Source organism: Seriola dumerili, unplaced genomic scaffold (assembly GCF_002260705.1).
Source record: "Seriola dumerili isolate Sdu_G_001 unplaced genomic scaffold, Sdu_1.0 BDQW01000242.1, whole genome shotgun sequence".
Taxonomy (NCBI): Eukaryota; Metazoa; Chordata; class Actinopteri; order Carangiformes; family Carangidae; genus Seriola; species Seriola dumerili.
The window spans coordinates 9,069,268-9,141,356 of NW_019174497.1; the positions used below are offsets into that span (position 1 = coordinate 9,069,268).

At 40.4% G+C, this 72,089-nt stretch overlaps 3 protein-coding genes across 3 annotated transcripts in view; all 3 read right to left on the reverse strand.

Moving 5' to 3' along the window:
* Positions 1-1,202: 1,202 nt before the first annotated feature.
* On the reverse strand, positions 1,203-37,904 carry plcg2 (phospholipase C gamma 2). The gene is made up of 33 exons (XM_022756075.1): positions 37,756-37,904; positions 32,833-33,018; positions 29,103-29,252; positions 27,850-27,943; positions 27,698-27,745; positions 26,876-26,960; positions 26,523-26,603; positions 26,385-26,428; positions 26,195-26,267; positions 24,819-24,920; positions 24,445-24,563; positions 23,018-23,103; positions 22,636-22,753; positions 21,358-21,526; positions 21,143-21,238; positions 17,676-17,762; positions 17,138-17,307; positions 15,885-16,085; positions 13,216-13,338; positions 12,952-13,132; positions 11,500-11,568; positions 11,294-11,403; positions 10,795-10,891; positions 10,637-10,709; positions 9,018-9,190; positions 8,619-8,721; positions 7,526-7,729; positions 6,085-6,221; positions 4,325-4,433; positions 4,016-4,183; positions 2,543-2,631; positions 2,208-2,374; positions 1,203-2,089 (listed from the first exon to the last, which is right to left on the reverse strand). Exons 2-33 carry the CDS (start codon positions 33,014-33,016, stop codon positions 2,047-2,049), a joined length of 3,753 nt encoding a protein of 1,250 aa, XP_022611796.1. The 5' UTR covers positions 33,017-33,018; positions 37,756-37,904; the 3' UTR covers positions 1,203-2,046.
* Positions 37,905-39,267: 1,363 nt separating this feature from the next.
* On the reverse strand, positions 39,268-49,680 carry tldc1 (TBC/LysM-associated domain containing 1). The gene is made up of 9 exons (XM_022756116.1): positions 49,622-49,680; positions 48,570-48,731; positions 47,803-48,066; positions 47,510-47,654; positions 47,220-47,431; positions 45,264-45,450; positions 43,105-43,223; positions 41,935-42,114; positions 39,268-41,504 (listed from the first exon to the last, which is right to left on the reverse strand). The coding sequence occupies exons 2-9, from the start codon at positions 48,723-48,725 to the stop codon at positions 41,376-41,378; spliced, it is 1,392 nt and encodes a 463-aa protein (XP_022611837.1). The 5' UTR covers positions 48,726-48,731; positions 49,622-49,680; the 3' UTR covers positions 39,268-41,375.
* A 20,917-nt stretch (positions 49,681-70,597) lies between these two features.
* cotl1 (coactosin like F-actin binding protein 1) overlaps positions 70,598-72,089 on the reverse strand; it is a 10,328-nt gene continuing 8,836 nt past the window's right edge. Inside the window, exon 4 of the mRNA XM_022756111.1 lies at positions 70,598-70,739. Within this exon, the coding sequence (XP_022611832.1) occupies positions 70,629-70,739 (111 nt within the window). The 3' untranslated portion in view covers positions 70,598-70,628. The remainder of the gene's footprint in view (positions 70,740-72,089) is intronic.

Genomic DNA, 72,089 nt, shown 5'->3' on the forward strand with positions numbered 1-72,089 from the left:
AATTAAAGGATTTTGTACATCTAAATTACTGCTCTATGCTTTTTTTTTTTTTGGTGACTCTCTTTATTGATTTTTTTTTCTTGGCAATAGACAGATACAATCAAAATGTTGATCATCAAAATTAACCCACCCCTCCTCCCCCACCCTTAAGCCCCTCCCTACTGCTCTGTGCTGAGTGTGAATCAAGGCAGAGTATTGGTGGAAAGCATCTGAGGTTAAACCATTACAGGAAAAAGCATATGAACTGGAAACTTTAAAATTAAAGGGAACAAGAAAAATAATAATTGACAGGTAGATCTGAAACAGCAGATCTTGGCCAGCTGGGTCTCTTAGTTATGTGACAGGACAGGGAAAGAGTTGTTTTGATAGCAGTGCGACAACGGGATCATAAATTGTCTTAAAAAGAATATGCCACAATTGTGTCACACTTAAGCAATCAGTAATATTAATTCCATCTGTTATTGCTATGACAACTCAGCAATGTGCAGTTACTGTAGTATTATTTACACTCAGCTTACTTAGAAAGTTGGGACAACTTGTCAATTACACACGGGCGTCACAGTGTCACTCAAACACAGGGCAGCACCCTGCACTCAGCACTGTTCTGCCATCTTGACTTCATGCTTTGAACTGAAGCTGGATCTACTTACTAAGCTAAACTGGAATAAGCTATTTCTTGTCAAAGTAGTAGGTGGTGGCCCAGTGCCCTACTTTAAAAATGTGGTGGGGCAGATAGCTTGCACCCGTTGTGGTGCATTGACTTCTATTGGCGACAAACTCTGGTGTTTGAGTCTTCCCCTTTGCAGGTGGACATGCAAGTGTTTTCCTTGCATTGTTGCTCACGACACACAGAATAGATTATAGCTGTGCATATAAATATATATATGTATATCCACATCCAGTGTGCATGTGTGTGTTGTTCCAGTAGCCCACTTGTCATCAGCATGTCCTGGTCCTCCAGCAGACCCAGTGGCAGACCCTGTTAATCCAATGCGCCATCCGAGCCTTGCATAGCATTAGGGGTCTAAGCCAAGGGACCCTTACTGGAGGCTCACCCTGACCAGGATTTGAACCCCGATCTGCTGTTCCAAAGACGCTGACACTACCACTGCTACTGAAGGTAAACCTTAAAGTGGTCCCAGTGGAAATAGGGACATTCGGGACTGTAACTTTTGAAAGAAAAGATGAAATCCAGACAGAGGTTGTACTTACACAAAGCAAACTTTATTGACTCGATTCATTAGAAGGTCACAGAGGAATCACAGCAAAGCTACAAACATCATCTTGCTTCCTTGAAATGCCTTCAAATTAAATACATGACATGTTCTCATTACGTTGGATTAAGTCGCTTGTTTTCATTAATCTGACTTCACTTTCAAAGATACAACGTAAACCACACAGATAAAACAACGTCACTGGTGAAACTACACAGCAAAATCAACCTTTCCATGTCATCAGACTCACAGCAGCCAGTGTGCCACACATCAGTTTTTTTTCTTTGTTTTCACATTCATTAACATTTGAAATGTTGTTGGAAAAAAAAAACTCAAGCTCCCTGACAGAAGAACAAACTTCTGTCCTACATGAAACAGTGAAAACTGTTATCACGGTTAGCGAACACTCATAGTAAAAATAAATACCATCCAAGCATCAGTGTTGCAGTTTGATTACAGACTGAATGCACAATTATTAAGCACTACACTGGCTGTCTGTGGGGACTCCTCAGAGGAAATATACAATTCACCTTCCCTATACCTGCCTCATCCCGTCCTTGTTATTAGTTTCCTACATTTCCCAGAAGGCTTTTACAGAAAGAACCCTGAGAATAACATTAACATGTTCCAATATTTCCATATTTCAGAAAATGTTGACGCCACATTTTTTTTTTTTTAAATCTTAAATAAATAGAAAACTGTTTGGGGGAACATTGGACACGTGTCATTTTTGGTATGAAATGAAAAATTATGAAATGTCACTATTGGAAAACTCTGAACTGCCGAGATCACAAATCCTTCTGGCGTCGACAGGTGAGGTTCTGTTGAGGCCTCAGGAATAGAACTTACTGTTGTTTATCTTCTTTTCCTTTGTCCTAGGGCACAAAGAAAAGACAGTGGAAATAATAAGAGATGTCATACATTTCATTTCATTTAACCCCACCCACACACACACACACACAAACCCACACACCCTGTGAGTTTGAGGCATACCTGTGTTTCTCGCTGGTGCTGAACTCTCTCGTGAGGCTGTTGTGTTGGCGAGGGGCGGCAGAGCGCTGAATGTTGGTGTGAGTGTCGTACAGGAAAGGTTCACTGCTGACCTCGGCCTGCTTTTTCCTCAGCTGGCTTGAAGATGAGTACAGCTCCTCCTCTGCTTTCTGAATGACAAGAGTCATGTGATCACCACTACTGAAATACTATACCTCCATATTGATGTCAAACTGAAGATATACAATATGATAATCAACATTAATGTGTGTGTGTGTGTGTGTGTGTGTGTGTGTGTGTGTGTGTGTGTGTGTGTGTGTGTGTGTGTGTGTTCTCACCTCTGCTTGCTGTACATTGATGTAGACCAGTAGAGAGGCTAACTCTAAGTTTTCACTGTAGCCGTTCTTTAGAGGCACGGAGCGAAAACCTGTTGGATCAATAAAAAAAGACATTCGATCCACTCTGTGTGCACACAGTTCAGCCTGTAAATGATCACACCAAACCACAGAATTAAAGGTCTACCCTGGTGTTTGATTGTTGTTAATTAGAAATCCCAGGTAATTTAACATAACTGCTGCAGAGCCAGTTAAACCTGCTCGGGGGGAGTAAAGGAGCTCTGTGTGTTGCAGTGGTGGAGAGTAACTAAGAATAAGTACATTTACTCAAGTACTGTACTTAAGTATAATTGTAATGTACATGTACTTGTATTTCCATTTGATGCTACTTTATACTTCAACTGCACAACATTAGTCCACTGTATTAACCAGAAAAAAAAGAATGCAACTCATTCCAAGCATTTCTCACACAGAGTTTAAACCAGTGGTTTCAAACCTTTTTGGTTAGTGGCACCTCACAAAAAAACAGCTGTGTTCATGTTTCAAATGTCTTAATTAGTTGTTTGCACCAAGGAGACATTTCCCCTCAAAACTGCAAAGAATGTGTGTATCATATCTTTGTTTTATCCTCTTTACCACCCATACATCACCTCAGATTTATCTTACGCCCCTTTGGAGGAACTACAGGAGTATAATGCTTCTGACACAAAGCTGAACTAACAATCTAATAATGTATTGTATATATAATATTATATGTGTTTATAATAATAATAATATATCTGTCACGGGGGACATTTTGTTGCAGTACTTTTACTTTTACACTTTCAGTACACAAAGCTGAGAATACTTCTGTACTTGTACTGAGTCAAAGTAGTTCAGTAGTAGTATATGTGATTAAAGAACTTCAGACTTCAAGCCAAACCTACAGCCTCTGCATCAAGAACAGGCATGAGACACTGAATTCAGTTCACCACAGTGAACGTTACTGTGTGTCTGCTTTTCTTGTGGTCAAAATTACATTATCACTACAGACTTTCAGACTCACATGTTGCGTCATCATTTTGCAACATAAATCTAAAAAGCAGACCTAATGTTTACTGTGATGAGCGTTTTTCAGTTGAGCTTCTATATGTTTCTTTTCGTTCTGCAGTGAAACCAGGGGAAGATTCAAATCAAATTCAAAACACTACAGGATTCTTTGTAAAATAGAGGCGATATGATGATGTACATGATCTGTAGTAGGTCATATTCGTTTCTCTTTACTGATCATCCATACTGTCTGCTCTATATGGAATCTGAACTGTCTCAAAAGAGGAGCAAGAAAGGGCAGAGATGAAAAGTAATAAAGTAGGTAGATTGAACAGAAAAGAAATGTCATGTCATGTCATGTCGTGCTCTGGCTTGACACTGACTGCTGCAGCAGCTTCATGTGGATAGCTGCTCAGTAACCTCTGTGCTGTGTGTCTGTGCTCCCACCTGAGCGAATGCCTTTGACAGGAAATGTGGCCTGAGCCAGGAAGTTGGGGTCTGAGAACATGTCCTCCTCGTTGACCACAAAGCGCAGGAAGGTTAGCTCAGGCTCGTATACAGTGAAGACCACAGGCTCTGCTGGGGCTTTCCAAACCGGGTTCAGACCGTTATCACCTGCAGTTGGCAGAACATCTCTGTTTCAACAGGGGATATCTGACATCCTACAAAGCCTCTGATTGTAAAATTCTCTCAGTCTCATTTCTCTCCATCCGTAGGTCTCACCCTCCCCATCTTCCCCTCCCCCCTTTTCCTTACGATAGACGACGGTCTTGGACTTCTCCTCCGTGTTTCCACATAACTCGATCTCAACAAACGGACTGGCGATGCTGCGGCCGGGTTTAGGAAGGTGTCTGGCAGCGATCACCTGCAGAGGTCAAACACAGGTGCTGTTAGAAAGTTCTCTCCAGATGTGGCCCTGCAGCTGTACAGGTCCTGAGGCCTCCTCATGATGAAGACATACAGTAGCTTCAGAAAGTATTTCATTTTTTCCCCACGTCATTGTGTTCATGATTCTTTTTTTTTTATATCCGTTTAGACTCAATAACCAATAAAGACAAAGTGATTTGACAGTGATTGAGTTATCAAAAACCACATATGTACAAAAGCATTCAGACCCTTAACCTTTAACCATCCTTGAAATGTGTCTAGAACCTGACTAGAGTCCACCTGAGGCAAACTGAATTGACCCAGGGGTCTTTGAGGGGGTTCCTACGGGTCCCCTGCAAAAAGGGACATCATTTTTTTTCCACCCATACAAAGTAACAGAGTGTTTTGGTCCTGGGTTTCAAACTTTCAGTCATAAAACATCTAAAAGCAAGAATCTTATCAAATGGGGGTCCATGCTTTAATTTGTGTCAGCGTAGGGTCCTCGATGTGAAAAAGTTTGAGAAGCACTATTTTAGAGCACACACACCTGTGTATACATGGCCTCAATAACAGTGAAATGGAAGAGGTTTGGAACCAGGACTCTTCTAGAGTTGGCTGCTCAGCCAAACTAAGTAACCAGGCACGAAGGGCCTTGGTCAGGAAGGAAACCACAAACCCAACATTCACTCTGACAGAGCTGCAGAAGTCCTCTGCAGAGAGGAGAGAACCTGGTGGAAGAATGACCATCTCAGCAGCTCTCCATCAGTCAGGACTTTAGGCTACAGTGATTAGACAGAAGCCACTTTGAGTAAAAGACATATGACAGTCTGGAGTTTGTTAAAACAATCAAAAGCATTTAAAAGACTCTGACAGCATGAGGAAAAAATATTCTCTGGTCTGATTTTCTGATCATTTAACCCTCTGTGCAGAACTCTAAACACTATGTCTGGTGAACACCAGGCACTGCTCATCACCTGGATAACACCATCCCTACAGTGAGCATGGTGGTGGCAGCATCCTGCTGTGGAGGTGCTTCTCAGCAGCAGAGACAGGGAGACTGCTCAGAACTGAGGGAAGGATGAATACGGCCAAATACAGAGAAGAAAACCTGCTCCAGAGTTCACATGACCTGAGACTGAGGTGACGGTTCACCTTTCAGCACGACAGTGACCCAAAGCAAACACCCAGGATCATACTGGAGTAGCTTCGGGACAAGGTCCAGCCAAAAACCAGACATGAACCTTGCAGAACATCTGTGGAGAGACCTGAAGATGGCAGCTCAGACGCTTCCCATCCAGTCTGACAGGGCATGATAGGATCTGCCAGGAAGAACTGGAAAAACTGCCCAAATCCAGGTGTGCAAACTCTGTTTAGATTTACCCAAGAAGACATGAAGCTGTACTTGCTGCCAGACAGGCTTCTACAGAACACTGGATAAAAGGTCGGAATACTTTTATAAATGAGAGATTTCAGTTTTTGATTTTAAATAAATTTCTAAAAACACAATTTCACTTTGTCATTATGGATCATTGAGCACAGATTGATGAGCAAAAGCCTACAACACAATAAAGTACACTCTGAATCTACTGTATGTGTTAGCTAGTTATTAAGAAATGTGTGTGTGTGTGTGTGTCTGGGTACAGACATACCCGAACCACAATGTTGTACTTGATCTTCTTCTCCTGGTGAGGGTCGTAGGTATCATAGCGCATGAGCTCGGGCTGCAGCACGTAGCCCGTCCGTCCATTCAGACTGAAGAGGGCGCTGTTCAGCTGGGTGTATTTATCTGGGTGGACACATACACATTATATGAACCTCTGCTCTTCATTAGTGTCACACCACACAGCTGAAAACAGCTTCCACCTTCCCTTTAGGCTGCCAGTATTGACATTATTGTAAAGATCAAGTCAAACACTCTTCACCAGAATGGATGCTGAGAGTTAACCGGTTATTACAGCTGGTTACATCAGTCCAGCTAAAACACCAGCAAGTGTTTGCTCTGCCTCTCTCTCCCTCTCTTCCATCTCAGAAACCTGAGTTTCCAGACTCTGCCATTCCTCATCTGTCCACTAGTCGTCCCTCTTGAGTTTTCCCCCTCTGCTGGTCACCTGGCCCTGCTCACCTGTCCCCCGTTCCCTCCTCGTCCCACACTTCTTCCTTGTTCCTTCATCAGTCTCCAGTGAATATATACTGGCCACAGTACATATTCCCTTCTTATTTGCCAGATTCATACATTGTTGATGCAGTGCCACTGGCCTTTTTCACGGAAGACATTTGGAGACATGTGACGGTGAGAAAAGCAGAGGTGTAAATAAGTTTGGCTATTGCACATGCTGGCTCACTGTCACACTGCCATGGCTTACTCATGCAGATAGAAGATAAAGTTAAACCGCCCTCAGGTCATTGGCTGTCACTAATAAAGTTGTAGACCAATGGGGAAGTAATCCTGTAAGACCCGCCCACGCGGGAGCTTTGTGTGAAAGTGAAAGAATGAGCAGCTGGCACTGACTGAAATGAAACACAGTGATATAGGAATCATCCATGGAGAACATTGCAGGCGCAGCACTCGTTATTTCTGTTGAATGTTTAACCTTTTGGGTCAAGTTCCTCCAAATCCCATAGAAATATTCTCATTACTGAAAAGGAGACAAGTGTCGTACAAACACCAAAACACCATTTCCATTTAGGGAGCATCGGTTTCGGGCCCCTGGCATTCTGCATGTCAGTGAGATGACATGACATACCGGGACACCTGTGCTTTTCCTGCCTCGACAAAATATGAACTGTGAAAAAGGTTTGTTGGCACTGCTTCGCATTTGGCAAAGGAGAGTCCTAATTCTGGACTCTCCAGTTATCTTGATTCCTGCTGAAGTCAACACTGTCAGTGATCAGATTTTTGTGTCACACTTGATCAAAGAAAACTGTAATCTGTAAGCCTCTGCAGGTCTGTCCGCTGATTGCAGCAGTTTCTTGTAATACATTTTCTGTGACATGATGAGCAAGTACAAGAGAAGAAGCACTGTATGAATCTGCAACACTTTCCTCTACAGCTGTGCCTTCTGGGAGCTCAGCCCAGATAAACTACTGCACCTGCAGTCTGGAAGTTGAGAGCCACCATGTGACAGCCAACGCCCCACAGTGGGTAAGGGTCGTAGTTGGACGACTCCACACGCTGCCCTTTTGGGTAGATACGACTCAGAGCCTTGCGGTTGTACTGCAGGAACTCCCTGGTGCGACTCTTTCCTGGCGTCTTGTTCTCCACGAAGGAGCGGATCTCTTTGTAGCTGTAACTGTCTGCAGAGACGGAGAGAAGAAGGGTCGGGGTCAGATAATAACAGTTCAGTTTCAGGACGTATCAGATGATACAACAGGTCAATAAACCTGACTGAAACTGTGGATCCTTGGTGGTTATACTGATTATCTTTAGATTGACATGCTGTAAGCTGCTTGTAGGTAGTTGGCTGTTGATTGTAACGTTATAGACGTCTCCAGCCGCCTCACCTTGCCCCAGTTGCTTGCTAAGGTGGGGTAGATTTGACATGCCAGGTAACTGACCATTTTGTCAGCTGTTTATTAATAGTTATCATGTAGACAGCAGATGAAGTTATAGAATATGAAGAGTATAAAGGAAATATAGCTTAATTCAGAGGGCTCTGGTGAATGTGTGGATGCAAGTGAAGAGGGAGTTTGAAAATCAGAAGAGAGGAGCCTCTGAGCCTCTCTTCTGATTGGCTGACTGTTTTCTAAGTGATCCAAAAATATAGCAGATTTCTTTAAACACTCAGAGAAACCAAATCCTGCAAGGCTGGATGGTGGGTCCAGGTGGGCGGGGCTTGGGGCATGGCTGAGAGCGGTGACTGCTTTGCTGTGATGTCACAAAGTTACAGACGTCCTGATGGCTGGTTTTAAGGCTCAGTTTCTGAATACAGGCTGTATTAATTTAGAACCTAGACCTGCTTTATAATCAAACAACACATGGACATCTACCTTTATACTATACGGGAACTTTAATTTGAATTTTGTACTGAAGGAATACTACACTGAGGCGACCTTATCTGGTTTTAAGGTGACACTAAAACTAGAGCACTCTAAGACTTTACCCTAACAGTACAGACTGTTTGCACTGAGCCTCTTTCCACTATGTAGGTGTGGTAAAGGTCTTTGTGTATCTGCATGTGTTTACCAAAGCGGTCCTTCTCCTTGCTGCGTGGCTGACAGTAGACCACCAGGTCCGACATCTCCATGGCAACTTCTGCCTTCTTTTCCACTTCCACCTGCTGTCTCATCTGACATTGGAAAAAAAAAAGCCACTTCCTGTTTGCACAGTGATGCTGACAGAATACCAGTGAAACAGTCTTTTGTGGTTTTACAGTGTGTAGCCTGTTTCAGTCATACGCTGTGGACATGGACAACCAGTATGTAAAATCACAATGTGAGCTGACTGGCAATTAAACAACATTATTTACCAGACTTTTATAGTTGTTGTGTTACAACATAGTTTAGATGTCCCTTATAGCTTTTAACTATTTTAAGTGGGTTCTTCCTCCACTACATATATTATCATTTACAGTGAGATACCAACCTCTTGTTCCCTGTGGTACTGCTTGCTCATCTCTCTCTGAGTAATGTCCCAGGCCACCTGGTACCACTCAAACAGCTCCTCCACAGAGCCAGCTGCCAGGTCAAACTGCAGACTGTCCTGCTCCATATCCTGCAGGGTCAACACATGTGGCTTCCCATTTTTACCATTCTTCACTGGAAACAAAGAGGGAGGGAAAGAGGCTCGTTGAGGGAGGGTGAAGAGGGATGCACAATTCCTTGACGTTTAAAGATTAAACCATAGACTTTGTGCTTACTGAAGGACTGGCCTAAATGACATTCAAAGAAGTAAGTTCTCAGTTACTGGAGAGACGCATCTCTCAAATGTGTTGGTGTCAAGGACCTACAATCATGGGATCAACTCTCCACAACCATTTGACATACAACGTGTATGCACGATGCAGAGCATATAATAATGATAATCATGATTCATGTTTATTTGGAAAGCTTTAGGAGTATCATGCAGCCTGTCCAGATACACATTGTTTTGTATTCAGCCCTCATTTCTTTCACAGAGGTTGTATTGTCACACTGGCCACATGTATGAGAAATACAGTACGTCAGGTTGATATTTACCTGACATTTTCATATAAAGGTACACTGTGGAGGGGCACTGTGGGGGCCGAGTGGTTAAAGGATACTATTAGTTAGTTTTGCTATTGCTACATAGCCAGCACTAGCATTAACAGCTGTTAATTTACCAGTCTTCCCATGAGCTTATGCCATCGTTGTTTTTTATAAGACAAGAGGTTATAATACACCCTCCTAGAAGAGCTACTTCTTCAGGGCAGATTGGATGCTACAGTGACTTGATATCGGGAAGCGACAAGACAGTCCGACCGGGCCGGCGCTAGCTGGTTAGCATGCTGACTTCAGTAGAGGAAAAGAAGTGATAGAAAGAGAAGCAAAAAAAGAGAGTTGCTTGCCACCTCTGGAGACAACTCTTGGTGAGGAAGGAATGAAAGGTGATACTGAGCGTTTCTTCTTGACTGGTAAGTAAAGCATATAAGTATATAGCAATAGCAAAACCTCCAAATAGCTCCTTTAACACATATATCATATACTGGGATCATAACAGCTCGGGTCCTGTCTGCATCTCCGCTGTGACCTATCTAATTAAGGCAAACTGCCAAAAAATATTTTTGCTTTGGAGTTTGTGACCGCCAGTGCAGCAATGCTTTGACCAGGTTGCAGGTGCATGCACACAAAATATGAATAAAAGGGAAAGTCACAAGTGCGAGTACAAGCAGAGGGATGACGTGATACACACTCCTACCAGTAGTTTAATGCTGTTTAACTGCCCGAAAGACTGTGGTAGAGGTGACAGGAAATGAAGCAATGTGCCAGCAAACGGCAAGGAAGAAGAAACAAAGAGTCTTTTTATTTTAGAGCTTAATGAACATTGGAGCCTCTAGATGAAAACTAAAGGGCTTCCATCTATATGTGTTTAGTTGACCCCCATCTGTGGTATTATTATCTTCAATACATGCATATCATTAAGTACTGAGAAAAGCAACATCAGTGTAATGAGGTTAGTGAAAACCACCTCCATCTCAGGGGATTGTCAAACCTGCATCAGACACAAGAATACTCTGTACTCACAGTTTTGGATGTTGCACTTGGAGATGTCCACGACACCCTTACATAGTTCACCTAGGGGGTTGTCTTCCATGTCCTGTTTTAATGCACATTACAAACACACAGTTTACTTTCAGTCAGTTTCTGTACAGTTAAATTGTGACCTAAACTCTAATCTTCACCTGTCCTTTATTGTCAGGTTGGATGTTGTTGGAGACTTCCTCTACATAGTTTGAGGGAAAGAACAGTTGCACCTTTCCACCATGGTCACCTTTCCACCTGTAGAGAGTAGAATAGGACAATGTGAACAGTCTGTTTGTTATTTGTGTTAATGTAAATGCAGATAAACATGATGAAGGGGTGTGAAGCGACTAATCCCTAAAATATTGCTCAATACCAGTCTGTTGCTGCCTGTGTGTATTTTTGTTTTACTGTGTTTGTGGGGTCTGAAATCCTTGTTGGGGGTATGTGGGGACCAAAATGCTGGACCCCACAAGTTTAAAGGGCTGTTTGAGGGTTAAGACTTGGGTTGAGAGGGAGGTTTAGGCGAATTAGGGATGCATTATGTCAATGACGGGTCCCCACAAAAATAGCTTTATTAGTGTGGGTGTGTGTGTGTGTGTGTGTGTGTGTGTGTGTGTGTGTGTGTGTGTGTGTGTGTGTGTATATGTGTGGACTCACCATCCATTGTTCCCCTTTGTTACATTGTGTATCAAAGCTCCTTTACTGAAGCTGAGCTCATCTGGCCGTACAGCCTGGTAGCTATATAAAGCCTTGACTGTACTTTGAGGCTAAAGGAGACAAATACACACAGTCACGAGCGTCTTTATCAAAGGAAATTGCACAAGATAACAGGCGGCCAAAGTTATACAGTGGTGTATACACACCAGTGAGGGCTCAATTTCGTTGGGTTCCACGTATGTCTTCATCTCGTACAGAGAGGCACAGTCTTTCTCCTGTGAAGCATAGTCCACTGTTAGATACCAGTCAGTGCAGAGGAAATGTTACTGGCTGTAGAAGAAGATATTGAACTGATATTGTTCAAAAGTGGGAATAAAACAATGAACAAAATAAAAAGACACTCTAGGATGCATTGATGACTACATGATGTAACATGTAAATACTACAGCTTTGAGGAAATTTTATGTCTTTATGAGTTTTTTAAAATTTTGAACCAAACTACTGGTTGGAATTTGAGTCAATTTTGTACAGACATTCTTGGACCCCAGAGGATAAATCCTATTGACTTTAATGATCCCCTGACCTTTCCTCTAGTGCCACCACAGCAGATCAGAGTTTTTAATTATCCTGTCAAATATTTCAACATTTACTAAACTGACTGGCACAACATGATGTACAGACATTCACGATTCCCAGATGATGAGCAGGGACAGCTGTAGCTACTGAAGAGAGGGGGATGTAGGAGAAGAGGTGCAGTCAACATGCTGCTGTGGGAGGGCCACACATGCAATGGGTGAGACTGACAGCAAACACAGATGGAGCTGTAGATATAATTCATTTATCACAAAGTACTTGGCAATTTAAATATTTGCTGCGGATCACCATAAATACAGTATTATTTAATAATCAATTTAAGAAGCCTCCACCACTGCCTCGTATGCGGCAAACAGCACCAGCAGGGGCACTGTTAGTATCTGCTTCATAGGACCCCTGCTGCTCTAACTTTTTTGGTTGCAGGCGTCATGCCAGCCTGGATTTCGCTTTCCCTCGCTGTTTTTCGTAACAATATATAATAGGCTGTATAACAGCTCAGTCCTCACCCCATCTGCAATGAGCCATCAGCTGATGGATATGTTTAAGAATTGTTATAACACAAATATGAACCAGTTCTTCTCTCCAACATTTGTATAAAACGGAGCCTCGGGCTCTCCTCTCTCTCTCTCTGTTTTCCCCTGGACACACAGAGTTAACCTCCACTTTATACAGATGGCCCACATACAGATCAGAGCCCAAAAGCAAAGATAAACACAAGATAATATCAATGCTTTGGCAGGTTTTTATCTCACATCACAGGTCTTCTTCTGACAACCTCAACTTCTCATTTTTCTCATCTCCACAAAAATAAAAGCTCAGTGTTTCTTAGATAGACAAAGAAATGTCCTCAGTGAGCTAAGTTTGGTGGATTGTATTAATTTGTTAATTTGACTTATTGCTCAAATGTTTATATAATAAATACATTTCAACTATTTAAAAAAGAAATATTTTAACATGTCTCAAATTTTTTTTCTTCTTACTTTTTGTTGCTACAGTGAGAGAATTTCCCTACAGAGGTTCGTAACGTTTCCTTTGGTCTTTGTACGTCTCCTACTGTAACTCACTGTGCTGAAGCGGTCAACCAGCTCAGGGGTGACTGGGTAACGTAGCTTGATCTTGCGATACAGCGGCTTCTTCCTGAAGTAGTTGACCAGCTCCACCAGGCTCTCAAACTCTGTAGTGGTGCCCAGCAGGTACATGTTGCCCTCTTTCTGGATCCGGCAGTGCTTCACCTTACCATCACCTCTGAAAGAGAGAGAGGACTTGATTACTACAGAAACAAACAGAAGCATGCCAAGAGACATAAAGTCATAAAAGCATCACTGCACCTGAACGTGATGGCGTAGGAGTCTTGTTCTCCTTCTCTCTGACGGATGAGGAAAGCTCCATCTCTGGGAATCCTCAGCAGGTAATCCTCCGCCTGACCTCTGCTCAGGTTACTATAGAACCACCTGCACAACACACACACACATACACACACACGTTACATTATGCATGTTTGTGTCTGTCTGAAGATACTTATCAAGAATATGTACTGTATATGCAAAAGTATTCATATGTATAGTATTCATATTCAGATGTCAGTAGCACTACAGCATGCTGCTTTGGCAAAAGAGGTGTTTTTCTCTTTGTACCGGTAAATGGCTTCAAAAGCAAGTGACAGACAGAAGGGAAAGAGTTACTGTGTGTCTGTGGGTGTATCAGTGAAAGTGAAAAGTGAAAAAAAGAAGCCATGCATGCGTGGTTGAAGTGTGAGAAAGAGTGTGAGTCTTTACCAAACTAACAGTCAAAGACTAAACTTAAAAGTAGTTTAGTAGACTAAACTACTGAAGTAGATTCTATCCAATATCAGGATGAAAATCACACACGACACACGCTTTTTATGTTTATATGTCAACAGCATTAAGGATTACTGTGGTTGTTCCTCGGTGTATAATGTACTTGACACAGCACAGTAACAGGTAAACACACTCTGACATGTTGAGAATTGTGTTCTTTTGTATGTTCTGACAGAATTATGCTTATTTGTCACAGTCTGCTCCTTAGTTCCCCTCAGCCCCTGTCTCCAGCTTCTGCTGCTTCCCAGGTCATGTTTTTCCCTCCCTCTCCCCAGACCTGCCATTCTCCATCCCCCCACCAGATGTTTTCATATCCAGCTGCTCACCTGTTTGCCATTTTCAGTCACCTGAGCTTCCCTGCCCACTCACTCACACACCTGTTCTCAGTTTCCTCGTCAACCCAGTCAGTATTTAAACGAGCCATTACCATCAGCTCCTTGTTGGACTATCTGTGTATGTTCCCCTTTGGTTTCCTATGTGTCTGCTAACTGCATTTAGTTACCTGTTGCCTGTACCTGCCTGCTTGTCCACTTGTCTGCCTATAAACCTCTTTTCATCCATTAAAGTAACTTCTCTGCATCAGCCTGTCTTTGTGTCTGTGTTTGTGTCTCTGCCTGTGCTGCTACCAGCAGTGAGCCACAGGGTGAGATAAGAAGATTCATATCTAATCTCTGTGTGTCGTGTACAGCGAAACATGACATTCATAGCCTAGCTGAGCACAAACACTGGAAACTCAAACATAGGCTTGTCTTAACAGTTTGGCATGTAGTTCACTTCATATGTTTAGATAAGAATGGCAATATTTAAAAAAAAAAAAAAAAAAAAAAAAGGATGTCACTTGAGACAATGTTGATTGGCACTGAAGACTATCTGGGCATGTAGAGTAAGAAAGAGGTGAGCCCCCTCCTCATCTCTCCTGAAAGACCCCACCAATGAAAATCAAGTGTTTAAACCTTGGTAACATCCATATGATGTTTTCATATCATACAGGACATGTGATAACTGAGTGTTTCCACCTTGAACTGCAGTGAACCAATGACAGTCTCATAAACACAGATTCAGACAGCCAGGGTTTCATATGTCACAAACATAAGGAACCAATCCTGTCAACTTGTGGTGACGGGGGGTGGGGCTAAATAAACCTGAAACCTTGTCAGTACAGAGAGAGAGTTAGCATTAGCACAACCACTAACACCGTGTCAGCCACTGCCAGTTACAAACTAGCAACCAACATAAACAAAATATGCTAAGTGCGCTAACCGTTCTGATCCGTCTGCTAGTCTCTGATTCTGGTCTCAACAGACTCCTCATCTGAGTCTGGGTCTGACTGAGGCTCAAACATGTGGCTGAGTCTCTCTGATGTTTCCTAGTGCAAGCAGCGGTGGTGGGTGGGCCTGATCCAGATTTCTCAATGAGAAAGTAAGAGTAGATCAGCTTTAGCCCCAGTTTTGTTTTTTTATGTGGAAAACCATAGCAGAGAATCACAGCAGAGTATTTTTACAGTTTAAAATGTGTCTGGAGAGGAACTGTAAGGCTAGTGTTTTGAGGATCCATTAGCAGCTACTAGCATAACACATCCAAATCGTCAAAATCGTCAAACTGAAAACAGTTGACTTGCATTGTGGCTCTTTGTGTGGTAGGGGTTGACAAAGAAGAAATAATGCATGCAATAGTGCGCTGAAGGAATAAGTCCTAGCTGGAAATACGTTTTTAGCACTTCCGGTTCCACCGTCCCAAAGTCAATGGGTTTTTGGTTGGATTACCAAAACAAGACATTTTCACGTCTTATTCTACGACATTAAAAATGTCAGTAAATAGCCTAGACTTGATTTTTTTTATCTTTTATGTGTCTTAAAAAAAGGGTTATACTACAGAGGTTGTCGAGGACGTTAAACATCAGCACAGCGAACATGAAAACTGATCTACTCACCAGCCTATTACTAACGTTCTAAGTCACAGAGCGTCTTTTCTGCAATAACAATAGTTTAACAGCAAAGTGTATTTGTCCCTAATAGTTGGGGTTTACAGAAAAAAAATCCTTACTCTACAAAAAATTCTATCACGGTGTCATAATCAATTGCTAGCTTACAGTGTATAATGACTTTCAGCATGTGTATCCAGTCCCCTGGATGTATCAGATTGGTTCATATATGACAAACCCTTCTTGTAGATGCGGGTTAGGCTGTGGCACAGCGTCAGTGAGGCGCAGCTCGAAGTCTTGGCAGCGCAGCGGGTTGTCTCTGTAGTGCTGGATCAGGGTGTACACGCTGGGAAAGTGCAGGTTTGGCGTCAGGTAGAAGTAAGTGTGTCCCCCGTCTGAACCCGAGCGAATACGACAGTGCTGGACCCTCCCACTGCGCCTGAAACACATGGAGAAGATGTGTTTACACATACAGTACAAAGAACTGATCAAAAATATATATTACATAATTTTCAGAACCTAAAATCAGCAGCTCCTGGACCTGAGGTGTGTTTCCTCTCATCAATGGCTATGTTTTAGGTAAGGTTAGAGATCAAAGGTTGCTAAAAAGATGCTAACATGACAAGAGGACAGTGCAGTGTTTACAAAGGCTGTCCCCAGAACAGGTTGGATCCCCAATGATGCCACACAGACACTATACCAGAATGTTCATCACTTACACCACATTGTATCAGAGCTCCATATCTTACACTTTCTCTGCGTTTTATTTGAAGTGTTGATCCTTAAGAAGATATATTTGTTGTTTTAAGAACCAAAAACCATCTCAAAATAGTTTTACATCTCCTCTCTCAGGCTTCTTTCTGGAGCTCTAGTAACAACAGGTCGGTGAGCCAATCAGAAGAGAGGAGCCTCTGAGCCTCTCTTCTGATTGGCTGACTGTTTTCTGAGTGATCCAATAAAAATATGGCAGATTTCAGATAAACACTAAGAAAAACCAAATCCTGCAAGGTTGGATGGTGGGTCCAGGTGGGCGGGGCTTGGGGCACGGCTGAGGATGGTGACTGCTTTGTTGTGACATCACAAAGTTACAGAAGTCCTGACGCCTGGTTTTAAGGCTCAGTTGCTGAATACAGGCTGTGGGCATTTCTCTGTGGACTGAGGCTTTGATACTTTCACAGTATTAATATAGAACCTAGACCTGATCTATAATCAAACAACACATGGACATCTACCTTTAGACTATATAGGACCTTTAATGTACCCCAACAAGGTTGACAGAAGGAAATACTTAAACTGTGTCCCATTTCAAAAAGGGCTGACCTCCAAATATGGCTGAGAAATGCAACAATCTTTTGGCCAATTTTGGAAAACTACAATAAATCTGTGAGACTGTAGTGAAGGCAACCCCCTCTTTGACTGTGTATCACACAAAAATTACAGTCCTTAAGGTCAAGGATTTTGGCCATCAAATCAAGAAATGGGATGCTGTACCAGAAGGAGAGGGTGAAGTCTGTCACATAGGTGTCGCTCTCTCGGACCAAGAAGGTGCCGTCTCTTCCCCCAGTCTCTGCGCAGTAATCGTGGATTAATCGCTCAGCCATCAGCCTGCCCTCCTTCATGCGACCGTGAAACCACGGCTCTGAGCAGTGCAGGTCCTGGTACTGAGAAAAAAAAGCAAGCATGTTTGTTTCAGGACAATATGTTTTTTTTTTTTAGCACAGCATATACTTAATGTATACTCTGTCCAGTAAATCATTATCAGAATTGTTCCTCCCAATTCTTGGTATTCATATACTCATATGTATTTGTGTAAATAAACAGCTAATCATATGTATTTGTGTAAATAAACAGCTAATCACCCGCATTATTAGACCTTGGTCCAAGCATGCTGCATGCTGATTGGCAGTGTTTATTATGTTTACTGATCTTTATGACTTGATTATAACTTGTGATATTTTATATTGAACCACTTCAAGTTGATGGATTCTAAACTTTGAAAAAAACCCAAGTTTCTAAAAATCTCTTTTACCTTCCTGGGATCTTCCTCCTGCTCCTCGTCCTCCTCTGCGTAGTACAGCTTGTCATCACAGATCACACAGTAGTGCTTGTTCCATCGCTGAGACAGAAAAATGTTGTAAAGTGTAAAACAAACATGGAGCAGATTTTATTCTGACATTTCTCACTTCATGTTTAAATATAAATCATAAAAAAAAACATCAAAAAATACATTTCTCTGCATCCACACATAAATCCAAACAATGATACTGTATCCAGTGGTGGGCCGTCAGGGCCAGCAAGACCTTCTCTGCTGGCCTAACATAATCAGAAATCATCATCATCATAATTATGATAAAAGTTAATTCAATTTTTAACTTACCTTCCCTAAATATATAAAAGTATCCTTCATATTCTGTTCATGTCATATTATGCTCCTTCCAGTGTTGTTGTTTTTAGGTTAGAGTTTTTATCCAATCAGAATTCAGCTAGCTTGTGTTGCCACGCTGTATGAAATCTGCTGAGGCCTTCAGAAACAACAATGCGGGCGTCTGTGCATTGTAAGTGAACGGGCACATAGAGTTGATAGATAGTTGCGATAGCCAATCAGATCACGAGTTGTTGACAGTAAGGCCTTCTAGCTGGCCTCACGTTGAACGTGACATGTACGCGTCCTGTGATTGGATACTCACTTGTGAGAGCCGCCAAGACTATGCAGATCAACCGAGTCGCATCAGAGCCACACCCAGGGACCGTTAGCAGAGAAATCTAATATATTTACTTACTTTTTTAACCCACAATGGCTGACAGAGGGCAAAAAGTCGATTTGGTTGCAGATATACTTGCAAGGCCATTTTCAAGATGGACCTTTCAAGAGAAGCTAAATCTCATGAGACAAGGTCGGCCGACCCCCGAGCTAGCTAACCTGTCCCAGGCGGGGAAAGGGTTTGTCCGCCACTTCCAAGCAAGCAACTACGAGCGGTACCCCTGGTTTACGGCTTCCGATCGCGCTGCAAACTGTTCTGCTGGGAATGCCTTTTGTTTGCAAAGGATCGAGTTGGTGTGTGGAGCTACACTGAATTTGCGAACTTAAATTATTTAACCAAGGCAGCAACGAGACACCAAAGCACGACTGGACACTTGCAAGCTACGGTGCTTTTAAAAACATTTGGGGACACCCGTGTGGATACACAGTTCAACGAACAGGTGCGCAGAGAAACAGAGCTGCACAATGAAATGTTGAAGAAAAACAGAATATTAAATTGCGATTTTGCAATTTAGTGTACTATCTTGTTAAAGCTTGCCTACTCTTTGTGGACTTAAAACTTTTTGGACAGATAATTTTAAATACCTTTTTATTTTTAAGTTTTGACAGTACCACGTAGAGATATGTTTTAATTGCTAATGTGGGTTTATTAATTTTTAAATGCGCCGGAAAATAGCCCGTTTTGTACACAATTGAGGTGATGCAATGCCCAGTAGTGCGTAAGTGTGTTTCTTGTATTTCTCCAGTCGTGGTGTCATAAATGATGGTATTATGAGAGGTATTTATTGAAGTCGGACTAAGTAGGACATCAGTGAAGGCGTAGGTGTGAAATGCACGGCCCGCCACTGCGTGTATCTATAGGAAATATAAACTCATAATTTCAGTGATGATTCCCAGTAACAACAGTATAAGATTGGTTCTACTGCTACTGTTGCTATAGCTACAACGACTGCCATTTACAAATGTGTCTGTAGCTTTAAAACACAAATCAGATGCAGACAAGGGACAGTCCCTTCAGTAAGTGTGACTGGCACACTTTACTCTCTTTACTCTCTTTACTCTTTACTTTAATAGACAGAGTTTATACTCTGGTGCATTTATACAACAACGCAACGACACAGACTCAAACTCCTATTACATCAAGTCCAACCTTGGTGCATTTGAAACATGAATCAGCTCATCATTTCCCAACATGGACAAAGCCAGTGAATAAAGAGCAATAGATAATCAACAGATAGAATCACCTGGTGATTAAACTGGTGACGATAGCAGCATATTAATTGTACACAGTGTTAATAAGCTCAGTAAAAACTGCCACATTCAGTCAGATATGTCTAAAGCATCCATCTCTTTTCTTCAGTCTTTTCCTTTGCTTTGGCAGCAGGACGATCCCGACTTTACTTACTGTACAAACAAAAGCTCTAAAATGTCACAATGTCAGTATAGATGGATATTCACTTACTCTCCATACTCACTGCTGTAGTAAAGAAGTAAAGGAGAATTCATAAGGAAAAGACACCGTGGAGAGAATCTGACTGCACTTTCACCAGGACTTTTTAAGCCAACTTTATTTATAACACAAAGACGATATACAGCCTGTCTACTCCTTTCTTCACAACAAAACTTTACAAACACATAACTAAAAACTAAAATAAGCAACTGAGTAGCAGCCAGAATGAATTGTATTCATACATAAGTAGGCTACAGAGTTCTCACTTTTTTATACATTTGGTAAGTAAAGAAAATTCATTTTTAGTACAATGAATGGGATTTTGAAACAGCATTTTGATTGTTATGATGATGCCAAAGATGAATGTTTGTTTCCCTAACTGGATTTGAAGAGAATAAATCTATATTTATGGATTTGGGCTTCAGTCGATGTCCATCAGTTCTGGATCGTGTCACAAAAATAAAATCGCTGCTCTGTTGTTTCTATATTTATGTGGGTCTACTGTGGGGAAACTGCAGTGATGCGTCACTTTCAATGTTGTGGCAGCAAGGAATTGTGGGACAGCATTTCTCCTTTCCTTTCAAAACAAGGTCCAGTGTTTCCTATGCTAAAGGAGATAAGATAGGAAGCACTGAAGCTCCTTTCCTTATTATTTAGAGAAGTGGAGCAGCTCTGATCATGATGCTGCTCAGATACTTCAGCTCACTTCACTCAGTTTGAACCCTCCTAAGCAAAAAACACTTTTCGACCGCAGCCCATGTTCTCCCCCTTTAGATCTGCTATTCTCCTTCCGCCCACAACATGTCCCCAGACTTATTTTTTTCCCTGTTCCACTTGCTCACCTTAATCACCTGAGTTTCCCTGTCCACCTACACACCTGATCCAAACTTTTCTCATGATCCGGTCCTGTGTTCCTGTGTGTTTTACCTGACTCCTGCATTTGTTGCCTGTACCTGTCGGTTTGCCTGCCTGCTTGTCAACCCACCTGCCTGTTTGTTCATCCGTCTGCCAGAACCTGAATCTGCCTGCGAGTCTGGATTTGGGTCCTCCCTATACATCTGCAAAGCCTGACAGATATTATTCCTACTGCTCTCCATTCAGGTAGTGTGATTACATTTCACGCGTTTTACCTTGTTGTCAAATGTTTTTTGCTGCTGCAATAGTACTGTCATCTCATGTTATATTGATGAAACAAGTATGTTAAGAAATACAAGTGAACACATGTTCTTGGTGTTGATGGAGTCTTGGGTAACTTGTCTTACCCATATGACCCCTTTGACAGTACCTTGTCCACAGGGTCCCAGATCTCCAGGTCTCCCTGTTTCTGTCCCTTCCTCAAGTCTTTGCTGATCCCTCCTCCCTCCACACAGAGCTTCTTGTGCTGCACAAGGACAAGAGGAGCACAGTCACGGGCATTAGTAATGATAATACGCATCAAAACATTTTGTTATTCATATACAGATTCCACCACACACACAGAAAGAGAGAGAGAGAGAGCACCTTGAGTATGATCTTGCCCTTCAGCTGTGTAGGTGAAGGTAGCTGCTCAGCCATTTGCTCCACAGGTTCAATCAGCAGTTTATTTCCAAATACTTCTTTGAAGATGCGAGCCATCTGACGCTGCTGCTCTAAAGGACAGTGCTCCTCTATGGACAGAATCACTGGGAAGCTGAGAGAGAAGCAACGGGTTTCAGGGTGTGTTCGAGAAACAGGACAACGGGTCACTGTGAGAGGACAATGTGAACAGGCAGATTTTAAATGGCTTCATGCAAAAATCATCTCCATGTGAATTAGGACTTGATGCAATGATTCCAAGGAAGCTGACTTTTTTTTTTTAATGAGGAAAAAAAGAGAAATGGCCACAGAGCAATGGGCCTCATCCACCAATCATTCTTAAGAAGAAATTTCTCCTTAAAACTCACTTACACACTATTTACGAAGACTCTGACATTCACCAATGTTTCTTGTTTGGGATTTGTTCTAAGGTAAGAACAGAATCTTAACAGAACAGAATTTTAGGCGTTACCTGTGCTAATTAGGGCCAACTGGCACACGCTTTCAGTTTATGAGGAGATCGGCATTCATCAATCTAAGAACATAGGTGCGCACAATTCTGCGGTTTGAGAACAAGTTCATGAATCTCACTTTGAGTTTTCTAAAGAACTTTCTTAAGAACAACTTGAGACAGAATTTAAGAAGATATCAGTGAATGAGGCCCGATGTTGGCAATGTGTCGCTAAAGTTGTTCAGTATTTTGTTTTTAATTCTTAAAATAAATTTTAGACAAAAAACAAGACCTTAATGTAGTTTAATGACATAATATGATAAAAAAAAAAAAAAACATTTTCAGTATGCATTTGAAATATTGAGTCAAGAGAAATGAGGCAGGCAAAAACTTCCCCAAATAGAAATGCATGGGATTAAATGAAGTTTATTAGTTTTTGCCAGCTCAGGGTCATTTCTAAAATCAGATCAATCGCTGACCTCCAGAAAGTTTTACATGCATTCATGTAATTCCTATAGAACTGAGATCTTCAGAAGGAGATCTGCTGGTCCCCCCAAGGTCAAGGTTTGTGACTTAAGGTGACACGTTCACACTGAGATGCTGCCCAGTACAAGCACAGTGTCGCCAGCGGGCCGTGCTCTAGTGGAGCAGATGGAGGTAAACACGCTCTGCTCATTTATACAATATCAGCTCAAAAGTCAACTGTGACATCTGACACTGACAATATTTAGTGTGACACAGACGAAGTGACAGGGGGTTTTTATGATTCTTACTCTGAGGTGACGAAGGCGTGATCATTAATGGCTTTGACCACGTCCTCAAACTTGATCTTGGTGGTTCTGGTCCAGCCGTGGTAGATGATTGGCTCCCCGGGCCCTTCCCAGCAGTCCACTAGACAAGAGTCAGCACCACACACACACACACACACACAATACACAACACACATGATGCAAGTACAAAGCAACTAAAGCATACAACCACCACCAGATACGTAGACCGATCATTGAACTACAAGCAGTGTTTGTCAGAAATGATTTAAAACCAGGTGTTAGAGATCAAACAAAACCTGACTCAACCATTTTCTTACTGATGTTCGTGCTGGGTCAAACAGCCCAAAAAACCACCCATCACCCAAGTGTAGCATTTTATACTGACGTTCTACACAGCGGCATCCCAGACGCAGACAGCGCACATAAGCCTCCGTGGACGACTCGCTGCGGAGCTGATCACCTGTCAGGTAACTGTGGAGCAACGCACAAAACAGGAGGCATGCTGGGTTATATATACGTTTCACAGAATCAAAAACCTGGTTATGTATCTCCATAAAGTTGGACGATTCACAAGTGACAGATTTTTAAAAAGATATTCGCACATCTAAACGTCTTGCATGCAGGTGCGTTGGAAGGTGTGTGATAAACTTCTAGAGATCGAAACGTTAGAATGATCAATAAATCGTGACGCTAATCAAGAGCAGTGTGTGGGATATTCTTCAAGACAAAACAAGAAAAGATTTAAATAAAAGCAGCAGAACTTCTCCTGACTTTTAAGCACCTGGAATGAGTCCAGCTCCAAAAAAAAAAATCGAAATCCTGCATTTCCCATATTGCAAATCATAACATCTTATTATTAAACCCTCCCTGTTTTTTAAATGCCACATCTTTTAAACTCAGATGACAGGGTTTCAGACATGACAAGAGCCACGTGTGACGCCCCTTCCATTGTGTTGGGGTTGTCCTGGCCCACCTCAGCAGGCAGATGGTCGACACTGGGAGGGTCGTCAGCTGATGCCGCTCACCTGGGCCTTCCGCACACTATAAAAGCTGCTCCCTTGCTCTCTCTCTCTCTCACTAACTGCTGACATCCATTTGTTTTGGTGTCATCTCTTGCATGCACTGCTTTCCTGGCCAAACTTGCCGATTTCCACACCTCACTGCTTATTTGTCTCAGTTATAATAGTTATAATGAATTGCTTTTTAAGGATAACTTTGCATGGACTCCCTTATTGTCACATTCACTGAGCCAGTTTGTGAATAAACCAACCTTATAAAATAGTTGGAACGTCCCTTTACGAAACTTTCTAATAAGCTAAGTTAGTGAGTTATCTGCAAGGCAAGCTAATTCATTGTTTCTACTATAATATCATTTGTGAATGTTTTTCAGTCATTTTGATTAATATGGCTGTGTGTGGCATCCCCATTTGTAACCCCACCCACAAAGCTCTGATTGGTCAGTGGTTCTTCTAACCATCAATGTGCGCAACACCAAGGCCAAATCTGATCAAAGAGCTAGCTAAAGGAGAAGAAACACTATCCAATTTAATTTTATTACAACATAATCACCCAAAAAATATTAATAAAGTACAGATGAGCTACAGTCACATCAATTCATGATTTTAACTAGTATTGATTGTGCAGGCTAAGTCACTATAGATCTGATTTTCAAATCACACATCAGCAGTGATGTCAGCCAGTGTCGTCCACCTGATGATCAGTGTGATCTGCTCTGAGTTACTCCATATATAAAAGTTGTATAGTCGTGTTATTACACGTGTAGTATGTGAGGAAGAGTCAAGTCATACTGACGTGTTGTGTGAGGAGCTGATCCAGTAATGGGACAGAGGGTTGTTCATGTCCAGGTTGCTGATCTCTGAGACCTTCTCATCCCACACAGAGTTCTCCTTGGAGAACAGGAAGCTGAGGAACTAGAGGAGAAGAAAAGCTGAGGAACTGACAATGAGTTAACACAGTCCCTCATTACCGATGTGATACTATGAACTGAACCACATTGCCACAAATAACTATTTAACCCGGCGTTTCCTGCCACATTCAGCTCAGTGTTACTCAAGGTACGCCAATGAAAACACTCTCTACATACAGTGGCCTCTGTCACAGTCTGTTACATCTTTGCATGCTCAGTCTCTGCTCTGTGTCTGCCTGGTCTATGTGCGACAGAGTACCTCGCTGACGGTGAACTCGGGGTCGTTGGTTTTTCTCATGGTGTCGTCAATGAAGGTGGTCATCAGTTCTCTGACCTGGTTCAGATCACTGGCCCAGGATTCCTGAGGGACGAAGGGACACAGATAAAGAAATGGGGTATTAAATAGATATTAAAGCGAATGTTAGACTGACTGAACAGTCGGTGTCCCTGTTAAATAATCAATAACTGGAAGTAAGTGAATAATCTAGCACTGATTTGCTTCTGCGTCTGTCTTGAGAACATGATACAGTTCATTCAAACTGGTAAAGAGAGTAAAGAGGCCCATAAAGTCACAACAGGTCAGTTTCCTTCACTGTGAATGATTTTAACTACTTATGCACTAACTATGAATAAACTCAAGCATTAAATCGGAGCTGGGACATAGTTTGTGAATGATTTATTGACATTAACTTGATACCAAAAGTGATGACAGTGGCAAATGTTTAACATAGACCTGTATGTAATGAAAATGGAATGAAATCTCATGTACAGAAAACATGACTTGTCAAAAAAAAAAACAATTGTTAGAAAAAGGTCTTTATATAGTTATTTATTCCCATTTTAGAAATGCCTTTTCAAATTGTTTTTCAAATGTATTTCTAAATAGTTAATTTAATTAATTGTTTGTTTGTTGTCAAGGGTTTTGTGCTGTTTTTGTGAATCCATTTATAAAATCTGAAGTATTTATTAATGGATTTATAAAGTATTTTCACAATTCCTATTTTCAATGCCTATCAAAATATGAAATTAAAGAAGTGCTTTATTGCTTTTCCTCTGCGTCCCTGTTCCTCCACAGCAGAGTGTGGCTAAATACTTTTCTATCAGTTTTGAATGTACAGTAAATTGAACAGTTTTTACAACAGTTTTTTTACAACATGTGCAGCATGGAGTGTAAATACACAGAGGTTTGGTGGTGGTTGAGTTTGAGTGAGAAAACAGTTCATGGAATTTGAAAGATGTGGTGACTGAATACATTTTGTGTCAAAGCAAAGTGATCCACAGTTTAGTCCATACTGACTGTGTGAGCAGTTTTAAAATAGTGAACTCATTAGTAAGGAGCAAGTAATAAGAACAACTAGTTTTAAAGCTGTATTTGAATTTGGGGAAATTAGAATATGATTTGTGGATAAATCAAAGACACAAATAGCAGATTTATTAATCATGAAAAATAATAAATAGCCGCAGCTTTCATTTGTTACAATACAAATTACTGGGAAAAGGGACTGAGTGGTAGCTGTTTGACAGGCACACAGGAGCAGATAAAAAATGAGTCAGACATGCAAAAAGTCTGACATGCAAAGTTAAACAACACCTCTGCTGTCAGGTGCACTAATCATTCACTAAGGCTCATTTCACCTTTTGCTGGTAGATGAGGAATCGTTGGAAGTCGTGGAGCAGAACCGCTGAGGCGTCTGGTTTATCTGTGTTACTGTATAATGGGCAGGAGCAAACACACAGTCAAACTACACACTATCTGTACATGCTGCCTTCCATTCACATCACATGATGCAAGTGTTTAGTTAAGATGAGAAAAACAGGAGCTCACCCCAGAATAAAAGCACATGATTCCTTTTTGAACTCATCAAGGATCTGAGTTTAAAAAATAGCATGAATAAAAATGCTGGAAGAACATATGCACAGTGATGTATACAGTATGTATTTACTGTGATCAATTCAGACTCACCTCATTCTGTTCAAACATTATGAGGTTGTACAATTTATGGAACTGCTCAAAGTCCAGGCGATCTTTCTTTGCTCCCACTTCCTGTCAAAACAGAAAATAAAAGCACAGAGTGAGACTAAAATTTTTTTCCAAATGAGGTTTTGTCTAACCAGTTCATTTCTGATTTGATAAAGATGACACAGTTTGCATTGTAGAATAGATCAATAGTTCTGGTTGTCTATGTCTAAGTAGGTGCATACATTTTTCTAATGCATGAGAGAAAGAGGTGTCCATGACAAAAAATTTCAAATTTGAATCAGTTAATTAAAATGAACTACAAAACAACAATGAAAAGGACATGACATGAAGAGTACCAGGAATTTGTCTTTGAGAACACGAGAGCTGGGAGCCTTGTAGTTGAGCAAAGGAAGCAGAGCCTTCAGCTCCTTCATGGAGATGCTGGGGAGGACACAAAAAGGTAGTACGCATCACATCTCCATCTGGCCTCAGACTGGAGTCCTTCTATGTGGTTAGTTTTTTTTTTTTTTTTGAAACTTAAGTTTTTATTGAACTTTTACAGGCATGGCACAAGACAATCTCAACATGGTACTCCACACATGGACAGATAGAATAGGTGACAGACAGACACTCGATACAAGAAAAATAACCACACACATCCAAGTACAAGCATCCAGAAATCCATGCCTTTAACAGATGTTAGTTATTATAAATATGACCTTTAATGCATTATTGTATGTTAAACATTTAGAAAGATTTTTCTATATAAGCAGCCGCGTTCTTACAGGTTTTCTCACATATGAAGTGTGATTAGTTTAGATAATAGCACTTTTACCTATGGGGATTTACATGGTAAAAAATAGGGCTGCACAATTAATTGAAATATAATTGAAATCATAATATGGCCAAGTGCAATATCCGGATCACAAGAGCTGCAATTTTTTTGGATAAAGGTAAAATGTGTCACCACATCATCATCATTTTTATATTTTTTTTCAGTGAAAATAAAATGAAAAAACAACCATTACAACTGATATCGCAATCACAATATCTGTCAAAATAATCACAATATGATTTTTTTTTTGCATATTGTACAGCCTTACTAAAAAATTACATCATAAGACAACAACTGATTTTACCTTCTGTCTTAGTGACCAGAGCATTTATATGCAAAGTACCTGTTTGTTTTGGTCTGATTGACAGAATACATCTGCTTCCTCAGCCAACTGTGGAGAAAACAACACAGAGAGATTAATACCTGTGTGTGTGTGTGTGTGTGTGTGTGTGTGTGTGTGTGTATGTGTGTGTGTGTGTGTGTGCGTGTGTCTACCTCTCTATAAGAACCGGAGTCGGAGCTTCCACTGTCTCTTGCCTCAGCAGTTCTAGTCCTAGCAGCCATTTCTGAGCCTCCTCCACAGAATCAGCTGGGAAATGAGCAGATTAGATAAGAACACACATTTATCACTGTGGGATAATGAACAGCGGATCTGCTTGTAAAACATCACAGACATCAGGTCTGTTGTTTAGGTAATATTTGGCTTCTGAGCTCTGTGTTTACACAAAGAGAGGTGTTCAACATTTCACGCTTCTTGGAGCAAAAAGGTGCATTAAATGTTAAATATGAACATGATCTATATTGTATCAAAGCAATGAGATGATGATGAGATGCTTGATAATAAGCAATTGGGGGTTGGGTGTGGGGTGGGGTGGGGTGGGTCCCTCTCAGGCTCCGTCAGATTGAATGGGAAGAGTCCTCAGGTTCAGATGTTCACCAGACTCAGTGTTTGGAGTTCTACCCAAAGAGTTCAATTTTGTCTCATCAGAGCAGAGAAGCAGAGAATCTTTTTCCTCCTGCTCTCACAGTCCTTTAAAAGCTGCCAACTGCCTTTTACTCAAAGTGGTATTTGGGTCGCTGGGTTCTTGGTCACATCCATGACCAAGGCCCTTCTTACTCAGTTTGGCCAAACAGCTTTAGATGTATTTTTCTATCCTTGTCGTGATCTACTGTACGTCTCACCACAGTTTATGACAGAGGTGGACAGAGAGCTCCACGGACTTCATGGTTTGGGGTTTGTCCTGACCTGCGGTGTGAATTGTGGGACCTTATATACACAGGAGTGTGTGCCTTTGTGTCCAATCAAATTGCCACAGGTGGACTCCAATCAAGTTCTCATTTCAAAGATAATTAAGTCTATCACTTGACCACAGTTTGGAGTGAAGGGTCTGAATACTTTTGTTAGTAAGAGATTTCCGCTTTTGATTTTTAATAATTTTATCATTATGGGTTACTGTGTGTAGATTGATGAACAAAAATGGCAATTTTTATCCATTTAAAATTAAATCTACAACACAGTAAAGTGCGTAAAAAGTGAAGGGGTGTGAATACTTTCTGGAGCTGCTGTAAGATTTCTTCCCGAACGGATTAATTTTTCCTTTCGATAATAAAAGTTCAATGGTTGACAAATATTTAAACCAACAAAACATCAACCATGTCCAATTTAAACAGAATCCACGTTTTGATGAAAAGTAATTTCATCAGAAACTTGCATCTGGACTATAAACGCACTTCAATAAAGAGCTCACCTCCCAGGCTGAGGGTGTTGAGGACAAACTGTGAGCCGTAGAAGATCGTGAAGCACGTGTTCTCATCGTGTTTGTCCTTGCCATCTTTGAAGCGCTCAAAATCCTTGGAGTTCCTCCCAGGACGAATCTCTCTGATCTCAAACAGGTCCACTGAAACACAGCACACATATTCATTGCAGTTATAATTCTTGAAAGTGATTAACCAAATCGACATCTCTGAGGAGGACATCATTTTATCTGGAGCCGGAATCACAGAACACAAGTGATAGTAGATGTAACATGTTCTCTTTTTCAGTTTCACACAACATCAGCTCTCATGTTCTCTGATCACTTACTGTGATAACAGCAAGTCAAGATATTAAAACACACCCACAAGAAATGTGAGACTCTCAGCCTTAATTTGAATAGGTTTATATCAATATAGAAACAACTGTGTGGGAGATTCAGCACATCACACACACACGAGATTCAGCCTTTTTAACCCGTAGTCCTGTTATTACCGTTAGGTGCTCAAAAGGTATTTGACAGATGGACAGACACATAAAGTCAAACTAAATCATCATATTAAATATTTGGTGGAAAATCCTTTGGAAGTGAATAACTCAGGAAATCTTCGACCCATTGACAACATCAGATGCTTTGTATCCTCCCTGGCGAGGCCTTCACTGCCGCCACCTTCAGCTGGCGCTCGTGTGGTTTATCTGCCTGCAGTCATGTCTTCAGGAAGCGGAATGCAGTTTAATCAGACTGAGATCAGGTGACTGACTCGGCCAGTTAAGGATATTCCATCTCTTCACCCCGAAAAGTTCTTTGGTTGCTTTGGCCGATGTTTAGGGTCGTCGTCCCGCTGAATGATGAAATGTCGTCCAATGAGTCTTGATGCATTTGGCTGATTCTGAGCCACAGAAAAGCTCCTGTAGACATCTGCTTTAATCCTTCATCAATAAAAACCATTAAATCAATAAATACCAGTGTGCCGGTTCCATTGGAGCCATACATGTCCAGGCCATAACAGAGCCAGCATGTGTGACAGAGGAGGTGGAGGCTTCGGGTCAGAGCCAGAGGCATATTGTTTTCGGGTTGTCCGTATGTCCCATTCTTGTGGACGCAATATCTCAGTAACACCTTGACGGAACTACTTCAAATTTGGCACAAACATTCACTCGGACACAAGGATTAACTGATTCATTTTTGGTGGTCAAAGGTCAATGTTCAAGGTCACTGTGACTTCACAAAACATGGGTTTGGCCTTCTGAATGTAATATCTCAGTAGCGACATGACGGAGGCTTTTTCAAGTTTGGCACAAATGTCCATTTGGACTCCAGCATAAAGTGATTACATTTTGGTGGACAAAAGTCAAAGGTCATGGCCACTGTGATCTTGCGTTCTTGTGAATGCCACCAGAGGGAATTTCCTTACTTCTTCACTTCTCACAAAACATCACTCACAAATTCATTCACTAATTATGACACAATTTAACTAAAATGTCTATGAGCATAAAATAAAGGGATAATAATCATAATAATAATAATAATAATAATAAACGTTATTTGTATAGCACCCTTCATACAAGAAATGTAGCACAAAGTGCTTTACAACAAAGGTGTTGACAGTGACATGATAATGTTCTGCAAAAACACTGCTGGTCATTATTCAACACTGTAACTCAGGAAGGAGAGACTGAGGCCATATTTCCTGCACCCTGGCTGGTTGGTGGAGGAAACAACCAGGAGGCAGTGATTCCAGTTTTCTCCACACTTTCCTCTTTGCATCATTTTGATAGAGGTTGATTTTTTTTTTTTTTTTTTTAATGAGTCCACAGAACTTTGTTCCAGACCTCCACCGGTTTCCTTTTGTGTGTTTTTTGCAAACTCCAGCCTGGTCTTTCTGTGTTTGAGTTTTACAGGGGGGTTTGCATGTTGCAGCGAAACCTCTGAGGTTATGGTCACACTGTCTTATCGTCCGCCTACATCCTGGACCATTTGTGACTTACTGTGCAGCCATAAAGGAGCTTTCTTACCCATGCAAATGATTTTCTGCTCATCCACAAGACTTGTGCTGCTTCTACTTTTCCTGTGTGCATGTGTTTTTTTTTATTTTTGTTTTTGACAAACCACCTACTTTTGATATCTCTCCATCTTCACTTGCATGGTCACCTCTTTACTCCTCATATTGAGAGACAACTACACTTCAATCTAATGGCTACTCTCAATTCTCAATCAGCTCAGAGCCACATGTGAATACTTTTATGAATGAACCAAGGTGTAAACAACACACAGCTTTAATAGCCAAGTGTCCAGTTACATTTAAACCCTAGCAAATTGGGCACTAGGCAAAAAGGAAAGGAACATGTTTGTTTGATACAAGACCCAACAAAAGCAAAAATAACCTTTCCAACTGAAACTGTGACTCATATCCCAGTACCTGCCAAAATAATGGCAATATGAATTGTATTGCATATCCTTCAGCCCTAGTCCGGACTATAGCTATAAATAGCATCATAACAGTGGTATAGAGGCTTTACAGGTACATCACATTTAATGCACAAAAAAAATTCTGTGTGAATTTACTGACACCACATGCCTACTGCTGCCAGACTGAGGACTGCAGCATGGCAGATAATCAGAGCATTACATAACCTGAAAACTGTCTATAGCATGATAATAATTTCACAGTGGTTCATGTATTTTAGAGACAAAAAGGCAAAAGTCACAGATTTTCCAAAATTGCTACATGGAGTAACATGCTTACTGAAACTGAAGTTTGACTTAAATGTGGACATGATTGCAGTATTGGCAGTTACGGCTCAGCTCCAAACTAGAATTACCGCCCCGTTGTACACCTCCACCAACCAGCCAGGGTGCAGGAAATATGGCCTCAGTCTCTCCTTCCTGAGTTACAGTGTTGAATAATGACCAGGGGTGTTTTTGCAGAACATTATGACGTCACAGTGAAGTTGACTGTTTTCATAATTCATGAGTTATGGCAAAAAAAATGTGTGAAGTGAGGTCCCTCAAGGCGTTATTGAGATATCTCGACGTGACAGTCGGCGGCTCAGACACACAAAAAGCTGAGTTAAGAATCGGGTTCGCTACCAGCTGAGAAAATGTGGGGAAGGAAATGACAAGAGCAGCTTTCTCTTCTCACTCTGCAACTGAAAACATACCTGCAGTGGAGAAGCTGAGCAGTGGCCAGCAGGATTAACGGTAAGATAAAGAAGACTGTGATGGAGCTGAGAAGAAGCCTGCAAGTGGACACCATCACCACCATGCGTGACGGCTTAAAGGACTAGCAAATCAACACAGCTCCAACACACCTCTCTCTGAGACTCCGTATCCTCTTCACGAAACAATATTTGTCAAACACCAGGAAGAAACACTGTAGCTATTAAAACCATGAATTTAGATCAAGTATCTTTTCGCCAGTGGAGACACTGTATCTTATATCTTTATAGTTCAACACTCACTCACATAACTAACATATTATGGCACATGACACAAAACAGCGTGTCCATACTGCTGAATGTGTAATACAGCTTTGCTAGCAACACCATATCAGAGATGGGGACTCCAGTTTGCGACTCGAGTTGCACTTAAGTCACACACACAGTGACTTGAGACTTTATATATATATATATATATATATGTATGTATTTTGTGTTAAATGTGTTTTGAAAATCCTACATAAGCTACAATGATGATGATGAGTTTTCATCATTAATATACTTACAGACACCATCAGTCTTGTCTGCAGTGCGTGTCCATGCCACCTGGCGGGTCTCCATGATGACTTGTACAGTGAGCCGCTCCGATTTCTGCCGAAACACCGTCATGACCACACCCATCTCCATGTCCCGTTTGATCAGAATCTTCTTGTACTCCGTCATCTCGCCTTGCTGCCCCGAACAAGCCATCCCTGCGGCCAAGACAGGACGGGAGAGCGTCAGAAACGTCCATCCACTGGTAACTAACAGCTGCTGCCGGTGTGAAATGCCTACACTATGAAGTGTTGATGACCAACTACAAAATTTTGTAAAGTCAAATCTCCATGTAATTTGTTATGTTGGTGTTTTTTTTTTTTCGGGCTTTTTGTGCCTTTATTGACAGTGCGGTAGAGAGAGACAGGAAATGGGGAGGCAGAGAGAGAGGGGGAATGACATGCAGCTAAGGGCTGCCCGATGCGGGACTCGGACCGGGGCCGACTGCAGCGAGGACTGTAGCCTCTACACATGGGGCGCCTGCTCATCCAACTGAGCTACTCGACGCCCCTATGTTGGTGTTTATAAAATATTTTATTCCTCACATCTTTCCAAAGATCTGAGACGTTGGAAGTTTTGAATTGCTTTAAAAAGTGGCAGTCCACAGCAATCAACCGATGTTACACATGAATGTCAGTTAAGTCCGACTCATTCTGAGGAAACAGCTGTTTAATGGTTTCTGTGGTTTGGGAGGAGCCTGAGAAAATGACCCTGATGATGTCATCAGGCCTGTCCTACAAACTGGTGATGTAGCTATGGCTCTTTATCCGACAGGAAGCTTCTAATGATACTTTTGGTTGCATACTGGGAAATCTATGATCCAATGATTTTGGAGATTGACTCATGCTAGAAAGTGAAAGTGTAAATATCTGAGCCTCTGCTGCTTGGATTTTGATCATTCTTGTTTTATATCTACAGACCCTTTCGCTTTTTTCACTTTTTGTAATGCTGCAGTTTGTGCTAAAACATTTCAATTCATTATATAGCCCATGATGATTAAGCAAAACAGAATTTTAGAAATTTTAGCAAATTTATTAAAAAAGGAAAAACTGAAATATCACACTGACATAGGTATCCACACACTTTGCTATGACACTTGAAGTTTAACTCAGGTTTCTCCCTTTTCTCTGGATCATCTCTGAGATGTTTCTACACCTTGGCTGGAGTCCTCCTGCGGTCACTTCAGCTGATTGGACACACACTTGTCAATATAAGGTCTCACAGCTGACAATGCAAATCAGAGCAAATACCATAAAGAGCAAGGAACTGCCTGAAGAGCTCAGAGAGAGGATTGTGTTGAGGCTCAAAAATATTTCTGCTGCATTAAAGGTTCATAAGAGAACAGGGGTCTTCATAATTCTTAGGTGGAAGAAGTTTGGAACAACAAGGACCCTTCTTAAAGCTGGCTGCTCGGACAAACTGAGACATCAGAGAAGGGCCTTGGTAAGAGAGGTGAACAAGACTCTGATGGTCACTCTGGCTGAGCTCTAGAGCTCCTGTGTGGAGATGGAGAAACTTCCACAGATCTGGCCTTTATGGCAGAGAGGCCAGACTGAAGCCTCTCCTCAGTGAAAGATCACCCAGAAGACTGAGAGAAACCAGATTCCCTGGTCTGTTAAAAACCAATATTAAAGTGTTGGGCCGTAAAACCTCAGAACTGTTTTTTTTCTGGCTTTTCTGCTAATTAAAAGTAATTTGATGGCTACATAATGTTACATCTCTGTTTTCATTAGTGACCGGCTACAGTGGGCATGATAACATTACCTAACTTACCTAACCATGTTATGAATTTGCTCGGTAAATGTTGATCTCGCTAGTCGGCTTAATGCCACCTTTGCTGTGGAGCATGTCCCGGCAATGTTAGCGTGGGCTAATGGCTGCGGCTGGATTGCAACAGGGTAACTTTATTCAGTTGTGTTTCTCTTGTGTGTGTTTAGTGGCCGCTTTCACTGGGCTTCATAACACCTTGCTGAGAACAAGAAGGGAGGGGGGGGGGAGTTGTGGCCAACAAAGCGTTAGTCTTGGTCGTACACGCTGTTGGAAAAGTGCAACAGCTAGTGGCGGTGAATATCATATGAAGAACCTTTAATTAAAAAAAAGCTCTGTTTTCACGTTGTCATTATGGTTGATAGAGTGTAGATTGATGAGGAAAAACATTTTTAAGACTGCAGAATAACAAAATGCGGGGAAAAAAAATGGAAGGGATGAGAATATTTACAAAATGCACTGTGTGGAAGAAAAAAGCTTATTTCTTATCATTATAAAAAAAGAAATCCAAAAATGACTGCATATATCTATCTCAAGATGAAGAAGAAATGTGAGCATATGTTTTTTGAGTAAATATCCACTGTCTGCTTTCATTAACAATAATGCATTTATATTGGGAAACCTGAAATATAAAAACAATAAAGAATTCTTTGGTGCTCTGAAGTTAATGATTAACTGAAGCATTACATAACTATACCCCTGCTTTCCCTGCTGAAACCTTTAACCCTGTGAGGGGAATGTCCCTATTGGGATTACTGCAGCTTTATTTAGACTAACAAATTTCCTCATACTGATGCAGCAGCAATACATAACACAAATACTGTGCCAATAGAACCATGTACGTTCATGTCATATGTGCACAAACACCCGCTTCAAGAAAACTGGTGTTTACTATATATGGAACGAGGATGTGATAATCTACCATCTACTTTTAGTGACAGTGCTTAGATACACACTGTAACAGTGACCCAAATACATCAAGCATTTACATACACACAAATACTCGCACCTACAAACTCCCTGCTGAAACTAAATAAGATCAAATTTCATGGATTTTTTTTTTTCAAGTTGCATTGGATGATAAATGGCACTATCACCAGGACAAAACTGCACTGATTTGCACTAGATGAAATAACAAATGTAACAGAGGCAGAAAAATTGTCAGGGGTTAAATTAAACCAGACTGAAGTCCAGCAAGTGCACAAAGAGTTTGCACATGTGTTATGTGAAAGGGGTTAATTGTAAACTTTCTTTTTGCTTTTGCAGCACATTTATTTTGTGCTCTAATCAACACTGCTTTCAGCTAAAAAAAAAAAACAACAAAAAAAAATCACTACCTGCCGAGCTTCAAATGGCAAAGTTAAAAACTAGCAAGTGAAGAAAATGCTGAAGAACCAGATGCTTTTTCTCAGATGTTGGTAAAGACCAAAACGTAGCTAAAAGAAGAGAGAATATTGGACTTAAACTCATCAGATGGAGAGACACACGATATAATATTGCTTCATTTTTGGTGTGTTCTTGCTGGATGTGTCATAACCATGACATAATCATGACAAAATTATAAGGTGATAAACATGTCAGGGCTGTTGTGTTTGAAGTCTCTTTTGTATTTGTGCCTCCTAATGGACAAAAACTGATCAATGCACCTTTAACAGAATTCTAACTTAATTCTAAACTAATCTACACTCACTTGCAAGATTCAAGCAGAGGTCCTACTCCTCCAGTAGCACCAAACACTTTGCTGCAGACTAATGCCACACAAGCTAATTTCAACAAAAGACCTAATGACACAAATAGAAATGATCACAGACAGCTGTGTTCGCAGTCCACAGATGCGTGGGCTCTACACTATGTTAGTCAGTAAACCTATGAGTCTTGACTGGTCCCACTGATTGCTGTTGAATTCAGCCAATGGGATGAGCTGCTCTACCTCCCACGGAGGTAGGAGTTTGTAGACATACTGATCCAATCTGGGCCTTACATGTATCATTGTTTGTTAATGACATGAAAACATTTAGAAATGCTTAAGTTTTAGACAATTTATACATTCAGGTTTCCTTGTTTTGTTAGAGATACCACATAGCACAGTAGAGGCTAGCTCTGGGCTGATCTTACAACATCTTTAAAACAGTTCTTGACAGCTCTACGTCCCAGAGACATGTCAAGCGTCCCCAAACATTTTGTCATCTCAATGTAAGACAAATTAGTTAAGCGGCAAAGCAACAGCCTCAAAGTATACAGCTGAATCAACACCTCTGTGAAAGTGTTTCAACAATAACTGAACATGATAAACTTCACGATGGTTGTAATAGGATTCATAGCAGTCCTGCAATGCCATAGCAAAATAAACCCAGCTCCTTTTCTTCTGGCCCAGAGTACACCCGGTCCCACGGCCCGAAACTGGCCCATATACAGCATGATAGTGAGATGCTACTTCCACATGTGGCCCAATTCTGACGCACACGCAGAAAAGCTTCCGGCTGTCAGCCAATACCAGTGGATAACAGCCGGAATCTGCCCAGATGTGGAAGTAATATGGGCCAGACTCGGGCCCAGGACCCGAGGCATATGTTGGGCCAGAAGGACCATTTTCCTATGAGTGCATGGAAAACAACTGTAACATTTTATTATACATTAAAACAGACCCTATATGGTCAGACGGTTTCCTTATTACGCTGCATATATTCACAAGACTGCGCGAAAACTACATGCATGTGTCACCGCACTACACTTGGCTCTGCTGCTTCTTCTGATAATCCCTTTTTTCCTTATTTAACTACAAGCTTTCAGATGTTTACTCCACACAACAACCATCACGATGATCCAGTAACGCGGTTCATAATAACGCTAAACGCGAACGGGTGTAAGTATAGTATATGTGTGTGTAAGCAGCACACAGGCTGCAGTGTGTGTAACTACACCCGGTGTAGACGGTGCAGAGGACTGACTGACTCCATGCTGTGAGCTGCATCAAGCCCGGTCAGACACATCATCTGCAGCCCAGGAGATAGGCTGCTGCCAGTAACAGGCGGATTTCCCCTCTCGCTTCTTACTAAACCCTGACACCACACGGGCAGTTTAAAAACGTACGAAAAAAAAAAAGACTTTAATAAAGTAAAAGACCTTACCTTACAAGTGAGTTCGATTCTTTTCAGCTCCACAAAGTTACCTCTTGTTTTCTATCTAATCATGGTTTGAAAGTTATGAAATGAAGCCGGAGAGGATGTAGAGTGTTGACAAAAAGGCCAGCCGCAAAACGGTCAGTTCCTCTATCTGTGTGTACAAGGAAGTAAAAGTTAACTTGCATTATAGGCATAGCCCTCAAGTTTAAAAAAAAAAAAAAAAAAAAAGGCCGGAAGCAAGCACGGTATCTATGCAAACTACACTATGCAAGTGGCATCGGACGGAAGGGTATAAGAGCTGCCACTTTGACCCGTCAGAATGAAAATGAATATGGTATCTTTTTCAAAATAAAGTGTAGGGCCGAGCTTTACAGCCTTTTACTGTATGAGGAAACATGTCCACAGTCCACTGTCTGTGATGCTGAGGACGCCAGTTCAGACACAATCCATCAGCTACTGTTTCACAGGTGGTTCTCAAAGTGGGGTATGAGGACTCCTGGGTGTCCATTAAGCTGGTCCAGAAGGTCCTAAAGTATTTCATTCACTTGAAATGATCCCAGTTATGTATCAAATAATAAAAGGGAAAGAAAAGAAAGAGGGAAGGATATGTTGTTATTCTTATCTGCTCAGGTATAAGTGGTGGAAGGAATATTCAGACCCTACACTTCAGTAGAAATGCATCAAAAGTAAAAGAATAGCTCCTTTAGGATTTACATCAGTACACATTATATTATTGAAATATTGTCATTGGTGTATTAACATCCACAAAGAATCTTAATGATGTAGCTGCTACTTTTACTTATTGTACCATACACTACTGGGCAATTTAATCAATAATAATAATGCATATGTAAAATCTACATCTGCTAAGTAACAAGATACCTGTTCGATAATATCTCACTCTGGAATAAAGTGAACATGGGAATATTGAAGTAACTAATTGTAATGTTAGATAGTACTTCATATATGTACTTAATCACAGTGCTTACATTCCATCACTGTCTATTATGTATTTGCTAGAAAGTTATGTTGTTCAATATGAAACAAACATCAAATTTTTTAGGGGCATTTGGGTAAAAAAAATCTTGTTAAAGGAAATAATTTTGAATATGTAGCAGTAGCAGCATGTTATTTCCTGTTTCCTCTAATGCCTGCCTTTGTCTTGTAAATTACTGGATGACTTACATCTTCAGAACTCTTAAAATTATTCAAATAAAACAACAATTTGATATTTCTGAATTTTATAGAATCACAACACAAAAGATTTTTTAGGAATTTAGAATCTGATAACAAAAATGTTTGGGGTCTCTGTTGTGAAAAGGTTGAGAAAGGTTTTGTTAAATATTAAATAAGAATGAATATCGATGTCAATAAGAATCAGCGTATCAAATACCACAGAGTGGAGTAAAGCTCCATCACTGGAACTTCTGAAATATATTTATATAATAAATAAATTGCAAATGTAGGAATACATACACTGTGTAATGCATAACGTCTGTTTAGTGGTCTTCCATTGTTTTACTGCTTACAGTATTTCTGCTCTTCTCATTTGCTTGTCAGCGGCCTGTAAAGAACTTTGAACAGCCCTAACCTGTATGACAGGTGCTAAACAGGTAAGGCTTAATTGACTGACTGATATATTAAGGGATAGTGGGTGATCATCCATACAATATACGTGTGCACAGTTGCTATAAACAGCATTTTATCTAGATGGAGGGGGGGTAAAAGTAATGAAGAGCATATAATGAGGTGATCCTGAGGCTCAGAGTATCGTCACATCTCTGGGAATAAAATAATAAAATCATTTCCATACACAAATAAAAAGATGAGTATAAACATTCTTTATGGAACCATGTCCATCATGCCACTGTGTGGATTGCTGTAAGATTATATAACAGATTTGCATGTGTAACTTGCCTCAGAAATTTGCATGATAGCAGAACAGAAGAGCAGGAGGGGGGTGAAAACAGAGTTACCTTTCAGCCTCTGAGCAGGTGTTTGTATTAGTACAATTAGCGATGCCAAGAAGTCGAAGTCAAGATCTTGTCGTTTATATTTATGGCAACAGTTTACAGCCTGTCTGGCAAAGCCTGATGCTATCCAATGAAGACAAACCAAGTGAGCAAATCACCTCACTAAAGTGAAAAACACAAGTGAAAGTAGGTACACCCTCCAGACGCCCTCTAACTTTAATAAAAGTAACTTTACAGGGTAACACTGCACACACACACACACACACACACACACACACACACACACACACACACACACACACACACACACATACATACACACAGAATATCATCCTTTAACTTCAAACACAGCAGTATATTCTATTAATTTTGATTGCAGTTCTTCAGTCTAAATTGTGTTTGATAAAAATCATTAACAACTTAATGCAACGTAATAATAATTTGCTAGACAGTACAGGTCTATTATACTAAATCCCATCATAAATCATGATGAGGGTGGACAAGCCATAGACTCTGAGCTGAAAAAGCAAAAATAAATAAAAATAATAATAATCATAATAAAACATTTAAAAAAAACCCAGAGATGCATCCAGTCTGTGAAATAGGTGGTTAGAGGAAGTTTTTTCTCTTGTGCACATGAAGTTTCCCCACAGTTGTCAGTGCCAAGTATTTACCATCTTTGAAACACAGTCAGTGTGACAGTCAGTGAATCTCCCCTTATAATTGAGAAATTCCCAAAACATGTCATATCTCTCAATATAAAGATGCTCACCACAAAGAATCTTGTCATTAACCACACGTTCACACATAAATGTAATTGCTCAGAAGTTGACACGGTTAGATAGGGAATGATTTACAGGCTCACATCAGATTATGCCTCTGAAAGATAAAGGTTTTTCAATGGTGTGGAAATTAAATAATTTGTCACACAAAAATTCACAGTTATATTTTTCTTAAAATTAGTTATGTTATGAGCATTAATGGTGTAATTTAATGTTTTGTTGTGCTCACTTTTCTCAGCCTAATACTTCAGTTAAGTGACGCGGGTGCAATGCATTCTGGTCCACTGAGGCAGCTTCCACTATTCATTAAAAAAGAATTTCTGGGCGTCGTGTGGCGTAGTGATATAAGCAGGCGCCCCATGTGTAGAGGCTACAGTCCTCGCTGCAGTTGCCCCCGGTTTGAGTCCTGCATCGGGCAGCCCTTAGCTGCATGTCATTCCCCCTCTCTCTCTGCCTCCCCATTTCCTGTCTCTCTACTGTACTATCGAATAAAGGCATTAAAAAAAAAAAAAGCCCAAAAAAGAATTTCTTTTGGCAAACACCAGTGCAGCTTGGTAGAATGAAGTGCGAACACACCCATCACACTTTCACACTTGAGGCCCGCACAGTGGTGGATGTTACTGTAGTTGTGTGTGACAGGGACAGACTTTACAGACCTATAAGCGGCCACACGAGGAGGATGATGATTTATTGTGACGTGGATCCAAGGAGAATGAAAGGCAGGAAAAGAGAAGTCTGTTATCACTGTGTGTCCTGCAGCAGGTCTCAGATGTAAATGTTATCCAGCTACTTCGGATAATAAACATCCCACCACGTGTCAATACTAGGTGAACCGGGAGCCTAAACCTTTGGTCCATCTTCCCGTTGCCCCTCACTGATCTTGGTCTTCCTCTGGCTCCCTGAGGCCCTGACTGTGCAGAGTCTTCCCTGCCATCTCCATCATGGCCTGGACCTCTGGATCTACATCCAGGATACTCTTCTTGCCCTCCCCCTCCTCGCCCTGTGCCACAAAGCAAAGAGACATACAGAAATAGCATGGGTTTTTATTCTTCATATTCTCAAGGAAACAGCTGTATAATGTAAAAAAAAGCTGGGATGTAAATGAGGTTCTCCATTTGTGGTACATGGTTGGGGAGTTTCTTGTAATTCTGCTGAATATGCATTTATGTGGGGGACAAGTTGTATTTCCGACTCAACTCTTCAACAGTAGTTTTCACTAGTGCTCAAATGCAGAACTATTTAAGATGTCCTTGGAGAACTGAATGGTTCTTCCTTGACATTTGCAGGCTAAATAATAAATGAAGTAGATAGGGGCATCCTCGTTGCTGAATGTTTAACCTGGAGATCTTGCTTGACATGTTGCATTTCCTCTCTGCATCTACAGTGTATATTATGAAATAAATACAGTACATTTAAAAAAGATCTCTGACCTCATCTGGTTCTGGGGGTTTTCCGACTGCCCACACTTCCACTGAGTCCAGGGTGAACTCGTCTTCTCCAGAGAGCTGAGGGCTGCCGTAGGTGGTGCACTTGGGCCGTGCGCGGCTATGACCACGGCCAAAATCACAGTCCAGCCACAGGCCGAAGTAGCCATGCTGACCGCCCATGCCCTGATGAAGAGCGGAAAACATCAACACCAAGACACACAGACAGAATGAAGACAAATATGTAATCCCAGCAAAAATTATGTACCATTAAAGTCAAAAAGCAGAAACTTCATTCTCTTTTAGGAATTAACAATTCATGTTTTTTACTTTTTGTATGCCTTCACGCCGGCGACAGCCAGAGGCATATCGTTTTCAGGTTGTCTGTCCATCCCATCCTCGTGGACACGATATCTCAGTAACGCCTTGATGAAACTTGGCACAAACATTCACTTGGACTCATCGATGAACTCATTAGAATTTGGTGGTGAAAGGTCAAAGGTCAAAGGTCAAAGGTCAACGTCACGGTGACCTCACGAAAACGCAGTTTTGGCCTTGTGAACGTGATCTCTCAAGAACTCTTCAAGGGAATCCATTCAAATTTGGCACAAATGTCCATTTGAACTCAAAGATGAACACAAAACACTTTGTACGAATCACTCAAGACTTCACAGCAATTATGACAAAATTTCACACAAATGGTTCATATTTTATATGACTCTGGATAAACAGGGATGAACCTGAAACTAATCAGAGTGCGAACGTAATTCTTATTTTTCCTTATTTTTGAGCTGATACCAATATTTTGTGAAATTCAACTTAAATTAAAATGGGACCATTCCACATGCTAGATGTTTGGTGCTGGGGAGGCAGTGTAGAGTGGGTTACAGCTTCCTACTGCTGTTGGAAACTCTGATCAGAGCAAATTTTTATGAAATATTTCTACGGAAACTCTGATCAGAGCAAATTTTTATGAAATATTTCTACCTCACCACATGTCCAAACAGTACCCTGTTTGCTCAATGGCTATTAGGCTGCATCCATAACAGGAAAGCTTGGAGACACTGGGTGACCAATATGCAGTTTTTAATAAAGACGTTTTGTCCCTTAAGTCAGAAACCTCCTATGTACTGATGCAAGCCCTTAAAGTTCTCCTCTGTTTAACTGTGGTCTCACCAGTCCGTTGGGCATGGTCTGCTGATTCTGGTTGAGATACATGAAGTGTTGGTTGTATCCTGTTGCTGTGTAAACTCTCAGTCTGGGGAACACAGTGAACAGGAAGCATCTGGAGTCACCTGCACACACATACACAAATATACAAATTATGAAGATCTGAGAGAAAAGTCAAGTGACAACCCACAGTATTCAAACAAGTAGTATTACTTCCTCAATGAGTCACTTTATCAGTGCTAGTCTTGATCTGGGTTCTGGTCCACACCAACATGATAGTACAGTTTCTACTACTGAATTATAGACTCCGTCAAGCTTTTGTTATCATGTGGTATAATCGTCTCTGTTCTTTAATCAGTACTACAGAATCAACAGTCTCATAAAGTGTTGTTCAATTTTAATTAATCTGCAAATCTTAATAACTGAGGCTCAGGTTTTATGTCTTATAATGATGCCACTTGTATGAAGATCAGTTTTAGTGATGTCCCACGATGGAGAAATTACAGAGATGTGGAAAATCTGGAAATTCTGTCATCTTAATAGAACTTAGAACATAGGAGACATAGTAAGTGCTATCAGCTTTTCTATGATCCTTAAAATACACTTAAGTTTTATCTTTAACTTTGTTGACCTTCAGGTCACCAAAAGACGGAGTAATAATTAGTTAGACTAGTCGTAGTGCAGTGCCTGTTCAAAATGTGCCTGTCAGGAGCCTGATAGGAGCAATGGGCTCTATTTATGGAGGATAGCAGTTAGGATTAGAGTCTCGACAACTGCTACATAGTCAACACCACTGCACTTCCACACACAGCACAGCAACACACCTGCCAAGTTTGAGGTTGATCGGATGAGCAGTTATTAAGAAAATCAAAGCACAGACAGTCAGACAAACATATTTCTCCATTTTTAGCAGGATCCATTAATCAAAAGTATAAAGGCTCACTTTTAGTTGCTAATATGCTATGCTAACTCTCAAGTATAAGGTATCACTGATTAGGTATTGCACAACCATAGTTTATGTTAAGGGAAGGTCATCCTCGTGGATGTTATCAGTCATACCAATAATTCATTTTCAATAATTTAATTGTTTATTGAGATGCAGTTATATTCAGTACCTTGCACAGTTTTTCAAACACTTCAAACTAGAACCCAACCAATACATCGCTGGGCTGATTTTCAGCTGATTGCAGATAAATAGGAAGGTGCTTGAGCTTTTTTATTACCTGTGTTGTCGACTGGAGCACTGCTACTACAGCAACACGCTAATCCCTGTGAGCTAAGGTCACCACTGTCGATCTGAGTTTGTAGATCTGTCTCTTCATGATATGGTGCTTATTTTGAGGAGTAATACATTACTTGAACCGCACCAAACAAAGAACTTGATTTTACATTTATTCGTGAAATAATCAGTAAGACTATTTTAGTGAGTAAATGAACGGCCCTATAATTTAGCTCTAACAGCCACTGTAAAACACATTCTTACAGTTAGTCTGTTGCTAAATTCATTAGCCACGAAGCTAACTAACAAGTCAGGCAATGAGAGTTAATGAGCTGTTGACACATAGTGTTATAGTCATTCTTGTACATATGATTGTAAATATATGCTTGACTTGCATGTCACTATGGTTATAGTGGGTGCAATGGAAAGACTGACTTTCACCAAAGATATGACACCTGCAGTTTGTCTCAAAACAGTAAACATGAAGCACAGTACCTTTTCTGAATTAACACTACTCTCCTTAACTAATTTCTGACCATCACATTTCACACTCAGAAATGTTAATATTAAAGGGCTCATTAGTGCAGCAGAAAAACACTAGAAATGTATGTGTGCTCAAGGTAAATGCCACTGAAAGTAGATGACATAATTAAATGTAAGGGATGAAATCGAAAATCTTTTTTATGGGTTTCTGTTAAACATCTATATCGGCTGATATCAGTCATCAAATCTTTTCAACCCTCCAATACCGAAATCGGCATCCTGCATCAGTCAGGCTTTACTACAAACTGTGTAGCACTTGCTAATATGAAACAGTGAACACATGCTCTCTGTGAAACTGTTGAGGGCAGCTGAAACGAGAGATGGCATTCATTATGGCTACGGTCAGTAAGTCAGACAACATGTAAGTGCTGTGGGATCAGACAGAGTGGGTCCCTTCTCTCACCCTGGAACTGAGGCCTGATCTCCCAGGCATGAGAAGCGAAGCCCCCAAAAACGTGTCCCTTTGAGTCTTTGATCAGCAGTACGGTGGGCCCACACTTTATCAGGCCGGCCACCATCCTGGTGAAGCTCTCCCCATGCAGCTGTGTGGAGAACACGAGCCTCCAGGGGGCGCTGTAGCTGTCTGGCAACTGGAAAGATTAATAGAGAGTTGGGGAAGGATGTAAGTAAGCAGTACAATGATAGTGTGTGTAAATATGAACAGTGATACAATAAATACATTTAAAGTTTAAGATTTTAAAGCCCTGTATCAGTTTACAGGTGTTCTGGCTGATTAGGACGGTACACAGGTTGAAGTAAAGCAGAGAACTCCAACACCTGAATCTCATAAAAATGAATAAAGGTGTAAGTTTTTCCGCCAAGCGGGAAGGAAACTAACAGAAGAGTGAGGAAGATGGTGTGTACACAAACGCAGTCCTGAATGTGAATGAGTTGTGATTGTTAACAGCTTTAAGTATGAGTCATTCTGTAAAACAGACGTATGAATCAATAATCATTCACATGACCCATCCCTTGTAACAATTTAAATAGATTTATCAACAACAAACTAAAATTATGGAGTATGGGTACTCACCAACATTTTACAGCACAATATAATGGACTAAATGAAATGGATTAAATGGACTAATAAATTATTTAAAAAAAGAATGAAAATACAATTAATATATTTTCTTTTATTGTGATGTACTCTGACGCAGATAGGAAAGTGCTATATAAATAAACTTTACTTTAAACATATACAGATCTACAGGTAACAATCCCAAAGCAGTAGGTTTTAAAGACAAACAAAACCAAATATATAACAAATCAAAACACAAACCAAACAAAGCCTAAATAGATGCACCCGATCATATCAAGCGAAACCTGAGCCACAATATCATGGCTTGATCACTATGTCCACTGAGTGCATATGATGCCCTGCTTCACATGATGATCATTACATGACAGGATGGCAAGTCTACATCAGGCACAAATGACTCTATTTATCTATCTACGACTGCACAACATGTGTCCTGTCCAACGTGTTTGAGAGAACTCTAATAGACAGGTTCACAGATGATCTTTGCAGAAATCCAGCAGTGCCTGATGGTCATCTTGTTTTAGTGGCACATGTGATATGTTACTGTTCATTATTGGTATACAGTATATCTGTTCTTCTTGCCAGTGACATCACGACGTACTGCACGTTACCTATGTTTTACTGTCTTATACCACTCCTACAGCCACTCCTCTCATAATATAAAATATCAATTCATGCTTGTATATAATGCCAATGAGTATAGTAAGTCACTGTTCCCCTGGCATGTACTGTTGTCCACCATCATACCAGTATTAGTGGAGTGTCACTTTAACGATTGAGCAAAAGATTAGCGATAGGTTGCTTCATCTCACCTACAGTAGCCTTCAAAGTCCTCCTAATTGATGTAAGAACAATGGCCCGTGGCGTGCAGACATGGTATCGTCAGTGGCTGCCAGCCCTAAACTGCTACGCAGATGATGTAACAAGCCATTTTCAAACAGCAGCATGCACATCCAGGCTCTTCAAATGGCTAGAGGAACACTGATCTGGGCAAGAAGAGGATAAAACTACTGAAATCCAGCAGCCTCTCACTTTGAAAGGGGAACAGAATTGACAAAATATCCTTTTGTGTTGGAAAAGAAAGGATTTCAGTCCTGACAGAACAACCTCTCAGGAGCCTTGGGAGGGAGTATACAACAGAACTATCAACAAGGTGGCCACGGTGATCCTGAATCAGCTCACAGAATGGCTGAGAAGACAGATAATTCTGATCTGTCTGGTAAGTTCAAGGCCTGGAACTTACTCAAAGAATTACTCAACTAGTAAACAAATTTTGGTCAGAATCCACTCACATGACACTGTATACATTTGTATTCTGACCTGTGGTGCCAGAAACATGAGGGTGGGAAGGTCCAGCAGACACTTTAGCTGTTTCCAGGGTGTCTCCCTGCAGGGGGGCAGCAGGGTCGGGGCCGGTCGGCCACTCAGGGACACATTTAAGCCTTCGGTTACCAGCATCTCCAGGTACAAAGATACCTGGGAGACCCTGAAGATCCAGTCCTCCAGACAGGAAACATCACAACCTCCCTGATCTGAGGAGTGACACGTCCGTCAGCAGTCATATTTCTGTACTGTTAATATGTTCAAAAAACTTCAAGTCACCTGCTTACCCAAAGGTTTGAGTTCAGAACACATCTGCTCAGCCAGGAGCTTGACACCGAGGGAGCCATCACCCATTCTCTCTGGCTTCCAGCCCTGCAGGCGCCCTCTGTGGACCAGAATCTGAACTACAGTAGAGATTAGGTCCTGTAGGAACTATTGAGAAAAGAAAAAGGGCCCAAGTAGGGCGTCAGTCCGGAAGGATGGAGGCAGCAGAGAGAGAAGTAAACAAAGAAAAGAAGAAGAAAAACACCATTAAAATGATTTCCTATTTAAATCTACATTTAAGTTTAAGTTTACTCACCTCCACTACCTGTTCACTTGAGACAACTGTTGCTGTCCCTGCTCCATGCTGGGACATGGCCATGATGAGAGGAGCCCGTTCCTCTGCAGTGCCTCGCAGGGTGTCTGCTAGGAAGATAACCAACTGCTCCCGACCCGCTCCAGAGACAGCAGAGGTGTTGGTCTTCCCAGAGGCTGCATGCGCTGCCAGCCCAGGGTCAATACTACACATGCACTGGTAGACCCTCTTTATCATGGAGTCTGGTGCCAGGCTGCCCATTGAGGACTGGCAAAGACAATAGGAGGGGTTGATTATACAAACTGACAAAAGTTACCTTTCCCCTGACACATGTACTGATAGAATATTTTCAATAGTAATGACATGTCCTCAGTGGAGCGAGAGTATAAAATGTAGTCAGAGTGAAAGAAACAAAGCCTATTTCTATAGGAGTGTAAAACACCAATAAATTACAGAGAATAATAACTAAAAAATAAATGTAAATTGATATAAGGTCCAAATATGTATATCTGTATATATATTACACTAAATAAGACAACTGCATTTATGACATTTCCCTCCTGGACTTTAAATTTATCATTTAAAAAACATCAGACATTATAAAAACTGGAAAGTCTGTCTTATAAATCAGTATATCTTGTTTTATCCAGAGAATAGTTTAATTTGTTAATGCATTGAGTTTTAACCATACACTGACATTTTTGTTTATACTAAACTGTTGGAATGACAGCAGTATTCACTAATAATACAGACTGATTTTAGAGTCATACCTGCAGCATTTCAAGAGTCAGAGTCTTCCCTGGGGCTCCTGAAGGGCCCCCGGCACCACCCTGGAGCCTGTTGAAGACCCCCTCAACCACAGGCCGTTCATCAGGGCGGAAGCGAGCCAGCCGCTTCTGCACCACCACGCTCTCAGTGTTACCCATAATGCTCTACAGTCCGACACAAAGAATGGCAGAACACACACACACCAGTGTCAATTTATTGACATACAGAGACCAAACCAGAATACATACTGTGCTATATCTATTTCAGACAGCATATTCATGTATTGCATTTGTACAAATAATAGTTTTTTTCCTTATAATAGATGATATCATGAATCTGTTTTGGAGTTTGACAGTCAATTTATAACTGACTTTGTAAGTTGATACAAGTTTGACATGTTCCTATCATATTATTTGCAAATGAATTTAGTGATTACAGCTGTCAAAATGTCACTACATCCCAGCAAAATCATCATGGCTGCTATCGTCCTTATTGAACTGATACATTATTCAGCGTCCAGGGCATAAGCTCTCAATCCTCTTTGGCATGTAACCCCTTAGAACGAAGCACTACAGACAACTTAGATTTATACAAAATCGTGGGTTGATCTTGTCATAAAACATCTGAATTCCACTGCAGTAAGTAACAGCTTCGGTGTCTTCCATGGCCAAAATATGCAGCGGTAACTTAACACAGAACAGAATAATATGAAATGTTAAATTTAATGTGTTAATTATTATATGTTTAAAGTGTTGCATAAAAATCTTTAGTCATGTTCAGAGCGATGTAGACGTTTGCTAATAACCAACGAAGCATGTAAAAGACGTATTTAATAGTGCAGCTAGCTGTCTACAACGTTCGAAAATGTAGCTTTTCATCTTGGACCTTGTATGAGTAGCTAACGCTAGCTAGCACTAGCTAGCTAGTACTTTTGTATCCCTTACGGAACTGGCTGTATATGAAACACACTGGGTGTAATAAATATTACATGTATGATGTTGTCAAAGCCAGGCAACTTCAACATTAACACACAATTTGTCTGTATGCCGCTAACCTGTTTAAAGCACAGCAGCTAAGCTCTCCATCCTGCTTTTAGTGACAGCACCATGTAAACTTCCGGGTGTTAATAACGTGACGCTGATGGCAGCCAATGAAATGAGCTGAATCTTCACCTGCTGGTCCATAATGTCGAGAGGCTTCTTCTTCCTCTATGGGACGACAGCTGGCATCCATTAAATTGGATTACTGCCTCCTTTTGGTTTTAATCGCCCACTACATTCTTGTAATTAGTCTTTCAAAAACCTAAATATCCATTGTCTCCCTCCACCATCTTTAATCCTGGCCTCCACCTACCCTGGTCTCTGTAGTCCTGTAACCATTGCTCTTCTTTCCTCTTCATATTTCCTGCATGAAATCAGGACGTGTTCCTCTGTCTCTTTTTCCTGACACTGATTACAATGACCAGTTGGATGTTTTCCTATGATAAAAATTGTACTGTTCAAGTTGCTGTGACCAGTTCTTAATCTGCTCATAATTATTTTCCCCTTTCTGTTGGTTCCCCTGCTCTGTGACCCTTCCTACTTTGTGTCACACTATCCCCATACTTTTTGCCACAGATTATTTCCCTCCAAACAAAGTTTTTTCCTCTGAATTTAAACCTGCCTCCTTCACTAACTTGTCTGCTTTCTCATTTCCCAGGATTCCTCAGTGTGCTGGTACCCACATGAACGTGATGTAGTTCCTCTGATGTAGTTCATATACTAGGTCTGGTGATTTCTGGCTGATCCTGTTTTAATGGTTGACAGTTCTGTCACTACAGATGAGTTTTTTTTTTTACTGCTATCACATCTTCACATGTTCACTCTGATGCTAACGGAGCTGCAAACAGCTTGAAAGCTCTCACTCTGATAATCTGATGTTCTCCCACCGACCCCAGTCTGGTAACTGGGAATCATCACTGCTGCACCTGTTTCCTCTGTTAGTGGATCCTTTGACCCGTCTGTAAATAGCTGTATAATCATTGTAATTTCTGTCCCTATGTGATATTCCTGAACCAGATCTGCTGTTTCATTTCTCTGCTTAATATCCACACAAGCATATAGCAGCATCCAGTCTGGTCTCACAGGCCAGAACACTGTTCAGGACAAAATTCAATTTCATGAACATTCTGGGATGTCTTTACCTACCCATCCAAAACCTGTTTTTGTACTTTCCACCTCTCCTAACAGGTCACAAAGACCATGGATTTATCCAGCAGTAGGCCATCAGCCGTTTCTTACTGAACCACAGAGACATTTCTCCTGCCTCAACTTGAGGACCACAGACTGGTGCCATTATCACTGCCCCTAAACAAATGCTCAGAGCACGAGCCTCAGTAACATCCAGATCTAGCTAAAAGACACAACAGTTTGTAAAAGTCCACTAATTAAAAATCAATAGTGTTTGTATATTTCTGTTTTACATAGTATTAAACCACAAAGTGCAGTAAAGATGGTGGTCCATCTTTAGAAAGACATACAAACTCAGTATCCACACTATTAAACTAGAGTTGACGTGGTCATAGAAATGAAATGCTTATGTACATGGCTCAGTTCAGAATGGATCGGTCTCGAAATGATTAGTTAAAGGTAAGAGAAATTTTGTTACCAATATCTTACTAAAGTACAAGTGCTGTGTTGAGCTGTTAAAATAACATTTAAAAAAGGGAGGGAATTATCTCATTAAACACAGTACATTATTTTTCAAAGCAAGAATTGACTCTCCATCTTTTAGTCAACAACATTTTCATATAGTTTTCCAGAAAATAAATAGTACATCCAGCAGACTGATGTTCTAATGTTCATTTTTCTCACCTAATTTTATCTTTTGTTGACCTCACATGCAAGGACACCAATTATACACACAGACTATGTGTAAGCCTACACAAAAGCTTGTTACACTGACATAGACCTGTCCTACATTTCACCAGTAGAGTGTGCACCGGAGCAACCAAAGAGAGATAGAGCCCTTTGCAGAAACAGCAGGCAGTTGAAAAAACTCCTTTTAAGGGCATGAGATTTGCTATGTGAGTGCACTGAGCTGGGTGTGTTGCATTGTAATGAAGCCTTATAAGACAGTGGATGCACCCACATCAGCACAGCTGAATGTGAAGGTGACGTGCAACCATCTGCCCACTGTGGTAAACAGGAACCAGTGATGAATCAGTGTTTGCAGCATAAGATGAACCACAAAGCTAGAAAATCAGTTTTGAACCAAGAGCTTCTGGAGTGCAGTGACTGTGAAAGTACAAGTCTCAAAGTTGATAACTGGGTCACAACTCTGAATGAATAAATGAAGTGGACCATGTCCCCTTTGAAGCTAGCAGCAAGGGACAGCAGCTAGATTGCTAGTTTTTTTTAACCCCCTACCAAAAGGAAGTGCTAGTCTACATCCTACATACACTAAGCCAAGTGTATTCTTTTTTATTAATGCTGAATACACCAACATTAGAAAGTTTAGCCCTCTTCTGGCTGTATGTATGATGTTGATACGTATCTGCAGAACATACTGTGTAGCTTAGCAACATAGGCTAATTGCACTTTCAGTCTCCAGCTCTCCAGCTCTACACATCTGAAGAGTACAGCAGACACTGAAGCATTTCATTCCAACAGTCTGTAAGAGTTCAGCCTAATGCAGGATGTGCAAAGTTCAGTGTTTAATATTTTTTGCTGAATTCTAACAGAGGTTTCTCTTGTTATATAATGAAACCACAAACTGAAAAAGCACTCTTGGGTGCATAGGCACTATTTTTGAAAGGGCACAAAACAAATTTGAATAATTATTTTTGCATAATTACTAAGTATAATACAACATGCAACATGTTTGTTCTTGGTTTGATTAAAAACATATAATTTACTCAAACAAAATCTGCTCAATGCAGCAGACATGTTTTTGTTCCATTGGAACAACTTGAAACAAGGTGTGAGTTGTATCTGCAAGTGATAGAGTGAAGTAAAAGTAAAAGAACAGAACAGAAATTCACAGTTCAGATGCTGTGGCTTCTAGTTCCCAGTTCCCATGCTCATCGAAATACTACACAGCAGTTTGGAGGACTATGAGACAGGATTCACAGTGAAAAGTGAAATATTCTTATCTTTTGTTGGACTGTTACACTCACCTGGTAAACAGCTCAATATGGAAAGATATTCAGTGTATAACACTATTTATTCACGTTCACAAGTGATGGAGAAAATGAGAACTAGAAGAAATAGCAGAAACTAACCCATTGAGGGAGAAAGGAGGAACTTCCTCATTGAACTTTCAATACAGGGTTCACATTACAAAGTAATCTACCAGGAATGTATCTGTCCGGCCAGTGCAACACCTTACTAGATGATGTTACATTGCTTTGCGACAAAAGATGAACTGGGTTAAATGAATGCAGCCCAAGACCATAGTTACATGTTAATGGTAAATGCTGATTCAACATTAGCAAAACTAGAGGATTCACAGTCAGCTAAATAAATAATGTCACTTATCAATATTTATCCAAAGTTTGCTAGCATCAGCTGACATCAGCCAACAGTCATACCAGACCAAGTGAAGTCAACTTTTCATTTGTCTGAGGAAGAGTGTGTTATTTCTTTTAGAAGTTAGTTAGTCTCACTTATTTACATGTTTACAATGTTTGCAAAGTGACTGTGTTAACAGCTGTAAAACCTATAGGTGGAATCAGAGTGTCTCTGTCTCTTTTCATTCTCTCTTCGTCACTTTCTTTCACTTCTTTGGTGTTTCCAGCAGGTACAGACAGAACCAGGCACCACACATGGTTCACTGATATATGACTGTGTATACGCACACGTTCCAATAAAAACAAGGAGACTTGGCTTTATCAGTATCTCTGGCAGTCACTGTGTTCACTCCACTATAATGAATCAGCTGCCAACAAGTTGAGACTTGAGAAGTGAGTCTCGTTAGTTCTTCTTTTCTCTTCCCTCTGCCCACCACCCCTCCTCTCAGCTGCATCCCTATATGGTAAAAGTCTCACTGCTGAGTGACTGCACAGGAAATCCACCATTTGAATACCAAAAAAAGAAAGAAAGAAAAAAAAAAAGCCACACACCACACGTATACTTTGACAGACTGAAACCGTCACACAACTTCAAAGTGTTTTTGCATATCCATTTCAAGAAAAGAAATTCTGCTCTTGGTTGCCACATGTAATTGTAGTCATTTGTACTTGCTGTGTTTGGTCTTTATTCTCAGGCCAGAGGCAAAGATCACAAACATGAGAGCCCATCAAATTTTAATTTGTTTTTTGAAAGATTTGTTGCAAAGAAAACACGATGATGTACAGTAGAAGATATTATCCTAAATAACCTTTTTGTGTTGAGTTTTTAACATGACTGGCCTAAGACATGAAGCCTGTCACAAAGGGAACTGTCTGTTCCTATACACTTTCTTCTCCTGTATGTCTGAGTGATTTGCATGTGCGTACTGAAGGATTTGAATAAGGCCGACACTCTTCTGGATCTAAGATGATTTTTGATGTCTTACAGAAAAACCTGATAACTTTCTCTGTGTGTATGTATGTGTATGCACCACAATGTACCACGTCAGGCTGCAGCTGAGCTTCATGTCAAAAACGCTGTAATAAAAATTTCACTCATCGTAATTTGGTTTCTTGGAAGATGACAATTAAAAGAAATTGTTGCTTCTAGGTAAAAGTTTATCCATGTGTTTTGGCCTCTGATGAGCATGATGGGAAATGGTGATGACATGGAGGTGACTGGTGTTTGAATGCAACATGACATGCTATTGAATCATTCTTGTGAAACTGAGACCATTTCAAATTGCACAAGGTGAATGGTGAACGGAAATACTTGCATGGGAGCAAACAAGCAAGTTAACACACACTCATAGATATAGATATAGATATATATATACTGTACACACGTAGACATTCATTAAGAAAGAAGTAAAAAAACAGCTTCCTCATTCTGGGCTCTGTGACGGCAGCTGATTCATTTGCTGAGAGAATGCAGGGTGTCATCACATCTTTTATGTGGGTGTCGGGACTTCTGCCCGCTGGTTTGACTGTAAAGTGCAACCTTGTAAAAAAGAAAAAGACGTGTTACTGAAGGCAGTCCCATTGCACTCATAAGACAGTGGAAATTGAATGTTTTCATTTCATGAAAATAATTTGTCTAACATTTCTTTAGCCAGGTGAGAACTATGGCTTTTATAAGCTATTTTAGCAATCATACACATAACTACAGTGCTTGAAAATGCAAAAAATATCAAATTGGGGATGATGCACCCAGACCTTTCTTACAGCATTTTACTCATCAGGTGTAACTAATAACATAACGACTGTATCAGATTGGTATTGTGCATACTGACCCAGGAGTCATCATTAATTATATTAGCAACACCTGCTCTTCCCTCCATGATAAAGGTGCAGTCATATTACACTTCTGTTGCTCTGCCAGCTGAAGCCCATTTAACTAATGATTTCAAGTTCGCAGTTCCTGTTTTGCTACAAACCCCAGGCCAACTCTGGCAGACTCGCAGGTAGAGTTAACCTTGTTCAACTTCACCCTTATTGCTGGTGGTAGAATGTAGCTATGTACTTTTACTTAGGTAGCCTATTGAAATGAAATACAATTTTGAGGTACGTCAGTTAATTTTCCGTATTTTGATTGTATACTAGGTTTCATTCTATGTATTCCAGAGGTAAACACTGTACTTACATTTACTTCAGTAAATGTATTTAAAGGAATAGCACAACATTTTGGAACTGACTGATATTACTCTCATATACAGTATGCATTTAGCTTAGCTTATGCATGGAAGCAGAGGGAAATAGCTAACCTGTCCAAAGGTAATAAAATACACCTACCAACACCTCTAAAACTGACTGTACTCTAAACAAAAGAGATATCATGTGTTAATTAGTGAGTTAGACAAATAGATAGGTGTATTTTGTTACCCTCAGACAGAGGAAGGCTAGCTGTCCCCCCCTGCTTCCAGTCTTTATGCTAAGCTAAGCTAAACAGCTGCTGGCTGTAGCTTTATACTGAGCACATAGATATGAGATTGGCATCAATCTTCTCATCCGACTCTCTGCCAGAAAGTTAATTAGTCTATTTACCAAAATGTTGAACTATTGCTTTAACAGTTACATTTTACATGCAAAACATGATGAGAATGAGCCTATAAAATATGATACAACTACCCAACAGTAAAGTAAATTAAATCAAACAACCGACCATAAACCTGTAACATAAGCTCCACCTCAACCAGCTGTAATATTAAAATGTTGCTTACACATGAATGCATCAGGTATAATAATCCAGTAATATCATATATATGCTGTAACACTGAGAGTGGGCATTCATCTGCATCACTAGTACTTTTTAAAAAAAAAATACTTCTGTACTTCTACTTAAAATGATGAATGCAGGATTTTCACTTGTAATAGAATATGTTCATATGTAAAAAAGATCTCAGTACATCTTCTATTCTGGTTTATTACCCATGTCTATACTTTATTGGGACTCATTGTGTAGCAACTTTGTTAGATGCAAGATTAATGGGACTATTCATTAACTCAAAAGTCTGTTTTGAGAAAGACTTACTGTCCATTTGCCTTGACATGTTTCTGTTTACCGCTCATGTATCAGGAGTACATGCTGAGATATTATTGTGCAAGGATAAAGCTGCTGAAATTAAGAAAGAATCTGTTGAAAAAAATCGAATTGAAGTGCTATGGGGTTACAAAATATAAAGTATTCATGTGCATCTAGTTTGAGTTCCCTTCACAATACAACAGGCCTGATATCACGGATTAAACATTAATGTTATATCCATAGCTTACAGATCAGTGCCTGATTTCTCAGATAGCTATCAGTTGACCCTTGATTTACAGTGATATTATAAAAACAGGAGTCATTCAGAGTGACATTAACATGCACAGCCACTCTCGTTCTTATAATAAAAGTGTGTGTGTAGAAGCAGTTGACCTTTCACTGTAACCTCTCTGGATAAGGAGACAGTGCAGTGTGCCAAAAGGGCAGGTTCAATGAATGAATAGTTATTTCATTGGGTGTCACTGATTTGTGCAGAACAGAGAGTTATAGTTTAATTAAAAAGGGAGTAGAATCTTCAGCAGGAGGTAGATGTGCACAGTGTATGAGTGACTAGAGTAAATGGAGGGAGACAAAGTTGATGAGAAAAGGACAGTAAAAAGAGATGGTCAGAAATGTAGAGGTGGAGGAAAGGAGATATGTGTTGCCTTAAGGTACAATACTGAGATGGGGGGGTGGGGGGTGGAGCTGTTGTGTAGGCCATGGTAGTGTGACGCGGACATGGGACACTCACAAGACGACACATGGAACAGAAACAATTCTCCTGACTGAATAGTTGTGTAAATTGTTCTTTAGGGTTACTGACATGGTGTCATATTCAATAATATGACAAAATGTATATAATTAATGTAGTATACTGTAATTTATTTATTAAAGACATGAACAGTATATTGCTATATGTCAAAGTATGACAGTACAATGAGATGCAAAGCAATACAGTGCAATACAATGGAATAAGATGCCATAAAGTGTTATAAAAAAGGAAATAAAAATATGATGATCCTTGATATGAAATGACATAATACTTACAATACAATGCAAAACAAATATGCTACATGAAGTATGAAATATATATGCATAACATGATATATGATATAACATAATACAATACGATACGATGACGTACATATAATATGATAAATATATGACTTGTTACAATATGATGCGGTACAATATTTATGAATGAATATAAACAATACAATGGGATAGGAGGCAGTATAATACAAAGAGATACAAACTTATTCAGTGCAATATAATTCAACCAATATTATGCACAGGACGATTCTAATACAAATATACGAGTGTTCATGATATGATCCACTACACTGATATACTGATAATACACTACATTACAATTACAAACATACAATTCAAAGAGAGAGATAATAAGATAAAATACAATATATAATACACAACACTGTGACACAGCGTGATAGAGTACAGAATAATATGACACACTATACAATATAGAATATAAAACAATATTTTACATATGTGGAAACTCCTATATAACACAAAAGAGTATGATGACTACATTCATCCATCCATTAACTATACCACTTAAACTTTTGAATGTCATTGGGGGGGGGCTGGAGCCAATCTAATCTGACACTGGGTGAGAGGTCTATCACAGGGTTGGCTTTTAGAGACAACCATTCAGTCACAAATTAATCTAATCAACCGGAGTACCTGGGTGAAAACCCACACATGTATGGGGAGATCATAAAACCATACAGGCCCCAGCTGTTCCTTCTTGCTGCAAAGCAACAGTGCTAACCACTGGTCCACCATGCTGCCACAATATAAATCAATATCAATATAAAAAGGATCCTTGATTGCTATATTCCTGAAATGATCCTTTTTAATAGATTATAGGTGCCAACAAAGAAAAGGGAAAATGGTGGTCACAAATACATTACTTTCATTAATTCTGTAAGAGCCTGGCCTTGCCAATGGTAGAGAAGGCAAAATATGAGAAAATGCTATTGTTTTTGTTTTCCAGTTGGAATTATATTTGTGAACTATTAAGTCCTAGATCATCTCGGACCAGTTCATCTGATACAGCCTGACTCATGAATACAATCCCTGGGGTTAAAATTCACTTTTCTCCTTTGGAACAGGAAGTGAGCTGCACATTTTAACTTCCTCACACACAGACCCAGATAAGGACTTTTGCTTAGTTACAGGCCTCTTATCCACAAAGTCAACTTCTAATAGAGGTGTCATAAAATTCTGAGAAAGAGAGAAGAGGAAACACATGCAAATTGGCTTTTACATACTTTTCTTCCATACAGTGTATTTTCTGGTGTACATCACAATATATTCAAATTCAAAAGGGTAATTCTTTTCATGCAAGGGCTCCTGCGGGAGCTGATCTACAGTATGAGTGAAACTTAAAGGTCCCATATAGTATAAAGGTAGATGTCCATGTGTTGTTTGATTATAAATCAGGTCTAGGTTCTATATTAATACTGTGAAAGTATCAAAGCCTCAGTCCACGGAGAAATGCACACAGCCTGTATTCAGAAACTGAGCCTTAAAACCAGCCGTCAGGACTTCTGGAACTTTGTGATGTCACAACAAAGCAGTCACCGCTCTCAGCCATGCCCCAAGCCCATCCAACCTTGCAGGATTTGGTTTCTCTGAGTGTTTACCTGAAATCTAATATATTTTTATTCAATCACTCAGAAAACAGTCAGCCAATCAGAGGAGAGGTTCAGTGCGTCCTCTCTTCTGATTGGATCACTGACCTGTTGTTGCTAGAGCACCAGAGAGAAGCCTGAGAGAGATGTAAAACTATAAATATATCTTCTTATGGATCAACACTTCAAATAAAACACAGGAAAATGTAAAATATGGGACCTTTGATTACATAACATTTGCCACGTTGACATTATTGAACAGTGACAATGACAAAGAGAAATTCTGTGGATATATAGAAGTGATTCAAAGTGATAAACAGTGGTAAACATTAACGCATATGACAAAAACAACTGATGTCACAGATCTTGCCACACTTTAATTAATATCAACAATATACATGAAAATGTTACAGTGAGGATAACAAGTGTATTCATTTGTGTTGACGAATAACCACTTGAGCTTAGCTTAGCTGCTAATGTTAGCAAGAACACTGTTGTCCCAATTGCAAAGTGAGCATAACACTGCACATAGTCCCATTCACATTCCCATTCAACTTGCCAAGTTTGAGCTCCCAAGAATACAAGTCTGAACTCATTGTACTCTGTATGTAGAGAGGCCTTTGGTATATTCATAAGATTTGTTGATTACAAGAAAAATATCAAATAACACTAACCTTATTTAGCAATAAATATTACATCGCTCAAATTGTATTAGCTTCCAAATGAGAGGAAAGCTAAGCTCAGAAGAACTGATCATCAGTAGTGATGGAAAACCAATAGCAGCAAACAGAGGTCCCATTGTCACCTTGTATTTAGAATGTAAATGTACTCAGTAAACTCGGTAAACAGATGCTCATTTGGGGTGGGAGAATGAAGTGGCCCTCAGCTCATTAGTCTCCGTCAATGGCAGCTCTGTGCCAGCACTGTGCAGCACTGGCACACAGGAGCACTGAGAACTGACCCATTCACACTCATATTCCCTCTGTGTCACTCTTTCTTCCCTATTCACATGGCCTGGAAGAATCTGAAAAGAGACCCACCCCACCTCTCACCCCCATTTGCTTTGCTCAGTTGCGCAAATTTCAGTTTCCAAGCCCCCCCCTCGCTCCTCCTGTCAGCCATTATCTCTCTCTCTCACTCTCTCTCTCTTCACCCAGCTGGGGTCCCCAAAAAACACACTACTCACAAGTCTGAGTGAGGAGTCCAACGTATTCCCAATTTACATTTTATTTTGACTGGCTGCCATGTAAAACAAATTGGTAATGCCATTCCTGGATCACAAAAAATTACAACCAATCAAAATGAAAGAGTTTCGAGGTCAGAGTCAGAGTGTCTATAAAATCCCTGTGACTACATGGAGGTCATGTGCAACTTAAGATTTTGCAGAACCTTTGTTTCCAATCTTAGTTTGTCACAACTAGAAAGATTTTGTTGAACAATTAAACTGGAGATTTAAAAATGCATAAACAGATTTTTTTGGCAGCTGGAACAAGCTGTAAACACATTGATATAGTTGACCATTTAACTTGTTAGTGAACTTCACACATTCAGCAGATATGGAGCAACGATAGCAATCATTTGGAGTCATGTATGTTCACTTGATGAATGTAAGTCCAATATTCACTCCTCCAAAATGCACCATGTTCATCAGCTAGTTGCTAACTTTGTCTGCTGTTTGATGCTGAAAAACGAACTGGAAATACTCACAACAGAAGAAATTACAGAAACGAGCTGCAAGTAGCAGACGACAATGGAAGTGTTTTCAGTAGACACAAAAAGTGATGAACCAGGCTGGGACACACTTGTTGTTCCGTGCCTTTAACTTCAAAATTCACATGGCATTGAACAATAAGTGCATCCCAGCCACGTTCATCACTTTTTTGTGTCCCCTGGAAACACTTCTGTTTGCACCTGTGCTATTTGCAGAGTGGTTCTGTATGTGGTTGTGTTGTGAGTATTTGCAGCAGGTGATGTCAAATTGATGAAGATGTTTTCTGAATTTGTTTGTGTTTTGTCTGTTTGCATGTGGTTTCTTAAGTTGAGCTCTCAGGGCCATCGTTAATATGAATTTATTGATTATAGCAGCTTTAAATATAAATTCAAGACAGAATTAGACATTTGCTCAATGCAAATGTAACTGATTAAGTTTCAGTAACTGTTGATTAATTTACATCAGCTAAGGTTTAAGGTACAATGACTGATTAGTGCTAAAACATCTTTTTTTTTTAAACTGTAGAAAAGCCATACAACATGCACTATGGCAGAAAGAATATTGCCTTTCTTGAGTAGATGAATTCATCTACCTCCACCCCCGCCCGCCAACACACACACACACACACACACACACGCACACGCACTGGGCCCCCGCCTGTTTCTTTCTAGGAGATGATGATTATGAGCTCATTCCCAGAGTGAGGGGTTGTTTCAACATCATTCACTCGTGCACAAACGACTCGGAGCACGCTGGTCCAGTCTGGATTCAGGACCATGCTGAGCTGTGACTAAGCAATAAAACTGAATCAGTCAAACAGTGCTGACGTAGCCAAAGGTTGGAAGAAAAGGAGCCAAGTCTGAAAGGCTTTTATTTCAAACTCTAAACTAAACGTCTTATCCAGAATTATACTGAGGTAATGTATTTCAGCTTTTCAATGATTACAAGAAAAACACGTCATTGTTGAAATAGAGATGTTTAAGTTTATGTTCAAATCTCTCATCATTCTGTCTCTGTGAAAGCACTTTGATTCTCATATGGATAATAATAAAAGAATGTCATCACACAAACATGTGGAGGCACTGGGTGACTAAAAGACAATTCTTGCCTTTCTCTCTCTCTCTCTCTCTCTCTCTCACACACACACACACACACACGCACACACACACACACACACACACACACACACACACACATACATGCTCCAACAGAGCACATGACCTGCTGTGGGCTGTAAAATATTCTGCTGTGTAGAGGAGGTCTGAGGAATGCAGGAAGGATCTGAGTGGTATCGCTCTGCAGGAACTGATCTGACAGCCCTTGTTTGGACACTCCTACAGGTCCTGTATGCTAACATCTCTATCTCTCTCTCTCTCTTCCTCTCTCTCTCTTTCACACACACACACACACACACACACACACACACACACTGACGGACTGGGTATTTGCCACAGCTAGAAAGATGGCACTGCCTGTATTTACCTTTGGCCACACTGACTGGAGCTGTTGGGACATGCACAACACACTGAGGACTGCAAAGTGAAAGGAACAAGGGGATGTAGGTGGGGGTGGGTGGTGACATAGCTTTACACACTGTGTGATCGTTGAAAGCAGCATTGGTTTTTGAGCTTGTGAAGTTATGTTCAGAAGTAACAGTCTGCAGCCACTTTGGCAGTTCTGTTAGCCAACTCAGTTCATTGAGCTAAAGGCTAACGTCAGCGTACTAAGATGTTTATAACAATACTAATATGCAGATGTGAAACAGGTATAATGTCTGCCATGTTCGCAATTATGGTTTAGCGTGTTAGCATCCTAACATTTGCTAATTAGCAGTAAAGATGAAGTAAAGTTGAGACTGATGGGAATGTCATTTGTTTTGCAGCTATTTGGTCAGAGATGGGAATTTTTTGAGGGGACCCAGATCTTATCTCCTTTCTGAGAGGCCTATCAATGTGAATGTCTGTCCCTGACTGACTGACTGATGAAGTTGCGCCACTGCTGTAATTTTAACAAACAAGTCATTGAAGCTTGTGTGTCGACCTTGTTTTAAATTATATATTTGATTTGCAAATATTGAACTCTGCTTTATCCTTGCTTTTCTTGCTGGACTGCGCCCAAATGCTGCTGCGTTTCGGGGTTTGCTTCTTGTGATAGGCTGCTTCCCGCTTTTCTCGTTAAGGGGAGTGGATTTAGGGCAAGCAGTGAAATTTGGGCACAACGACAAAAAGAGAAAAGCTCTCTGGTATGACTCGGTTCCCTTCATTTGAACCAATGAGCTGTTGAAAAGAATCAGTTAGTCTGCAAACATGACAGCTATTGGTCATAAACCAAGGTAATCAAAAGCATTTAATTTTGAGCTGATAATGGCACTAGATGAAAGGTCGAAGGGCAGTCAGCAACAGTGAAACCAGCCGGCATCAACTGCAACCTAAAATAACTGTAGTTCAAAAATATGACAAAGAAAAATTTTTCATCTAAAGTCACAGCTTTTATTGCCTGTTATTTGCTTTGCATTTGATATTTTTATTTTGCAAGTCATAGTTTTTCATTTTTCCTTTCCTTGAAGAATGTGACAGTTTATCTGACCCCTAGTAGAGCAGCAGAGAGAATTCCTGCCCATGGAACATTTGTCTATTTACAATAATGACCTGAAGTTGCACTTACATCAGGTAATGGCCATCAGCTGTTTGATTCATGCCTCACATTCACAGTCTCATCATCTGTTTGGCTACCAGCCGACTACAGGTGTGAAGCCCAGTCAGTGTAACACGATTTTTTTCTTTCAATAGCAGAATTAGAACCTTTTTTTTTTACCTTCATTTGGAAACTTAAAGATACAAACAACAACTGAAGCCAGAGGGATTTTTTTTCTGCCTTTCCATTCATCTCTTGTTTATTTATAATATTTATTGGTCAATTAAGGTAACGGTCTTGATGTATTTAAGAGATATTTGAAAATCGAGTCTTGATTTTGTATCTAGCAACCTGTAACAGATGGAACGCTCGTGTAACCTGAGCCTTACTGAAAACTAGCCTGTTTAATGTTGGAGTGTATTGCTAGTTTGCATGTTTAAATCGCATTGATATTCAGCTGTTCAACTTCATACACCGTATAACTTCAACAATATGTATGGCTAGTTACTCGGTTTTATTCAGTGTTCTCATCGTGGTCTTAAGTTTATGTTGGATTCTCATCATCCACTGACCTGGGGTGACCCACGGACCCGCTGCACATCCCTCTCTCTATCCTCCTCTTCACTGACAGGAAGTCTGTGTAGGCAGCTCGTGTTTTAAGTAGTGGTTAGTGATGACATTGAGATACTGGGCTGTGTGAATGGGCTTCCTTTACACTGTGATCTTTACTTTCAGCCTTCACAAGTCTTTTTTGTGGCTTTTTAATGAATGATCATATTGATTTGAAACCATCTGTGTTGCTATGTTGACTACAGCAATATTAACTTGTGAAGCTCTTTGGATAAAATATTGACCTGCAGTTAGGGAAATTACAGATATAATGTTTTCCATGGAAACATTGAAAACGCCTGCCTGTGGGGATGGTGGCGGCGTCTGTGTGTTATCCGGTTGGTTGGTCAGTCCACTGGACTGTCTCAACAGCTCCTACATGGATTGCCACGAAACTTTGTAGAGACATTTCCAGAGGATGTATTGTGAGGATTTTCATGATCAAATCATTTTCCTCTGGTGCCAACATGAAGTTGACATTTTTGGTTTCATTGAAAAATATCAGCTATTGTACAGACAGCTATGAAATTTGGTGCAGACATTCATGGTCCCCAGATGATGAGTAGCAAAAACCTTTATCCCCTCAGCTTTCATCTAGCACCATAATCAGGTGTAAATTTATATTTATTAGGTACTTTGGTAGGGTGAAAAACCACATTTCTCCCGCCATCGTCGACAAAATAAGTAGTCTTTTTTTTTTACTAATACTCAATCTAGCACCCGCCTCAATCCTCTCTGCCTGAAGTCATGGTGGGGTCAGTTGCTAGGTAATAAGGTAAAGTTTTGTATTAATGCTAACATTCAAATAAAAGTATAGGCATGGCCATTGGCCAATCGTCACAGTTGTATCCGTTTTGATACGTTTATTAACACAGGACTGGACATAACTAGGAAGAAAACAAAAAAGCAGTAGAAGGAAACAAATGAGGTTTTATTTGAAACTATAAAATTTAGAAGTGCATTTTCACAAAAACAGGGACAATACGTGTCCTGGGAAAGAATATTCATTTTCCAGTCGCTCAAAAAGAGATAAAAATCTGAGAAAACCAAGACGAGTGGCAACCCTAACTTTGGTTTGTGACCTGCAAAACTAATAACATTCCCATTAACCTCAGCTGTACATTGTGTTGAGTCCCAATTAGCTAACATGTTAAACTAAGATGATGAACATGACAAATGTTATACCTGCTAAACTTAAGTTACAGCTCCACAGAGCTGGTAACAGCTGCAGTTTTTCAGTGTGTAGGATTGCTGCATGGTTTCTTAGTAATGGAAAAAAACAAACAAAAAACAAGGAAGCAACTTGAGAATTTAAGGTATTGTGTGTATATCATGAGGTGGATGTTGACATCGAGGACCAGTAGTTCCTTATTCTTTGTAATCTGAGTATGAAAAAATAAAAGAAAGCAGGTGGAATTTGCTCTCTATGTGCATAAAAATGACAATTTATTCAACTGTGAAAGAATTAACCCCTTTAATATAGTCCCTTAAAACAGCCACACCTGTTTCAACTAGCCTTAACTCACACACACACACACACACACACACACACACACACACACATACGCACGCACTTTAACATAAGCTGAAACTACATCATCAACTTCTCACTTCCTCACAGCTTACTTAAAGCCACAGTGAGCTACAGCAGAGCTCTGTCATTATACAACCTCCTATTAGTCTCCTTAGATCACTGCAGCCACGCAGCCAGCCTGTCAGACACACTCATACACACAATCACACAATCACACACACACACACACACACACACACACAAACACACACACACACACACACACACATACACATACTCACCCTGCAGTAGTCATTTTTGATCAGTGGCTGAGTCATCCGGACAAACCATTAATCCATTCGTCTGACTGCTATAACAGAATAACACATGCACCACACACATGCTGATGATGTGTGGGTTTAAACAGCTGGGAGCCATCAACTGACCTGATACAGCCCAGCAGCTGTCACTCATACTGTAACCCTGGCAACGAAAACCACAATAGAGCAGCAAAATTAGGTCCATGTTGAAAATCAATCGATTATTCCACTGACCATCCCCGGACACGCTGACTTACCACCTGACCATGATGTGAATGCAGAGTGCAAGAGGCTTACTGACTGTGGATTAAGTCATTAGGAATCGTAACACACCTATCAGTAATATATTTGCGTAACCTGGTGAATAGTAATATAGAGAATAACTGTTAAAACAGCTAATATGATCATTCACTCATTTGATTGTAGAAGGGGAGAGAGGAAACACACAGCTAAACAGCAGCACCGTTCCTGATTATTAATAAGTAACTTAATAATATTGCCTTTAAAATGGTTTACATTTAATAAGTGATGTATTAATTTATTGAGGTCTAACACAATGACAGTTGGGATCTGAGAAGACAGATAGTGAGGAGATAATTGAGACACTGCAGGATCAGGCCTCTTTGTTTTCCTCACCAACCGCTGACTGGCTTAGCATGACGGTTACAGCGGTGACCATGGAAACCCTTGGGAGCCCCGAAAGCTCCCAGAGATGGTTGCTGTGTGGACTTTGACTTTGAATTCACAAGTGCCAAGATGCTCCCATTACGTCACCCTGCACTGGTAAGAGAAAGAGATCTAAAAAGAAAAAAGAAAAAAGAAAAACTGGAATGGTTCCTCAGAGTCGTGTAACGGCACACCACACATTTTTTGATAGCATCATATTCAACTGTAAAAGAGTCCTCCACCTATGGACAGTTCATAAACAACACATTCTTCTTCCTTGTCAAAACACGGTGCCTAGATTACCCACAATGCAACTCAATCACCGACAGTTTAGTCAGAGATTTGGGTGTATGTATATGCTAATGAAGCATTGAGCTACAGAGGTCTGGTCAGCTCACTTCATTCTAACTCCACACCCACAGATTTTTCTTTTTTCATTTCAAACTTGTCGACGTCTTCAGCTCCAACCAGCACTGACTCAAGCTCCCTCCCCCCATCATTTTGCATAGTGTACCAGTTCATGTAGTATAAATTTATATTTTTCTATTCTGATTTTTATGTCTTGGCAATATCAACAGCCGTAGTCAGAGGTTTGACTGTCCATCCATCTGTATGTCCCATTCTCTTTGATGGGACAGACATCATCAAATCTGCCATAAAAGTTCACTTGGACTCAAGGATGAACCGATTAAAATTTGATTGTAAAAGGTCAAAGGTCAAGATCGTTCACCAATTAAGACACAGGCCTAATAAGATAAAATGACATTTGTGATGACATTTTATATCCAAAATGTCAAAGGTCAACTCCACTCTGACATCATAATGTTCTGCAAAAACACTTCTGGCCATTGTTCAACACTGTATCTCAGGAAGGAGAGACTGTGACCATATTTCCTGCAACCTGACTGGTTGTTGGAAGAAAACAACCACTAAAAGATCAAGTGATGAATGAAATAAATTCACAGATCCCCTCTCTAACGCTGTAGCAGAAAACATACATGCAATTTAATTTCAACTGGACCTGCTAACTTGCTTCACTTGTATTTAATAGTAAACACCAATTCTGCGTTATTTTCTGTCACTTTTATTATGTAGTGCAGGGCTCGATAATGTAGCATAGACTGCGACGGATTACACAACAAGCAAGTTTATTAATAGATAAGAAAGTGCAAAGCAAAGGCTGCAACACATTTAAAAGTCAAACACTAATGTACAGCCTTCATTTGTAAATGGTCTAAATATGTAAACCAGAGGGATCTTTGACACATCTCAGCTCTACAGCATCTACAGCTAACCCTCTTTTATCAGATCTAAGCTAACTGAAAAACGTGAGCAGCACGGACACAACCAAGCTTATTTTTGTAGTTGCAAGTCCTCACCTCTTATTTATATTAATGTAAACTTCACAGACACACAAAAGACACTTCGAGAAGCAAGCTTTGGAAAAAAACATCAATTTTTATTTTGAAATGACTGATATTGTGCCCATTCACTTTTCTTTCTTTTTCTTTTTTGCGTTATTTTTGAAAATCTCTTCCACCAATGTCCAAGATAACAATGCTCTTAAAAATAAAATCAAAAAGGTAAAACTTTGAAGAGAAAATAAAATTCATCTCAAAAACAAAAAAAAAAGTACAAGAAAAAAATCCTATTTTTTGCAGGGGGGAGGGAGGGTTTAAATCAAATAAAAAGAGATGCTACAACCGAGAAATGGCTCCTCCTGGGTTGGGATGACAAACCCAGGCCGTGATGATCCAAGTGCTGATCAAAGTCCCGGCCACATGTAAGGAGGATAGCCAATCACAGTGTAGTGTCCACAGACTCCCATGATGCCCCTCTCTCCATGGGAGACTAAGGCAGTCAAACACAGTAGGTTACAGTATGCATGGATACCTTTAAGTGGTAGATTGTGAGATGAGACACCAGAGGGAAAGATCTCCATCCTCAAAATCCTGAGATTTTGGGGAACATTCAATTCTTGAGCAAAGTGCTGCTGAGGGATCAATATATTAGTTGTTTCTATGTATTTCTATGGACTCATATCTACAGGCAGAAAAAAACATCCTGTAAGGCCAAGAGTCTCATTCTTTGCCATGTACTCCTCTACAAATTCTGTCCCAACAAATTGTTAACGTTGATTATGTCCAACAGAAACTGGAAGGAGAAAGTGAACAGTACATGTAACAACAATGTTCACACTAATGATAAAAGAGATTCACAGCACAAAGCACAAGTTTAAAGACAGGAGGATGAAAAACAGTCAGTCTCAGGACTTACGTAATGGATGTAATGGTTGACTTTGAGGCGGTAATGCAAACACAGCTGTCTGGCTGGAAATGCCGAGGCGGATAAATGAGAACTTAGCACTATGACTCAAGCTGCCAACTATCAGCGAGTTAGAAAATGGAGATCTTTTCCTCCGGGCGGTACAGTGTGTCATGACTAAGAGCATGTTCTGGTGTCAAACACATGCCTGCAAGTGGAGGGTTTCATTTCAAAATCATACATCTTGCCTTCATCAATGACGTCATTTTCCAACTACTTATGTTATTAACAGTCTACGACCTGAAAACATGATCACAGTACGGCGATTTGAAGTGAAACCCTTCAGTCTTACATCCTCATTATATTAAAATTCCTAGCAAACGGTGCTGCAGCCTTGATGTAACTTCATGATGCTCAACTGCAGCCCAGTTGAAATGAGGATGAGTGTGAGATGATGATGCACAGCACAGTAGATAACCAACCATGAGCTGACTGGGGAGAGGGCAGAGGGCAGGAGAGGAGAGAAGCCAGTGGTTTGTGACCTTTACAAGTGCCTGTATGTTTGCTTTTAACTATGCATTTATATGTGCATGATGGATATCTTGTATATTATGTGTTCTTTCAGAGCGTTGGTTGTGCGTATCCTCAGAAATTAGCGTTAGCAAATGCAGATGTCCAATTTTGAAACAGCTGTGATGTGTTCACTGTCGGGGTCGATTTTTGGATTAGACCCGGCCCTTAAAGGAACAGTCTGAAATGAGCTTATTTGCTTTCATGTGGATGGAAAGTAGAGAAGGTCGATACCACTCTCGCATTTGTTCATTAAATATGAAGCTACAGACAGCAGCTGGTTAGCTTAGCTTAGCATGAAGCTAGAAAATAAGGCGAAACGGCTAGTCCGGCTCTGACCATAGGTAAATGAATATACCTAACAACACCTGTAAAGGTCATGGATTAATAAATTTTATCTCATTTGTTTAATCAGCACAAAAACCAAAGAGTAAAACTGCCAAGTCGCTGTCTCATGGTGAGTAATACATGAGACTATTTCTAGGCCACGAGCAGCGACTTCCTAGAGTCTCTGCTTGTTGCCTAGCAACTGCTACTATGTCATTTTTACACTTTGGTTTTTGTACAGATTAAATAAACAAGATATAAAATGTTCATTAGTGAGCTTTAGAGGTGCTGGTCGGTGGATGTTGTTACTTGTGGACAGAGCCAGGCTGTTTCCCTCCTCCCAGTCTTTGTGCTAAGCTAAACTAACCAGCTGCTGGATCCAGCTGCAAATTTACCTGTAAGATGTGAAAATCGTACCAATTTTCTCATTTTACTCTGGGGAAAAAAAAAAAAGGTGCGTTTCCAAAAATATTCAACTCTTCCTTTAACAACTCAGGAATGTTCTTGAGTGTCACCATGTTAAGTATCTGAAAAGAAGATATCGCAGTGTTGATATTCGTTCCTGCTGACCCTGCATGTACTGTGGATCTTCTCATTAGTCTTCCAGATACACACACACTGATGGAAGCAAGCATGTGCACAATACAGCTCATGCATGCACTTTAAAATGGAGTACATAAGTGCCCAATACTTTAGAGGTGCACCAACAGCATTTCTACTGTCAGGATCTGATCCGACACACATCCCAACTAACTCTGACCTGCTTATGAGATTTTCTGAGAAGGCTATTATTGAGAGTACATTAACAAGCTGTTTAACTAGTTATAATAAGCCATTATTAGGTAGCATAAACAGTGTTTGGTTAATATTTGAAACACTTATACTGGTTCAACAAACTGCTCCTGGTGCACCTCTGCTTTGTTTGTGTTCTTGCAAATAAACAAATCGTTCACCATGAGGTTTTTTGCAAGACCTCATTTTGAAAGTAAAATGCGTGTGGTTAGTGGGTGCATTTCCCTTTCGTCAGTTGCCCTCTCCATCCTGCCTCGCCCTCTCCCCAAGAGGTAGCAGCCCTGCCCCAACACTCCCCACCCCCAAGTTATTCTAACCCCCCCCCGACCCCACCCCACCCCAACCCCCCTGACCCCAACCCTTCCAGTGGACCGTGGCACTTCTCTACTCGGCCTGAGCGTCGTAGTTGGCTCCGCCCGCCTTCTTCAGCTCGGTGCGGATGTAGTCCTCTTCCAGTTCCCTCAGGTCACTGATCATGAACTCCTTCGCAAAGTTCTGCAGAAACAAAACACGAGCTGAAGTGAAGAAAAGTACCACCAGAGGATAAATGTATCTGGAAACAAAACAGTTTACATCAACATTTCAGAAAACCCAAAGTGACTTTTCATTTGTTGCATAATGGGGGACAAACCAAGTTTACAGATAAGGCTGAGTAATGTTTGACATTTTTCAAAACCTGTGTCAATACAATAACTGTGTTTTGGTACAATAACTCTGAAGAACATCAACATGTTTCTCTGGAAAATCCTTTTTCCTTTAAGAAAATATTACAAACTTCACAGTGTTTAAAGTCCTGCCTCACAAGAGCTGCGTAGTAAAATCGATGCCTGGTCTTTCAGTGCCTGACAGCTTTTGATATGTGATGCAGCAGACACATGTCTGTTGGTAACAAAGCAGTACTGATGTACAATACCCCACCGTCCTCAAGGCCCAGTCACTCCAGAAAGTGGCACAGATTAATTCTTACTGCTAACTGCTAACTTTCAACTGTCACTATAAAAATTCTGCGATGAAAACCCAGTTGATGTTAGATATATTTTAGGTAAGACACATGATCAATGTCTAAAACAATTGGCAATAAATACACAGGTGTTGTACATGTGTTTTGTGTCATGTGTCAACTCCACAGACGACCTTTAAAACTGTGATCTTTGGCCACTTGGTGGAAGTGGAACAAACTGTGAACACAACAGTGACATGTTGTTTCACATCCAGCAGACACAGAACATTAGTGTTAAGTCGTTCTTCTGGACACCTGATGACTTTAAAGGTCCATATTGTATAAAAAGGTAGATGTCCATGTGTAGTTTGATTATAAGGTCTAGGTTCTATATTAATACTGTGAAAGTATCAAAGCCTCAGTCCACAGAGAAATGCACACAGCCTGTATTCAGAAACTGAGCCTTAAAACCAGCCGTCAGGACTTCTGTAATGTGTGATGTCACAACAAAGCAGTCACCACTCATAGCCATGCCCCAAGCCCCGCCCACCTGGACCCATTATCCAACCATCAGGCTCACTGACTTGTGTTACTAGAGCTTCAAAGAGAAGCCTGAGAGAGGAGATGTAAAACTACACTGAGATGGTTTTTGGTTCTTAAAACCACAAATAAATCTTCTTATGTATCAACACTGCAAATAAAACACAGAAGAAGAGGAGAATATGGAGCTTTAAGTCTAATATTTACTCTTGTATTAGCTCCTGCTTGGTTAAACAATGTCACTGTTTCACATTAAACGCCATGATTTTTTACATTGTTAATATTGAAAAATTGATTAGCACAGCTTAACATTTAGCACTAACTGATTATGTTTACAGAGCACTACTCACATTCTCATATTCCCT

Excerpts from the sequence above, each read along its gene's own strand:
- plcg2 (XM_022756075.1), bottom strand. The coding sequence starts at position 33,016 with ATGGCTTGTTCGGGGCAGCAAGGCGAGATGACGGAGTACAAGAAGATT. Across the intron at positions 26,429-26,522 it reads TAATGTTTGAACAGAATGAG|ATCCTTGATGAGTTCAAAAA; the intron begins GTGAGTCTGAAT and ends TTTTAAACTCAG. Across the intron at positions 2,375-2,542 it reads TCAATGTACAGCAAGCAGAG|AAAGCAGAGGAGGAGCTGTA; the intron begins GTGAGAACACAC and ends CTTGTCATTCAG.
- tldc1 (XM_022756116.1), bottom strand. The coding sequence starts at position 48,725 with ATGGGTAACACTGAGAGCGTGGTGGTGCAGAAGCGGCTGGCTCGCTTC. Across the intron at positions 47,432-47,509 it reads TTCTGAACTCAAACCTTTGG|ATCAGGGAGGTTGTGATGTT; the intron begins GTAAGCAGGTGA and ends GTCACTCCTCAG. Across the intron at positions 45,451-47,219 it reads TCATGTTTCTGGCACCACAG|TTGCCAGACAGCTACAGCGC; the intron begins GTCAGAATACAA and ends TAATCTTTCCAG.